Raw genomic sequence first — 60,948 nt, forward strand, 5'->3', positions numbered from 1 at the left:
AACGAACATGAAAAAAGAAATAAGCTTTCATTGAAATTTAAAATAATAGGAGTTTGGAAATGATTTAAAATTGTAAAGGAATTTATGTATGATTTGAATTTGGGTTAAATTCAAATCTGTACATTTTTAGTTACCTAAATAATAAATTTAACTCAAATCCATATCTAAATTTAAATCCACGTGCATCTAAACATAGCATAAATGTATGGTTTTTTTAAACTAACATGAAAAAACATTTTTGTTGATGAATACATAGTTCCTAAATAAAATAAAAAGTTATGAAAAAAAGTTATAGACAGGCCATATTTTTTATCAGAGAAGTTGGCAGAAAAAATAAACAAAATTTTATTTGGATATAATTCTTAATTATTAAGTCTTTAATAATATGTCTTTTTCATATCAAAGTCTACTTTATCAAGAAATCCACCAATGCTTTTCTAAAATTTTTTCACAAAAGCATTGGAAAAATTGTTAAAATTATTTTGATTTATAAAATTAATTAAAAAGGACATATTTTGAGCACTTATTAAATTGAACTAAATTTTTAATTAATAATAATAATATATTAAGAATAATGAAATTGTTTACTTGGATAAAAATTTATGGGCCAACGTCCAGAGAAGAGCCCACGAATACTGATACGGGTCTACTTATTTTGCTGGCGTCTTTTGGCCCTGAAATGGACAAGTAACGGTAACAACTAACAACCAACGAGAAATGGCGGCTTTAAGCGCCAAAGTATGGGGGCAAAGGGTGAGTCGAATGGGGGAAATGACAAGAAAGGACCCCATAAAAAAATTTATATCAAATTCTAATTTTTTACGACTAATATTTTTAAATTCAGTACTCCTCTTTCAATGTTTCAGCATTAAAAATTTTAATTTAATATTAATTTTTTTAATGAGCTACTTAGTTGTCATTCTACCGTCAAATGGTAATCTAGATGAATTAAAAAAAAAAAAAATACGAGGCGAAACGAGAGGCACATAAATCGAACTTGATGGCAGAGATCAACATTCATCGTGTCGCGCAAGCGCTTGACTTCTTCCTTCGCCATTTTGCCATCTCTTCACTTACACCCTGATGCCATTCCTTCTCTCTTTCCTCTCTTACCATCCAATCCTCTTCTCCCTTCTCTTGTTCTCACAGATTGATCATCGCCGTTGAATCAATGGCCAGTCCGCACTAGAAACTGCAATAACATTTGTGACCAGGATCAACGTCCAATTTCTTTTCATGTTTCCTACCCCATCAATTGCATGCCCAGTTTCTACATCGATATGAATCATATATTTTAAAGGATTAAGGAAAAGATCATCCACTTTTTTCCGCATGTTACGAACGCAAAGAAAGAAGATTAGTGTACAAGAAAAGCGTGGTGAGCGAGGATGTCGTGGGTAAGATCAGCGGTGAACAAAGCGGTGGAAGTAGGAGGTCAAAGCAACCTCTCTCGTACCGTCCGCAACTACGCTGATTCCGTCGTCCTACACGCCAGCAATGCCGTTGCTGGTGGAGCCAAGATCATCCAAGAGCGAATTGTATATTCCGACACTCTTTTCTCCCCTTTTCATTTTAATTTCTAGAATGAGAGAAATGGCATCGTAATCTAACGATTTGAGAATGACAATGCCACTTTTTCCGAGAGCATACTTCTGTCAAGGGTTTTGCGTCCCCTTTATTGTCAAGGGCAGGACTGTTCTGCCTCTCTTTCCCCGGGTGGGGGGCTCTTTCTGGGTGAATTAGAGTTTTTTTGTGAATTGCTTGAGTGGTTTTGTCAAACAGGGCAATCGGAATATGCAAAGCTTTAAGCTTACTGTAAAACGACTAGAAGAAGTTTCAGTTTCATGTCGGGGAACAGAGAGGGTTCAATTACTAAGAAGGTGGCTGGTTGCACTGAAAGAAGTTGAGAGACTGGCTGGCTTCTCCGAGCTCAATGCAAGAGATACAGAAGACCCTCTTGTTAGTAATGAATCCAAGGATTCACCTGGAAGACCGACTCCGGTTTGTGAAACAATTTTGTTTCATCACTTCCTACATTGCAATTGCTTTCTTCTTGCTCTTACGAGGGGCCTCCTGTTAATCTTACTTCCTTGCAGAAGCCTCTCTTTTTACCTCTACTGAGTTCTTACAACTTCGGTTTTTTGTTAGTAATCCACTACGTAAAACCATGGGCAGGTTTATTATGCTGACCCTGGCATGACAGGTGAACCCAGAAATTTTCGCGATGTCTTTCTTTCCAGTCAAGCTCTTGAGGGCATAACATTGTCAATGGTAAGTTGAACAATGGTTAGTGGTTTTCCTGCACATTTTAATTTTATAGATAATCTCAACAGTTAGTTTATTCTGTAGCGTCGAATTTTTGGGGTTAGTATCGGACCCCAGTTATTACCCAATTGTCTCGTGTATTTTCAGTTTGTCACTGCGAAACTTTCGCTCAGAATGCGGTTTAATAGGCTATGGGTTTAGTAGTGTTTTAGCTGCCAAGCAGATTCTTTCACTGGGTATGTTTATTTTATTTAATCCCACCACATGTTGGGTGGGGGTCAACATGCATGCAACGTTACTTAAAATTTTAGGAGAGGAAAGAGGGAGAGACATGCCATGCCCATTTATGAGCTAATTAAGAGGGTACCCCCCCCCCCCCCAAAAACACACACACACAATTTTAGGAGAGGAAATGGAGAGAGACATGCCATGCCCATTTATGAGCTAATTAAGAAGAGAGAGAGAGAACTTAAAACATAATCTGCCAATTGATCTAATTATTGATTAATCTTAATCCATATAAATTTACAGGCTGTTTAAATTTTAGTTAAGTATAATTGATTTTAAAAAAATTAATTAATATGATTGATTTTGATTATAATTGATTATATTATAACGTGATTATGTTTGGATATTATTTTTTTAAAATTAATTTTGATAAAATTAGAATGTTTGGATGATTTAGTTAGAATTAATTTTAGACATACAAATTACCATAAAGGATATTGCTTTTAAAAATTAAAATATTAATAAAGTTGTATATGTTATTAAATTTGTTTAACTTTATTTCCATGTAAAGTATACTACCTCCATAAAAAAAAGACATTTTTAATCAAATTTAACCTTTTAATAAAGTAGTTACTTATTTTTCAACTAACCTTATCTTTTCATATTTATCCCTATTTAATAGAGTGTTTAAGCCTAAAATAAATATAAAGTAATTTATTCAATAGGAGTATTTTTTTAAAAAAGGTAATGATTACACATTGAAAAACTGAAAATGTCTTACATTTTTTTTATATCTAACTCTTTAAAAAATGTCTTATATTTTTAAATAGAGGGAGTATTATTTAACTTATATACCTGATTAATTATATAAATTTAAATTGTATTTATATTAATAATTTAATGTATGTAAAAAATAAATCTAATATCTGATAAAGTTACATTTGATAGTATTAAATTTTTTTTCATCTATTTTTTAATATGTATAATAATACTTATTTAGTATAAATATATTATATTATTTAAAGTTGTAGCTGGAGGTGGCACACATTTTGGAAGGAAGAAAAGTGATGTTGTGTGAGAGGTATTAGAAGCTGGCGAGAAAACAAGAATAAAAGGCAATCAGTACATTGAGATGACAATGAGCCACACAGGGATGTATTTGGTATCTGAAAATTTCTGACACGCCATTAAAGCTGAATGCTGAGAATTGATTTACAGAACCTAGTGAGATGAGCTTCTTTGAAACGCAATTAAGGGTGCAAAACGTGGTGATAAAAAAAAAAAAAAGAGAGGGTGTTTGGGATTTTTCTAACAAGGCCATGGTTAAAGCATTCATACTCGGTTTTTTTGGGCATCCAAACAGGCATTTAATTACTTAAAATATTCCAACATTGGAATTATGATTAAAGTTCACTGATAATGTATATAACTGGATGCTGTGAACATGAATGTATATTTCATGTCAAAAAAAAAAAAACATGAATGTATATAGCTAGACAATCCTATTATAGAACACGAAAGTGGCATTTGCGTAGCAGATGGAATTTTATTCCTCCTCCTCATAAAAATTTGTTGAGTTGCGATGACTTGTAACCTACTATCTATTCTGCGAGATTCTAATGACTGCTGTCACGCATTTATGGTTCTTAAATGATGGCCATCTCTTTTGTATCACAGATTCTTGAAGCACCAAACGAAGAAGAAGTTTCATTACTTTCAGAGATATACGGGTAATCTACTACTTTTATTTTTCTCCTTTTTTTCTCCAAAATTAAAAAAAAAATTCACAATTGATATTTTTGTGGACAAATGTTTCTTCAGTACTTAGAAAGTTAACAGATGCTGGTGAGGAAGTATAAGCATTTGTCCCCTGACTGATACTAGGAGAAAAGCTTGCTTAAAAGATTACTTTTACAGGCTTTGTCTAACAGGCGGAAAGGAAGAGGCTACTGTAGTGTTATCTAGTGTAATGGATCTGGCAAAAGTTTTTTCCGGATATGAAGATGAAGTACTGGTAATGCCATTGATATTTTCTTTTTTGCATTATTTGCATGGGGCTAGAATGAGCCCATGCTCCGAACATTATGAAGAGACTTGGGTGCATACTTATTATCATTTAGGTGTCAAACCAATTTGACAACTAGGGATTTTTTGCTTAGGTGTATATTTGTAAACTGGTGTTATTTACAGTTCAGAGCAGAGTTTCATATGTGCTGCTTCACGGTTTGATTCATTGCCGCATCACTTTTTCTTTGTGAACACATCTATCCTGTTTTCCATTATTGAATTGTGAGCTTCATTTTCAAGATTGGTCTTTTCATGCGCTAGAAAACATGGTTACTAAATGCCCCTCCTCCCTATTTAAGAACAAAATTGGAGGCCTCTAACAGCCCCAACTTTCCATTTACTGATGCTTGCAACCGATATTGCTCTTTACAGTTTATCAATTCAAAAGGGGTAATTTAAAAGGATCATATGCATCTGGTTTATGTTTAAACATCTCAACAATTTGTTGCTTGAAGCCATTCTCTGACATTTTAGATACTTGTTTTCTAACTTAAGCTTCTAGCTCTGTAAAATTATAATTACAAATTTAAATACACCTTTTAGAAGATACTGGAGATCATACACTTATTTCACATGTGCATTTCTTTCCCTCTCTCACCTTTTTTTATCAGGCAAAGCGGGAAGAATTGCTTCAAAATGTCCAAGGTGCACTTGTGGGGCTGAAAATAAATGCTGATCTCATGAGGTTGTTGCTAAGCATATCTTGATTGATGTTTGTTTGACCCTGAGATGTGCTATTCTTTAACACAAGGTTGAACGTAAATGCTGATACCATGAGGTTGTTGCTAACATATCTTTGTTGATGGTTGTTTGACCTTGAGATGTGCTATTGTTTAGAGGCCGTATCATAGAAATTGACTAATATATGCTTTGCCTATGATGCATCCGCGCTTAGCACCTGGTACTATTGCTTACTCATGCATGATCTAGGACCGTGTTGTCCGTAGCTGCATGTTCCGATTTTGATCAATTGGAACATCAGTTTCTTTATCTGTAATGGAAATTACCATGCGTCAATTTTTCTGCCCATCGGTTACATATCATAGAATTATATCTAGTCAGTACAAAAATATAAATCTATGGCAAGCCACTCTTTTCACAAGTCACAAATTGTGTGGTTTATACTCCATACAATTCATAAGGATCCCACTTAATTAGATATAAATTAGATAAATACAATTTATTTGGTTTCCCTATCTTCTGGAGTAAGCCCGTTGCTAAGCCTAGATTTGACCTATCTGTAGCTAGGCCATGCTGAGACATCTACTACTACTAGGAAGTACTACGGAAACATTTCATGGTATTCAAAATTTAAAGGAAGCATTCTGAGAAGATCATAGACTTGCATCAATTGTCAAATTCTTCAACTTCCAAGAAAAGCATGGCATGTAAAATATGTCTTCATAATCAATTTTTTGGTATTATTCCTGGTTGTCAGATATTGCATTGCTTATATCTTCTCAAATTATTGTATGCACCAAGTATTGACATTCCTGGTCTTCTTTTGTGTGATGATTCTCCTATCTCAGAATAGATGACGAAGCCAGCTGTTTAAAGGAACAAATCGAGAAAACCGTGGGAAAAAAACCAGATGAAGATTACATAAAATCACCAAAGAAACACCCATTATAGCAATAGAGGTGAGCTCAAGTTTCTTACAACCTGGTGAAAATGCGCTCAGCTCAACCCAAAGAAAGACTCATTCTAGCAAAAATTAACATGCACACAATTGTAGATCTGGTTTGATCATTATGGTGGCGGAACTAGAGGATATTTTTGTTGGTGTTTCTATGCAAATCTTTCAAAAGGCTTCAGCTTTCCTGTAATGTTTGGTTTTCCAGCGATGGCACAACACATGTACCCTTGCAAATTGATTCTTTTGTCATTCTCTTCACTTAGATTTGATTGTTGTTCTTGTGTAACCTTGAATTGCATTTCTAGTTTTTCCATTTTTTGTACTATGCTGAAAAGTTTTCTCTGCCTTCTATTTTGACTGTTTATTTCTCTATTATTGGTTATGTCATTTCTTCAGCATGTGAAATTTCATGCATTCCTCCCAATTCTCTCTTTAATTAGGATGGAAAGTGTAATACTTTGTTCAAACTTCAAACATGTATTAGGTTGTAAAAATGCAGGCATGCGTACAGAAATGTCTCTGGTAATGCTTGGGTTTTAATTTGAAACTATTTCCCTTTTTTTTTTTCACAGTTCTTTCCTAAGCAGTCCTTAGTTTACTACAAAAGGTGATAAGAGTTTAAATGGCTGTTATTGTTTGTTCTCTAGAATTTGAATATACCAAAGTGAACCTTTAATTATTACTGAATCCATAGTTAGATCAAAATGGCTTATATGTTTCTGACAAGAAAATAGAAGTGACAAAGAAAAGATGACATAATTGCAGGAGTGTTGACTATTGATTGAATGCCATGATTTACAAGTTGCATGAATGAAGCAATGAAAATAAAGTATTCCTTATGATATGATATGATATTTCTTACAAGATTGTCCATGTGGTTGATCATATAGTTATTTTCCTATGTTAAAGAAAATTCATTGAAAACTTATTTTATTAAAATTCTTATATTCCTGAGTATCTGTGTGCTTGAGCTAACAACTGTATTGAAGCTTAAAAATCTTATTGCAATTTGAAGCTTCTTTGTTGTGATGCTTTAATTCTTAATGTCAAGGTAGAGTTTAACCTTAAAAATCTATTTATATGCTGACTTTCTATTATGTGTCTTGTGATTAATGCCACAGATGTTTTATACCTACATATGAGCTTCTTCTAAGATATCTTCACAGATTTTAAGCAGCACTCGATGGATTTAAAGATCATATAATCAGTCAATAGTGTGTAATGAAGTGACGCCTATAAAGTTTCATTTCAGGTTCTTGATGAAGCTGCTTTACAAATTCAAACATGTAGTAAGTTGGAGGAACTCTTACTAGAGAAGAAAAACTTTAGCTATGGTGATTCTCCAGAATTTCATGCTGAAAAGGTCTTGTGCAATGATTTCTGCAGCCTCTATCTTGCTCTTCTCTTCCTGCTTAATCAACTATCTCCTTAAGTTCTTGTTTCTTTAATCTCTCTTTTGGAGATTCCAGATCCTTGCCTTCTAGATCTCTTACAAGAAAAAGTTAGGCAAGTCACCAAGTTTTAATTGATATTCATTAATATGCAAATAGTATCAAAGCTGCAACACTCTATCTATCTATCTATCTATCTTTCTTTCTTTCTGTTATTTTTACCGAAGGCTGAAGGCTAAAACCACCAAATACAGGCAGTAACCGAACAGCCCAAACGTCAACTTGTATACAACACTCGAGTTTGTTGAATCTCTCTCTCTCTCTCTCAGAGAAATTGTTGAAATGGGTTTCTGAAGGGGTTAGAGTGGTTTGATTTATCATATTGTAGCTTCTAAATGTTTATCCTTGACATGTTTATATTTGTTAATATCCAAATAGCGTCAGAGCTGCAACACTCTATCTTGAGTTAACTGAAGAGATTTTGAATGAGTTCTGCAGAGATTAAAGTGGTTTTGACTTACAGTATTGTAGTTGTAGGTTCTGGATGTCCTTGGCATGTTTTATCTTAAAATTCACGGGATAGTTAAGTATTAGACTTTCAATTTCATATGTTACTTCTCTAGAGGTCTATAATTTTAATGCTAGCTATTTGTTAGGGAGGTCTTCACATGAACTCTAACTCCCTAATTGGTTATAAAAGCTTCATATGATCGGGATATTGTTATCTTGATCTACCTTTTGAGAAAGGCTATTATGTTTGGCTCTATGTCCAAGCTTCCAAATCCTTCAAGTCAGACATAATTGAACATGTCACCAAGAAAAAAAAACTTACCAAGGTATACTTGCAATTTTGAGAACCCGAGGATTACAGAAAGCTAATAAAAGTTCTTTTGTAGATCCATATTGCACTGATATCAACAACTTATTGCAGCTAGGCATAAACTTGTATTAACTGTACAACATGGATGCCTAGTTTTCTGCTTTTGATACTACCACTTTTCGGGTTTAAGGGTGCTTGTTTGAATTGTTTGCAGGTTGATAAACTAAAAGTTTTATCAGAGTCTCTTGCCAATTCTACCTCAAAAGCTAAAAATCGCATCTCAGAACACAGGTACCTGAAACAGTTACTACAAGTTTCTTGAAGTGATTCTTGCTGGTGTATGTTGTGCTTGCTCATATTCTTGTACCTCGATTTAGTATTAAGCACAAACACTGCACTCAGCTCTACCTTACTAAGATAGACATGATTTCCATTATTATAAAGTTCGTTTTCTCATGCAGTAGTGTGAATAGTGTGATTTACTGATAATCTCATCTACTTTTGGGCTAGTGAAATTTCAGCGAGGAAAATGGAAATGTTGACCTTGGCTAAAATCTGTATTTCAGTATATTTTCTATAATGCCACTGAATTCTATTGCTGTCCTCTACTAGATCTCAAAAAGAAGAAGCACTTAGTTTCCGGCTAACCAAGTCCCATGAAGTTAACCAAGTTGAGAAGGTACATTCTATTCAAAAGAAGATAGATTTATCTTGTTGTAGATCTAATGACGAACTTTATGAAAGCGTACACAATAGGAACTAGGAACTTTCTCATCGCAGTGGGTAACATAATCAAGCATTGAGTATCTTCATAGATATTGCCCCCTTCCCCCTACACAATTGCTCGCATGGTGCTCTTTCCATGTCAACTGTTGATGGATTTGGGATGTGCTTGAATATTACAGATTGTTCATAATTCTATATTTCCATCTCGACTAAGTGAATTACACCTGCAACTCTGTCGAGCTTGGAATCCAGGAAGAATTTAATTGTCTTCTCTCTAGTTAGACATTTATTTTCATCACTATTTGTGTTATGTTTGCACTGTAAGCATTTATTATCGCCTCATTAACTTTTGCATTATCTGATATTAGAAAAATGTGTCATACAGAGACCTACCAGCTTCTTATGGCTATCTATTCAAACTGTTTGAAAGAGTTTAATATTTTTTCCTCAAGTTCTGATGATTTTTAGGTGGATATAATTAAATATTTAAATTATGATGTCTTGGCTATTTTTCGAAAAGAATTAAACATCCATGATTCTGAATGAATTCTTTCGCTTTTGAATGAATTTTGTTGCTGTTACAGGACTTGGGAGACGAGATTGAAGAACTCGAGAAGCAGAAAGATGAACTTGAAGCCAGTCTGAAAAAGGTTTTTTTTCAATTTTCTTTTCCCCTCTTTAGTAATGGAATTAGCATCTTCCCTTTAATTGGCAATTATGATATTCAAAAACGTATAATTGCATTGACCTGCAGATGTCAATTATGTTGTTCAAAAGTAGGTAATTTTTTTTAAACCAAGAAAAAAATATATTTCTTCTTTTGATTCACAGCATCTGCATTGGATGGCATCTAGTTTACTGCATCAAACTGATATCTAATATCTGTAGCATTGCTTCCATTGGAATACGCATCCTCCCCATACTATGAAATCTGCTAATGTGAGATTCATAGATATATTTGCGAATTTTTGCAAAAATTACGGAAATCTGATAACTTTTTGAAGGTCAATGCTTCGTTGTTATCTGCTCGTATGCGCCTCCAAAATGCAAAAGAAGAGAGAGATCAGTTTGAGGAGGCAAGCAATGAAATTCTTGCGCATTTGTCCATGAAGGTAAAAAAGCTAATTTCTTGCGTTGCATCACATCTACCTCTTAAAGTTTGAAAAAAAAAAAAAAAGGTTCGGGGAACGGTGATTTCAGATGAATATCTAATAATATGTCATAAACCCTTTTACAAATTTCATGATCTTTCACAAAATTTTGCTGATATAGGAAGATGAGCTTCTGCGAGCCATAGCTTCATATACAAATGAAGCTTGTGTTGTCAATACATGGATCAACTTTCTGCGAAGTACCTGGCTTCTCCAAACCGCACATAAAGAGAAAAAGAAGGAGCAGGTCAAGTAAGTCCTCATATCGTGTTGCTTAGTGCCAATGTGCAATCAAATTAATCCTCTTGATACATTTTCTGAAGTTCTATGGCTAACAACTGTTTCGTTTTCACCTTCAATTTCTTATTTGCAGTTATTAATTTGGAATTTGCTAATCTTTTCATTTCACAAAAACATTCAATTTCTTATTTGCACTTATTAATTTTGGAATTTGCTAATTTTTCATTTTATGAATTCAAGTGCTGACCTGGAGAAATATGGGAATTATTTTGTGAATTTGGTTCTAAGTCTTCTCTCTTCTTACAAGGTATTAAGTTATCCTAGCTTCAGAGTTTCCTTCTCTATTGTTTTACTGCCTTCGTCTTCACCTTTCATCAATTTAACTTGTACCTACGGCATTTTTTTCTTCAATTTCTTATCACAAGATTACTTGCATGTTTAGGACAAGTTGGGTCCATCTGTTACCCAAGCAAGAAAACTTGCGGAGAACTTGAGCTCAAGTCAAGGGTATCGTGCTCTGCCTTTCTGAGTGGTTTTCTTTCATGTCTTGTCCATGCCTCTAACCGTTGATTTATATCAGGTCAGAAATATCAGAAGCTGGAGATAATGATGTCTCTACCATAATGAATTCGAGGAAAAAGCTTGAAGAAGAATATCTGGGTGTCGAAAACAAGGTATTTTGCTTTCTTCTTCATCCTTCGAGATGGTTGCACTTGTCTTGAATGATGTTAAGTAGATATCATTACTCAATGTTATGAGAGGAATCTTCACTGCTGAGTTGACACCGCATGGGAGAATTCACTCAGTTCAGCTCTATTACTCGCATGATCTTGATGCCTTCCAACAAATCTCTTAACCACCACCTTTTTTGCTTGTATTTTCAGTTTAAATTTATACTGAGTTTAGCGGAGGACATTAAAAAACAGTTTCACATTCAAAATGAAGGGATTTTCAGGCATGTTAATTTATACTCTACTTTCCTTCCCTATCTCTGTTCATTTTTTCTCCTGAAATGTATTAGCATCAGTAAACTTCCCCATATTGACACAGAAAAGACCACGACAAAGTCAAGGATCTATTAGATGCCATTGAGAGAATAAAAGAAGAATTTGAATCCGTTGAGAGGCCGAAGCTGGAAGTTGAGACTCCAACTCAAAGGTCCGAAACACCGCCAAGCCAAACATCCTTTAAAAGTGCTTCACCTAGAACTCCATCTGTAGCGAACGGACTCAGACCAAATGGACTGCTCAAATCACTCTCATTTGGTGGGCGAATGTCAGAATCGTCAGAAATACAAGCACAACTCGATAAAATTTGTGACGATGATTCGGCAGACGAGATAAGTGAATGGGAGTTTGATGCTCACGAAAGAATTGACCATGCACCGAGAAAATAGACCAAAAATTACACCTGATGTTGTAAAGAAAAGAAAGAAATAAAGAAGGTACCACGAGAAGGATTTATCAGACACCGGACATCATATTATGTCCACCTGCGTTGTCCTGGGATGCGCAGGTTACCAATTTTGTTGGGGCGCTGAATTGTTGTATTAGTACGTATTGTCACTGAAGAATTGTAGATATTTAACAAAGAAATGTTCCTGAGCGATCCCCTGTTTATGTATAATCATTCACCGAGAAAAGTCAATTTTTTTCTTTTGTGCCAATGTAAAAATATTCACATGTTTTTCTAAATCCTGAAGATTATGTGACTGGGGTACATAGGTCCTATTCCGACCATTACACTTCTTAATCCATCTATCTACACAAGTGAAATCTGCTTCATGGTACTTAAACTCTTCCTTAACGCAGTAGTTTTCTTTTTTGTTTTTTTTTTCTTTAAAAAGCTTTCCTCTTACAGCAGAAAACAGTGGACAAATAATGCAGGACGGACTTGCAGTTATGATGGAGGCTGATAATGCAAAGTAACATGGGTTCAAATGAAAAAGATGAAAGGAAAAGCATGAGCTCGACACCCTTTGGGCTCGCATGGGATGGTGGAAGCTTGGAACTTTTCATCTCTGCAATGACAGTCTCCGCTTTATCCGCCGGTACTGTCATTGTTTTCTCTCTAACATGTTGAGTCAATGCAACTCGAAACTTGCTTGTTTGTTTTCCTTAAACGCATGTATTTTTTTTTCCCCCCTGACAATCCTTAAACCCATGTTTAATGCCAAACAATCATGAACATATTTTTGCCTTGCGTTCGAGCCAAATCACATTTTGCTTAACTGAGTCTGAGGTTCAAAGGAGGGTGTTCCTTACGTCAATGGGGAAGAAAGAAGTGATCATGTGACCGTAGTTTGATGAGCATCACGTGATTGAAGCAATGCCTTTTTCTAGTACTTCAGAGATGTCCCAGAGAAAAGATAACTAGTCTGCTATGCGCAGGCTTTTCTTTTCCTTTTCCCTTAAAATTTACCATAAATTGCAGTGGCTGTTTCAACTTTTTAACAGTTTAAACTTTAAATGCTCACTTCAGTTGTATGCCTGAGTTTCAATTTGGATAGGGAATATGTTATTGCTGGGAGAATGGGTAAGTTCCCAGAGGGAGAGACAAAAGTAAGAAAAATAAAACAAGTGCCTCGAGCTTCGTTGCGTCTTTCTTTTAGCCTTTTACTCCATCTCGATACCCACAGAAGAGGAAGGCGATTGTATTTTCATTAGGCCTGAGGGCCTATGGCCTTGCATTCATCACTTTCCAATGCCTTCGTGGTTTGATTTTGAGTACTGCTTGTTTTCTTTATTTCATGAGGTCAAACCTCAATTTAGAATTCCCAAATCAGTCGTCCAACACCAGCATAGAGCCAAACAGGAAAGTCTAAAATAATGCCTAGCTTCATTTTGACCTGGTCAAATGTGCAGACCCATGTATGATTGCCCCCAACTCGATTATTTACGTTGGGTAGAGAGAGAGAGAGGGAGGAGAGGGAGGGAGGGAGGGAGGGAGATTTAGATATTGGGATAAACAAACGGGAAAAGATGAGGCCCAAGTTCCCAAACAAGTTCTTGCTCTTCCTTCCCTTTTGGCCCTTTTCACCTTCTCAAACTCTCCACTCCAAATATGCAGACTAGATGTCTTCTCAACAACTCGATGACTCGTCAAAATCATGACAGAGAAGCCTGTGTCGGTTAATAAAACCCACCGTAATCAATTTACCCATAATCTCTGTATGTTCATTTTTATTGAAATGAAACCTCCCCTGTTGTACATGATTGTGGGTTAGATTCATCAATCATATGAATCCCGCGTTTTAGGTCCGAGGAATGAGCTTTACTTACATTGAAACTCCCAATAAAAAACAATATTAGTGTCAACATCTCCCTGTGTGATGGATTCTCGTCTTGTACTTTGGTGGTGGGTTTCCTGTTTAAATGCAAGGGGACAAATACAAGAATAAGAGAATGTGTCAAACACATGGATTGCGTCAATAATGTTAACCACTGATTACGGACAACACATCTAAGGGATTGAACCTCGCAGACGAAGCTTATAATGTATCCGCTTTGTGCCAAACCCTAGTTTGGCTCTTTCCACTCAGCAGATAAACTCAGAAACAGCGTGTCCTTGTTTTCTTTTCTCTTTTGGCAGTAAATATCGTAGATTCATCTCTTCACTGAAAACCAAAAACAGAATAAAGAAAATGTGCTACGGGAAAAGCAACAATTACACAGTGGACTGAAGTCGTGAACAGCACAGTGAAGCAGAAAAGGCAAAAGGGAGAAAAGAAAAAAGGAGAGTGAAAGCCACCAAAGTACTTTCGAGGATCATCATTGCTTTCTTTATTGCTGCTTTGACAGATATCTGATGTGGGTTACTCTGCATCTTTCTCTTGGGTGGGTGTATATTTTGTGCCTCCCACAAAATACGTACTCCATAAAAGCTTTCCCTGATGCAAATCCATTCCATCTTTGAATTTGATACCCCAATTATAACCAATAAAATTGTTAACCATTAACCCCTGACTGCTTCCTTAGTAAGAAAAGAATAATCAGTCATAATAATAACTGCATTTCATGCTTTTGAGTCACAGTCCATTTTTCCTAAACAGGGGATGGTATTATCAATTTTAAAATATTATACCACTATTCAATTATTATATGTATAATAATAATCTACTTTATTCATTTATTAACTATTAACATATTCATACTTAAGACATACAAATAATACAATGGTTTCGACGCCATACTATTGTTTAAAGGAAAGGTCGCTGTTAGCCAGTTAGTGCTAATAGCCATTGGCAGCGAGGTGAAATTCAAATGTTGGTAGAACAGGACCAAGGCAGTAAAGCGAGGAATAAAAAGCTGGAGATGTAAAGTTTAAGATTTTTAATAGAAAACTATATTCCTTTTTTAAAAGAAAAAGAAAAAAAATCCTTTATATAACAAACTTTGGCACCACCTCGCTTTAAACTCTGGCTCTCGCTTCAGAAATTTCAATTGCCCGTAGACATCTCCGCACTCCGACATACACAAAAAGAGGAATCACATGAAATGGCCACAAAACAAGCTGCGTTTTTTCATGTAGATGAAGACTATATCGATATGGAGATAAGTTCTTCTTCCTCAGACTTATTCTCTCACTCCTTTAGCTCTCCACAAAAAAGCAGAGAGTTTGAATTCCAGATGGCATCAATTTCCAACCAGAAAGAGTCCATAACTTCCCCAGCTGATGAACTCTTCTACAAAGGAAAACTCCTCCCTCTTCATCTTCCACCTCGCCTGCAAATGGTTCGGAAGCTTCTCGAGACTTCCAATGACACTTTCCAGTATATGAAAACGGAATCAGCATTGAAAGATACAATCTTTCCCTTCACCACTGAATCTGACCTTAGATTACCTTCTACAATGCCAGCACTCCCTTGGAATCCTGCAATATTTCCCCTTCAGAATCATGCCGGGCTAGTAGTGATGTGAACCCAGATGAATACCTGTATAACTGGTCCACTGAAATCAATGGGTTTGTGGGCGTTGATATTCCAAAGAAATCTTGGTCTAAGAAGCTGAAACAGATGAAGCAGTTCTGGCTGGGTCAAAGGTTCAAGGCTTCACGAGCGTATCTGAAGTCCTTGTTCAACAAATCCGCTTGTTCAGACAAGTCATGTGCTAATGCAGCAAATAATGCGGGAGGAGCAGCAAGGAAATCAAAATGCCAAGACTGTCAGAATAATTACAACGTTACTGCTATGAAAAACTCATTCGAAATTATTGATGATAGCAGGCACCAGATTTCCTGTGCGGCCATGAAGACCATAAACAGAAAGATGCTTGAAGATCGTCCCATGAATAACCATAGGAGGTCCTTCTCAGGGGCGATTCAACGGCATTCTGCAGTCAAGGCTTCTTCTTCGTCCACATCTTCATCTGGGTCTTCTTCTACATCTTCGTCTTTTTCATTCAGCTCAAGTGGGTTCTATGATTTACAGTTGTTCAAGCGGAGCAGCAGTGCAAATTCAGAGCTCGAAGGTTCAATTGAGGGAGCCATAGCCCACTGTAAACAGTCTCAACAGCACTGTAGTTCAGGGAAAACTTTAGGTAATGCCAGGAAAATCACAGTTTGTGAAACGAAAGCACATGACAGCACTAGAGACCACAGAGAGAACTGGAGAGAGGAGAGGACTCTGTCAGAGATGTAAGAGAGGCATTGTCAAATTGAGAATGCTGCTGCATTTTGATGAAGTTTGATGTTTCAAATAACAAAGTGGGTTTTTTCCAGCTATAAATTTCTGAAATTCATAGTTTTGCACTCTTTGCACATACAACTTTCAGAGAGTGAAATTGAATCTCTTAGCCGTACCATTATTATCATTAGCCTCACTAGAGTTGCAATTCCCTCAGGCAAAAGTGACTTTTAGTTTTCCAAGTAATGCACACTAATGATAAGTCGTTGTGCTAATTCTCCGTTTCAAGGAGAGTAATGATAGGATACCTTGTTCTTGTCTTCCGGCTCTTCCTTTGGTTCAAAATTCCCTTCTCCTCCTACTATTTCATAAAACTAGGGCGTTTAAGACCAAAAAGAAAATAATCACTCTCAAATATGAGCAGTTTAATTAACCATAGTCAATAATAAGTATAGGAACGACCAACAGGTCTATGCCCAGTCCAGTGTTCTGAGTCTGAACCATTTTACCCAGAACTGGAGTCCCAGTCACTGCCATTATTCTTTCAAAGCTCTACAGATAACAGGCAGAAGCACTGTAGTAATACGCAATGTGTCGTGTGTGGGAGAAATACCATATTTTATTCTAGTTCATCCTTTCTTTCAGACTTTCAGTGTTATAATTTAGTTTCCCTCAGTAAAGAAGGAAAGTAGAAAGTCATTCAGTATGACCTCCACAACCACAAGATTACAACTTTTTTTCCATTAAAAAAATGATATGCCAAAGAAGACTGACCCAAAAAAGTTACAAACAGCCATTAACTTTTGTAAGGGAAGAAAAAGCTCACAAAAGGAAAGAGATTAACCTCATTTTTAAGATGGGGAAATCATGGTATATGTGGTACATGAAAGCTTTTGCTTGGCCCAGAATTTCCTTTATTTCAAAACATTCATGATTAGTAATAGTAACAGTGAACTCCCAGCTGAGCGGCATGGTTGACTGCAGATTAAAGCTAAATTTTAGTGCAGCAATTATGTACCCTTATTGCAATTACCGAAGTATAACAGTATCTGACTATGATTATGATCACAAGATTTGTCTTTTTCAATAGCAACTGGGGAAAAAATAATTCCCATTCTCATTCTGTAAGGCTCCCACTTTCCTCCCGCGTGAAGTGTGTATTCTAGGATGTGTTATTATTACATGGAGTATTAGTTAATAGTTAATATTAGTTAATTTGGCTACGTTGGAGAATCTTCAGGGTAATATCTTTTGTCAGAACCCACAAAAAAAAAAAAAAATACAGCTATCCAAGCAGACAATGAAACGCATGTAGGCGTGCGAATTTTCTTTTTCTTGTGATTTTGACCGAACATTAAACAAGGCGAACGTGACTGCTTGAGACTGAATCATACGAGGAGGAAAACATAATAAAGTTGCAGGTTTACGTGAATATTGTAGAGTACCCGTAAGACAAGCACATAGAACAAACACAAAGAACAAGCAGTCCTCCTCTCCACCAGGGGCATGTTTGTCCATAGTCTTGACGATAAGAACTTTCTCTCCCCCTCTTTGAGTTAGATACTTTTCTACCTGATCAAGTTGCTCGCGGCCCTGCAATGCAGATTCCAGACACCTTGTCATAATAGACAAGTCATGGAAGGAACATGCTTATTCAAAAAATATATAATGTTATAAGGATTTCATCCTAGTATGGCCTTACATTCAGAACCCTGTGTTAAAGTGCAATATAGATTGTAGTTTCCCTTACGTCTTTCAACAGTGACATCTATCTATAGTTATCATCACAGATATACTTTGGGAAGAATTTCAACTAAGGATTAAGGAAGAAAATATTTATTAGTGGATCTCAAAAAAAAATTAAAAATTCACTGCATGATTTTTAAACTGAACTGAAATAAAATGGATGGCTCAAAATGGTCTTACGCAAAAGTAAAAAAAAAATGATTGACAATTGATATTAGTAAATTAAAAACAATTGATATTAGTAAATTAAAAAGTAAAGCAAGAGAATTGACAACTAATTATTCTACATTTAGGATAAAATGATTGAACTAATATGATCATTGACAAGTCATGTAATTTACAACTAATATTAATAAATTAAGAGGTAAAAGTTAGATAATTAACAATTGATATTAGTATAATTATTGATAGGTGAAGTCAGGTAATTTACAACTAATATTGATAAATTAACAAGTGAAATAAAAAAATTAAAACTAATGATTATATTTTTTGGTCAAATTGAGTGAACAAGTCTTGTAAAGGATTTACAAGCTAAGTTGAGTAGTTAACAAGTCATATTGATAACAAGTTATGAAATTAATAAGTAATGTTCTCAAAATTATATAGTCACATAATAAACTAGTTAATTATTTAATAAGTGTTAAGAAATTAACAAGTATAAGTAAGCAATTAACAAGCAAAGTTAGGTAATAACCATTTTGTAGAAGGACATTTTGGTTTTTTTAGCTACCCATTTTATTTCAGTTTAACTCAGATAATTTTTAGATTTTTTTTTTGTGAAACTCACTGATAAATATTTACCCTCTCCGTTTAAAAATGTAAAGTATTTTTTAAGAAGTTGTATGTTAAAAATGTAAGACATTTTTAATCTTTTAAAATGAAATCTTACTTTTTTTTAAGTACCCTATTGACGATCTTTATATTTATTGTAGGGTATTTAATAGAGATAAATATAAAAAGATAGGATTAATTAAAAAATAAATAACTACTTTATTATGGAATAAGATTTGATTAAAAATGTAAATATTTTATGATTCTTAGTGAAATTCTTCCTACACTCTAACATGTTCTAACAGGGTTTTTTTTTTTTTTTTTTTGGAGACCCATTCGATGGTCTTGTTAATTTTAAGTAACTAATTCCTAGGATACGAGTACAGCAACCACGATGGGTTAATACATTTCCGGGGCATATCAGCATGTCCAATCCTGCTAGTTATTTATTTAGGCTATAACTTCCGAAAACTCTACGTAATTGAAACACAAAACTATGAATATAACGGGGACGAAATGGGAAATATCAGTTGGAATATTTTAAAAATAAAGAGACGTGCTTCATGAAAAACAATAATAATATCCTTATAAATATTTTTTAAATTTACACGTTTGAAAGATTATAAAATCAAAAGGTATGGTAATGATGTGAAAGATGAAAATAATTGTTATTCACCAAAACTTTACATATTAAAAAGATGTCACTCTATGAGGAATTAATTTTGACAACCATTGGTTATAAAACTATATTAATTCATGAAACACACGGGGTTATGCCTTTTTAATTGAAATGTTATATTGCTCCAAAAGAAATTACTTCATTTGTCTGTAAATATTTCTCACCATCACTCCATTTTTAAATTCAAAATCACTATTTTTTGTTTTTTGAGTACATTAATGATAAAAGTAAAATTACTCTTTATAAAAATTATTGTTATCTTAATTTGAGATTTGAAATTATAACCCATACACTCAATATTCTTCAGTACATCTAAAAAAATTTGTTATTAAGGTGAAAAAATGGTACCCATTTATTGGAGACATTGTGATCAATTTTTTTCCGCTGATCTTTATCTTCTTCTCTTCTAACCATTGCCACCCCAACAATATCTTAGGAGTCAAAATGGGTAGATCAGACCACATGGAAACCTATTCAGATTAAATATGAGGCAGTACTGTCGATTGCCAAAAATAAAAAACATTGAGGCACTGTTGGGTCCAGTGACCAAGTGGAGCACATGACTAATGTCAGCGAAGATTCAAGCCATCAACATCATTTTCTTGTTGTAGATATTTAATTTGGAGTGAAGTTTCCTGCAAGCTAGTTGTGATTTTCCCCTATGTTCTGTGTCTCCTCGCCGGCAACGCTCCCCCTTAATTAAATAGAAATTTTACATAAATATCTATTGGGAGAATTTCAAATGAATGCTAAGGAAGTAATTTAATTACGAGTTTAGCTTAGGGGATAAAAATAAAAATAATTTTAATTGTGAAATGATCAAAATATCCTTAACTTATTATGTAAAATTATTAGTTATTAATTTTTTTATTTTATTTATTAATTTACTAATACGAGTTATAAATCACATGAGCTGACATGTCAATAATATTATAAAACTTGACATTAGTTATTTAATCATAAGTAGCAACATCAGTTGTTAAATTGCTAACTTTACTTGTTAATTTATTAACATCAGTTATAAGTAATTTACAACTGATGTTAGTAAATTAATAAATAAAGTTAGTAAATTAACAATTAATATACTTCTTGTTTGACAAACGGATGTAATTTACAAGTAATATTGATAAATTAACAAGTAAAATAAAAAAATTAATAATTAATGATTCTGCCTAACAAGTAAAAGGTATATTAATTTTTTTATAATTAAAATTATTTTTACTTTTATTCCTCTAGATTAAATTAAAATTTTAAAATTTTTTAAAACTCATTAATAATTAAATTATATCCTTAGTCCTCATTTAAAATTCTACCATATCTATTCCCTCCACCCATGTCGCGTCAAATATGAAACGCTCTTTCGCTATCTTTAGAGCACCACACTTCCCATCAGTTTCAAATTTGAATCCGTTAAATTTTTGCTCCACTGTATGCTGCCTTGTTCTCTTCACATTCAAATAAGAAGTAAGGGCATGTTTGGTTATTAAAATAAAATAAAATATAATAAATTAAAATAATAAAAGTAAAAATAAAATTATTAAAAAAGATAGGTGAGTACATTTATAAAAAAATAATTTAATTTATGAATAAGAAATTATGATTCATAAAATTTTTAAAAATTATAATAATTTTTATATTTATAATATATATTAATAAATTTATTATGTTTATTATGAAGAGAAAGATAATTGGGTTTATTTTTATTTTTATTTTTTCAGCTCATTTTATTTCATTATATTTTAATAAGGAAACGTGACGTAAGAGTTCAGGTGTTACAGAGACGTTACAAATAAAGGTGATAGCATGATTGAAGTTGCTTATGTTACGTTCAAATCTGCAAGCCTTTCAAAAACATTTAAGAGTTTATAGAAGATAGTGCGCGCGCGCGCGCGTGTGTGTTTTTTTTTTAAAAAAAAAAACAAAATCCAGCACCTTGAAAGCAGCGCTGTAGATTGCAAGGGAATGTGATCGGACTCCGGCTGCACGTCCATGTGCCTGCAGGTCGTTTGACTGGATTGGGCATCTCTTTCATCTCACCTGAGCTAAACTCCAGAATCTCCGATTTCCTCCAAGACAGAAGATCAGCAATACAATCCGGAAGGTCAATTATTGTTAGATGTTACTTGACTTAACCAGGTTCATTTCCATTTTTATGACGTGAGATATCATTGTAAAAAAGTCTAAACTAACAAATTATTGTTGGAATCAGAAATCTAGACAACATGATAATACATTTCGTAATGCCTTGATCATGTTGTTGAGTAATTATTTCCAGAATAATTTTCTCTAAAAAAGGCTGTATCTGTAATCAAGCACTAATAAGGGTAGAATATGGTGTGCACTAACAATTACGTTTTGAAAAATATATTCAGAAAGTTATTGTCTTTGCTACGTGATCATGTTGTTAGTCGTTGAATTAATGATACAAAGTTAGTATAAATTACAAAGATCAAGTGGTGCTCAGCAACCAGTATAAATGATGATGATGGACAATACTAGGCACCTCTAAAGCAAAGTAGTTTCGTTACTTTGTCGCGAAGCGTTTATGGTGAAAATTTCATGCGAATATAATAAATTCTTACTCGTTGCCCCCCCCCCCCCCCAAAAAAAAATCTAAGAAGACACTATTTAAGTGGTTCCAATATCTATCATTTAATTTAATAATTCATGAGAAAGAAGCTTGAATGCAAGCTTAAAGTCACCCCACCCCCAAAAAAAAAGCAGGCTTTAAGTCTCACATTGAAAAGGAAACAAAGTAAATCAAAGTTGTATTGGAGGACGGATCAACCTATAGAAAGACTAGATAAAGCTCAAATACAAGAAACGATTGGATGAAGATCCGTCAAATAAGTATGAAAAGCTCGATCACACTTGAAGACTATAGATGAGGTCAAGCTCTATGGTTGTGAGGTTGAGATCTTCTAAATAAACTCAGAAAATGTAACAATCAGCGAGTATCTTGCATTAATTAGGCGAGGTTCAGTAGATGAGTGTATCTAACCAATTTGGCTCCGTCGTGTTATTCCCCGGGAAACACTAGCTCAGAGTTGTCTGCTTTTCCATTTTGCCAACAAATGGATTGTAGTGAGGTATCAGACTTCACATTGAAGCTCAAGGTAACACCAGATAGCATCCGCCAGATTTATTTGAGAATCAGAGCATGAACGAATTGCCATAGCACTCGTAATTACGAAAGAGCACTGCAAGTGCAACTTCTGTGAAGAGCACGTCAACCAGTATCACTGAGTTGGAAGCACTATTGCTGATTTCAGTTCAAAGCGCTTAGTAATTTTAGCTCATTGGCGATCCACTCGCATCCCATCTTTTACAGCTCTTTGCAAAAACAGCTTTAACTGCATTATCAAGAACTAGAAACTCTTTTACCTCTAGAATTTCGTCACGTGTTGAGAGTCCTTCTGCATTTATGCGTAAAGCTGTTATGCGGTCTCTTCTAATGGCATTCACAGTAGTGCCTGCCAGGAAGAACTGAAGAAGTAGTAATAACATATCTCATTCAATATTTGCATTGAGCAATTATGCGGAATGACGGATCATAACTGCTGCATTTTCCGGGTATAAAATAGGCATGAGACTAGTCCCTCACAAGATATCAAGAAATTAATTAAATGGAAATAGGATAATTTATACCCGTACCTCGTGAACCTTAGTCATAACGATGCATCTTCCCTCTTATTTCTTGTGGCTTCGCGTAATGTCGTATCGTATTACCAAACCTGCCTGACCACAGGGGGATTGCTACATCTGCTGCTGCTTGTACCAAGCAACATTTTTACCTCGCCAGGTGCTAAAATATTCAGGGTTTGTCCGGTGATTATTTTTCCTTGGGATTAAGGAATGGACTTCACACATATTGAGAACGCGAGAAAAATGAGGGCATCGCGCTCTTATAAATGCGCACGAAATGAATATGAGGCAGGGCGTATCACCCCGGTAGAATTAGCAACCTTGACTTGGTGGCGTACAGAAGAAGCTCGTTGACGTGCCTTGTATCGGCTACCTAAGACAGCGACCGGCTTCTTCACATCAAAGAGCAGAGCCTTTCAGAAACTGGAAGACAAGATTCATTGGAGTTGCAGTTCAGAGAGGTGGCTGACGCTGATTTGGCGCGACGGGTTTGATGCTGCCATTGAAGTCGGATATTGCTCAAGAATGGGTTTTCCAAAATAAACTAATACTGAAATAGAATTTGACTGCCAATTTTTCAGTTGCCCCCTAGTTTTCTCCCTTTTATTATCTAAATGAAATGATATTTTGGGATATGATGAATATTTAAATAACGCTCTCTTTCTTTTGTTTACACTTTAAATTAATATGACTTTGATAATAAAAAATTTCATCTGAATTTTACATTGAGTTTTTCATTTTTTTTTTTTTGGAACACTAATTTCTGTTTGGATGTAAAAGATTGGGTTTGGGAGAATACTTATCCACTTTTTCTTCAAGAGCATTTAGTATCTTTGAGAACAAATATGCTAGAATACCCGTGAACTTATTATAATGGGTGCAACAATTCTCATTCTCTTAAATTTGACTAATGTTTGTTAATATTGATAGTAAAAAAAAAAGAATCATATATAAGATAAAAAATTGTCCATAAATTTTTTCTCTAAGAGCATCAGGTATCCTAAAGTTTAATAATGGTAAACAGATACTCTTAATTTTATAAAATAGGCTAACATCTTCTAGTTGGTTAAGCCAATGATTTGGGTCAAGCCTAACTGGCCAATCCAAATAAGCTTAAAAAATCATAAGACCATACTTAAGGCTTTATAAATTTTTATTTACTAGTGAATTATTCGGATCAAATAAGCTAAAAAAAACTAGGCCAAGCTTAAACCCAAATAGGCTTACCCCAAAAACCCAAGTTCTTTTTCATTATTAATACAATAAAATTAAAATTAGATAAAAATTGAAAATCTTAATTTTCTAAAATAAAAAATGAACTTGATTAGAAAGGTATAAATAAAATAAAAAACACTTAACAATTTGAGTATTTGGACAAGCTTGAAGACTCGAGTTTTTAAGACTAGGCTTAGCTATATAGTCTTATAAGGTTAATAAATACCTATATATTATTGTTGACTTAAAGATATTAAAAGTTTATTGAAAAAGTTTATGGGGATTGTTTTACCTATTATAATAAGTTTATGTGTATTCTTACACTTTTATTCACTTAAACATACTGGATACTCTTGAAAAAAAAGTTACTAGATATTTTTACTCTTTAACCTAAAAGATTTGTCAAGTTTTGAAAACTTACATGGACTTTTTAAATCCATAAAATCTTACAATGATTACTTTTAAATTTTTTAAGCGTAATGTTGTGATATGAGTGATTTTGAAGGGATAATTTTCTTTTCTCATCCTTGTAACATCATGGAAAACTAATTAGGATTTAGTTAAGCTTAATAAGGGTAATTAAGTTTATTGATGTGGTGTGTGGTCTGTGTGTTTGATTGTGATTTCAGTTCTAAATGTGGGTCCGAAGTAAAGTCAAACTATTCAAGCATTAAAAGGTTAGAAAGAATTGAAGAAGATCCTTTACCTCTCATGTTATGGCATGAGGGACATCTGCCATGACGCACAAAGGCAACTAACAAAGGATGGGGCTCTCTATACCATGCGTTGTAGTATGGGCTATGTACATCATGGCGCACGGCCAATTTACTGCTTAAACCAATTCATATTTTGTTTGAAAATCTAAAGAGAGGAGGAAAGGGAAAACATGAGCAAGCCACTACCTTTGTTAGAGCACAAATTTGATGATCATTGGAGATATTTTGGGGCTTCCTAACACCCAAGATAAGTGTATTATGTTTTTTTTCTCCCATTTCCTTCCATTTTCATGAAGGTTAAAGTTAGGATTTAAGTTAAGAGAGTGATTTTCAGTCTATATGAGTTATGGCTTCAAACTCAATGGCTAAAACATGAATAATAGGAGTGAGTTACATAAATAATAGGAGTGAGTTAAAATATTTAAACTCCAAATTAATGATTTTGTGAGTTGTTGGTTGTTGAGGGTCATTAATATCCAAAAATGACAATAAATATGGTTGTTAGAGTTGTGCTGGAGCCATTAATTATGGTTTAATGGTTCATTTATGTCATTATGGGTTGTTAGAACTTAGTAAGCCTAATAGGTATGATGTGAAGTGGAGATTGTACTATTGTATGAGTTGAAGTAATGGGTCAGTGTTGGAAATTATTCAAATTGAAGTATTAATGGATATCTTTGAATTAATTGTAAATTAACTATTTTGGTACCATTCAAACTAGTTGGAAAACTTTGGAAGTTGTGTTTTGAAAGTAAATCTTTAACATATCAAAAGTTTAAAGTAATTGGGAAAAAATCTAGTTTGTATAGTTGTTTATTAATTAATTATTTGTTAAATTTAATTGTTTGAAACTTGTGTGGTATTTTGAAAACCATTGATGCAAACGTAGAATTGTTTGAAGTTGTATTAAATTGCTAAAAGCAAAATGTATACCTATATATATGTGATAAATGATGAGGATGGAGAGTATGTTGTTGTGTGATATTTGTATGTGGAATATGCTAGAGAAAGATAATTATGAGAACACGTTATGATGTGGTTAATGTGTGTTGCATGGCACACAAACTTATTATTATTGCATAGCATGATCATTAGTGGGAGTTTCACCTAGAGAGAGGAGTAGATTAGTAAATCCAGATGGTACTAGTGACTTATCGTTGGAATTATAAGCTTGCCCTGGCACCAATCGTTAGAATCGGGAGGTAGCTAATGTTCCATGGTTGATTTAGGATTGTCCCACTTGTTATAAGAGGAACTCAAACCGAACTAGTCTCCATCAGTTCATGAGAAGGCCAGGTTAGGGGTACGACACCCCACAGTTGTTAGTATCGGGGGCAAACTATGGACACAAGTGAGTAAATTAACCATAGCCCAGTAACTCCTCACAAGTGAAAAGTTGGGTTAGTTCAAGATACAGACTTAGCCATTGATAGCCACTGGTGTTATGTTAGAGGTAACAAAAAGATATAAGGCTGGCATTTATCATGCATTTATAGTTTCAGCCACATGGTTATTGTCGTTGTAGTTCGATGTGTTTTAGAGGGTGCATGATTGTCATCATTACAATCCCATTATGTGCATTCTTGATTATATGAGATAATATGTGTTGCACGCCTAGTCACATGGTTGTTTTTTTTTATGCCGATGTTATATTTGATATATATGTATGTGATCTTGATTTATTGTCATTTGCATCCATAATTAATTGACATGCAACTGTATAAGCTAAATTGATATTGGTTATTGAGTGATTATATTCACCCCTTATTCTTCAATATTTTCAGGACTTAGCTCATGAGATTAGGATAGGAAAAATGACTGGGAGGCATAGGATTTTGAGTAAATCCTACTTGTAGGCCTTATAGTTTTAAATTATGTGTATTAAATATTATTAATTTTTCAATTAGGATTTTATTCCATGGTTTTGTCTACTTGCATTATAGTTGAGAATACCTTGTGTATTTTATATCCTAAGTTAGGGAGTTGTGGTTGTAAAGTTTGTTTAGAGCCGAAATACTAGTGCAAGTAGGGTAAAATGTATTTGGTGGTCAATGATTGAATACTAATAATTTTCTACAAAATTACCTCCCCTTTTTATTTTGTGAAGCAAGTGGGTTGAGTGGTGAATTTATGATATATATGTGTTGATTTGATTGTGGTGTATTACACGAGTTTAAATTGATCCATTGAGTATGGTCTAAAGGTTGATGTAAGCTTTTGACACTTTTATTGTGATTTGGGTACCATAATTGTGAGTAATTGTGAAAAAGAAGTGAGTTTTGTAAATGATGTCCAACTTTTGATAGAAAAATAATTTGATCGTGAAATTTGTGCCATTAGTTAGAATTAGGAGAAAAGTCGCTGTAAACACTTAGATTGCTTTAATTGAACGTCGGAGGGAGAAATGAGATGATCAGAAGCTTGTCTTGGGTGCTATCAAACTCATGCAATGTGCTACAACGCATGACATAGAGGCGAACACACTGTGACTCATTTATAGTAAGCCACAGCTCATGTGCTACTTTTTGCATAGTTCACTGTTTTGAAATTTATATGTAAATATTTGATTCTTTCTTTAATTTTCATGTTCCACACAAATTTTAAATTCTGATTCGTGAATGTAAAATTGTATGAAAATATTTTAAATTGTGAACTTGAGATTCCTATTGTGAAATTCTACAGTTTTGGATAATTACCTCAATTTTGGAAGATTAAGGGTGGACTAATAAGAGTAATCTTACTTGTCCATCCAAGAGATTTTACAATCATGATTTTTTTAATAAATCATAAGTACCTCCTCATAACAAAAGTTGTCAAATTGGTAAGTTTGAATAAATTTATAATGAGAATATAAAGTTGAAACTATAAATTTAAAATCTAATAAATAACTATTAAAAATACGTAATTAAATAATTAAAATATAGAGCATAATCATAATTTGATTTAGATGTGTTAAATATATATATGATTGAAATTAACTCCTATACACTGTGGGATTATCATATTCAACATAAAAATTTTAAAATAAAAACTTATTTTTGAAAGAATCACATTCAAGAATCTTGCAAAAAAAAAATATATTCATAGACGTGAATTGACAATAAGTTTCATTTGAAAAATATTTTATTTTTATTTTAATAATATTATTTATGATTCTCCCCTTATTTTATATATATATATATTATATATATGGTATTTCCTCATATAACAATGGCCATTGCAAATTTGAACCGACAAGGTAAGGATCCTAAATCATAATAACAAATAATAACAAATCCATTCTCTTTTCTGGAAGGATGCCTTACTACCTGTGCCGGTGAACGGCCACGATCGCTTCATCTCTGGAACTGTTGCTTGATTCTGACCCAAAAAAGAAACTGTAGTTTGATTTTTGGGCGATAATAACTCTTTGAGAAGGGAAGAGGAGTGTCGGCAGTTTGGATTGCAGTGACACAGAAAGAAGCGTTTGCTTCGTTTAGATTTCATTTTCAGTTTCTAAATTCGAACAAAACGTGTGGCTGCCAATTAATGGGGAACTCAGTCGGCCATCGTAAACACCGTAACTCCGATCAACTACCCCACACCACCGTCCTATATATACGCTGCTCCGCCTCACCTTCCGATCCCAATCTCAGCTCCTCCTCTCACGGCCACTTCATCGCCGGAATGCTCTCTTACCTTATTCCCATGTCGACTCCACTTTGCGTGCTCTCGCCGCCCGAGCTGAAGGCTTTGGTGGCTGTGCCATTGGTGGGCTTCATGGTCCCCTTTATCACGTCACGACCTTAGCAGGTTCTCTCTAATTCTGATTTTCGCTTCTTCATTTGATTTCATGTCTTTAAGATATGCCTTTCGCGCCGTTTTGCGGATCTGGGGTTTAATTGATATTAATTGTTACCTTTTTTGTTTTTATCATGTTTATCTTTAGTTTTCTTCTATCTTTTTTTTTTTTTTTTAACAAGTTTATCTTTAGGTTCTTCATTTTACTTTTCCTTGCTTCTCTTGATTAGACATCACATTGTGACTTCGAATCTTGCAATGCCTTGCAATGTTTATGATTGGTTTCCCGTGACTTCTCTTACAAAATTAACCATGGGTTGTTATATTCCAATTTGCTATGCGGAAGGATTTGAACTTTCTTGCATAAAGCTTTTTTTGCCCATACAATTAAGTTTCCTGGGAAATATTGTGATCTGTGAGGACTAGGGGAGCTCTGGTTCTAAAATATATGAATGATCAACCATACGTCAACTTTTGTAACTCTTGACGACAGACTGAAGTCCCATTTGGCTCTTTGCTGTCTCTGATATGTGAGAGTGAGAGACAGACGCACATGATATATGGTATTGCAGTGGACTTTTTATTCTGACATGCTTCTGGTCGTTTTTCTGACCACAGATGATGGGCCAGGATCACTTCGTGATGGTTGTCGCAGAAAAGAACCATTGTGGATTGTATTTGAGGTTTCCGGAACTATTCATCTTTCATCTTACCTGAATGTGTCATCTTACAAGACTATTGATGGCCGAGGTCAAAGGATTAAACTCACTGGAAAGGGTTTGCGGCTGAAGGAATGTGAACATGTAATAATTTGCAACTTAGAGTTAGAAGGTGGTAGAGGACCTGATGTAGATGGCATTCAGATCAAGCCTAATTCAAAGCACATATGGATAGATCGTTGTAGCCTCCGTGATTTTGATGATGGCTTGATAGATATTACACGAGAAAGCACAGATATTACTATTTCTAGGTTAGATAAATTGCATATTCTGAGATTTCTCATTATTTGGCCTTTTCTATTGTTCACTGAACAAATGTTCCTTGACCATCTACAGGTGTCATTTTTCTCAGCATGACAAAACGATGCTTATTGGCGCAGATCCCTCACATACTGGTGATAGATGCATAAGGGTGACCATTCACCATTGTTTCTTTGATGGGACACGACAGCGGCATCCTCGTGTAAGATTTGCAAAAGTACACCTGTACAACAATTACACCAGAAATTGGGGCATATATGCTGTTTGTGCAAGCGTGGAGTCACAGGTGATGATGTGTTAATCAATTGGAATTACTCTTGATGATGAATTTTGAATCTTTAAGGATATGCAAAAGTCTTATTTGCCTCGTACATTGATAACAGATATTCTCACAGTGCAACATCTATGAAGCAGGGCAGAAGAAAGTAGCATTTAAGTATCTTTCTGAAAAGGTATCAAAATCTATGTTTTTCTGGCTATTATCCTTAGGTGGAAGTGTTACTGAGATAATCAAGAAGTTTTATTTTTGCCCATATTTTTCATCATTTGGTTTCAGAGCACCTACAGTTGTTTCTTGCATAATTTAGTGGGATTTATCCATCCACGTTCTCTTCATTGCTTGCTTTCAGTTTGCCCGTGGATTTTATGTTGATTTCAACTACAACACTGAATGTATTAGAGGCCAAACTACTTGTTTTATAGTCTAAATCACTTCTTAGTATGTGTGAAATCTCTATCTGAAGTTTCCTCTTGTGTTCTTTACATGCGATTCCATTAATATGTTCTCAACTGCACCGAATTATAATATCTCTTGGCCTTGCCAAAAAGTAGTATTTTCCAATTTTCATATCTGCTGGAATTCTTTCACATTTTGCAACTGGGTGGCTGGTTTTGGAGCCAACAATTTTACCACAAAATTGACAGTGACTATGGGGAATTGGATCAGAATGCGTCCATTTATGGTTGAGCTCCCAGCACGATCCATATCTGGAGTGTAGACAATGGGCAAGATTATCTGCACATCTATTTGTTGTCTTCATCTGGTTTCTAATAACTAGGAGCCCTTTCATCTGTACATTGGTTTCTGGTCTGGTCTCTTATTTGGGTTGAGGTGTTGGTTGTGTGAACGGCCATTTTTTAGCTGTCTATGTTAGCGGGTATGGGAATGGGGAACCTGGTGTGCTGAACTGCTGATCGGCTAATTCAAAGACCGACCTAAAGTGTGCAATTTTTTTTTTTTTTTTTTTGCACTGGAAAATTGAGTGACACTTGACCAATCAGATGTGAAAATTTGATGAGTTGGGTAATTATTTAGATGGTGTACATGGTTGCAGGCAGGAGACAAGGAAGCAGCAGCGAGTGGTCACATATGGTCTGAAGGAGACTTGTTCATAAGTGGAACTCAGGCAGGCTTGATGACTGAGACGAAGAGCGTGGGAGCTACCGCATTTCATCCCAGTCAGCACTATACAACATGGACAGTGTCACCTCCTACAGAGGATCTCAAACAGCTTCTTCATCACTGCACTGGATGGCAGTGTGTAGCGCGGCCACCAGATCAGCCCGCCCCTGGCTGCTGAGATCACAAGTAATTCTGTGATAAATGAGCCAATTAGTCTGCTTCATATGTATGTATATAAATGCGGCGGGGATTTATTGACTTTATGGTGAGTTGATTGTGTGCATAAACTCAACAGCTTGGTTTCTTATATCCATCCTAATTCCAATAAACGTCTGCGGTTTGTCCTTTTTTTAATATATAATTACCCATTATTCATGGGTCGACTAAATAAGACTATACCAGCAGCAAAACTCTCCCAACTAATATTTCATACAGCTGCATATTTAGGGTACGAGCTTGAGACGACTGATTGCGGTTTGTCCTTTTTGGTATACTGTTTACTTTAATATTTGTGATTTTTTTTTTTGTTTTTTCTCTAGTAGGCGCAATGGGTGCGCTTATAAAATTTATTTGAGCACATCGATCTTTGTTGATATGATTAGTGGGAAAGGGTTACGTTCGTGCTGCAACGTTGATATCTGTCTTTATGCACGATGTACAGGATAAAAGATTATTTAGTTTTTTTTTAACTAAAATGTTGTACTTTTATTTGTAATGTTTAAATTATTCTAAGCTGTGTAAAAAATTCAAAATATATATCAATAAAACCACACAGAATCATATGAAATAAATGGAAGAAATAATAACATATTTGTACGGAAGACAAAAATTGCGCCGTTCATCGTGACCATGTGGTTCCATACAAACCATTAATTAATTTTTTTTTTTAATACATTGAGCATATTGATCGATGATGATTGCCGGAGCATTTTGAGAGAAACGAGTTGAGATCCGAATAAGAAGTCGTGCGTCGTACATGCTGATAGCTGTGCGCTTCTAGATGTGTTGGGAAAAGTTACCGAACGAGAACTGCATGCTTCTGAAATTACAGACAGCGAGCTTTTGGATTCATATATCTTTGGATTTGCAACAACTACTCATAACCAACATAAATGTTAGTACTTGACGAATTTCAACTGCTTTCACCACAGGTTATTTAGAATTAGTGAATCGAGTCTGTGATGCTTTTTCTTCACCAGGTTTTTCCTGATGAAGTTATCGGAGGGAATACGTTTGTGAAATCTGAATGCTGCACGGAGGACATGATGTTTGTTATGGACGACGACGACGACGGTGTGCTACTGGATCGTCCTCGCAAAGAAGAGATTCGATACGTAACTCGCCACGTCTTCGGGAGTGAATGGGACATGCTCTCTCATTTCTCTCCACGAACCCCCAAGAATCCTGTGCGCATCATAAAATTCCCGATAAACTGGGACTACTTTTCTCGCAATTGATCCCGTGATTTCGTCTCTCAGCGTCCGATCTGCCACCACAAATGAGTTCTGCTTCCGGTATGCTTTCTCGAAATTGAAGTTGAAGTTCTCAAACATCACCTTCGCCTCCGCCGGCGATAACGCCGCCTTTGGGTTTTCAGGCAGTGACGAGAAGACTTGCCCCCATGCCACCTTCTCGTAGTTCGCTACGAACCATTTCATCTTCTCTTCGTGCTTCACTATCCACTCGTAGCCCAGGACCGTCTGCAAGGTCGAGTTGCGGACTCTGTCGATGACATGATGCAGATTATTTGCGAGAAACAAGTAGCCCAAGGAACCGTCCTTGTAATACGCTGCTTTGCCGTCCAGTTTACAAAGGAGGACGAGAATTAGCCAAGCTATCCTCGCGGAGAACGAAGGATGCGCTGACGAGTTATCGGAGTCTGAACTATCTCGGGAAGTCTCCGGAGGCGATGGCAACGGCAAATTTGGCAGAGAAGGCCAGCCGGCGAACATGTCAGAGAGTGTGTTGTCGTAATCTGTGAGAAGCGAGAGGTAGCTCATTGCCTGTTTTGTCAGTGGGTGGACGCCTCCGTCGCTTACCGAAGACCTGGAAGAGTGCTTTTTGATCGTGGACTCGAATTCTAAGAACACCGTTCTCACTGATTCGCTGAGCTGAGTAAGTGATGTGAGCCCTTGAGATCGAATAGCAGAGGTTGAATCGAACGCAAAGATGGATTCGATCTCCGGCCACAGTGCAGATAATTCAGCGTACATGTCCAGCATCCGAAATATCTTCTCCGGCGGCGATTTCTTTGATTTGGCGACGAGTTCGGGTAATCGGAACAGACAAGTGGCTCCATCACTAGAAATTTCGGCGAAGCAAGATGCTCTAATGGATTGCGAAGCGCCAAAAACATGGTCGCATAAGATTCTCTCCCCGTTGAAGAGCGTCTTCACCGAAACGTTCACCGCCTCCAACCAACTCTTGATTTTCAACTCGAGAGCTTCCCAATCCATCTTATGAATCTTGGACGAGCTCAATTTGTCAACGTTGAGACGATAAAGGCCTTCAATGATGATCGACTTCCTGATACTTACGTACACGCTGGCACATTCCTTTGAATAACCGCATGAGATCATACACTCAGCAATCGACCTCAGGTTTTCCATGGCAATGGAAGACACCAGTTCGACTTCAGAGATCGAATCGCCTACTTCTCGAATTTCGCGGTCCGGCGAGCCATCATCAGTTTCATCGTAATCGGAGGTGCTGATGGAGGTCCGAGAGGATCTAACAGAGACAGATTCGGGATCCAGGTGAGCGCGATTTATGGAGAGAATTTGGTAGAACTCCTTCTGAAGCCTCTTCATGGCCATCTGCATCAAGTTCTGGGCGAGAACGAGTTGTCGCGAGTCCAGGGAGTGCATGAGCCGGTGGAGATGGTTGACGCACTTGATATACTGAGTGGCCTCGGTTTTGTCGTGGTGGAAGAGAGAGGTGACTTTGGCATATGAAGAAGTCTCGCCGTTCCATTTCAGAATCAAAGCTTCAGCTTCTTCGAAACTAGAAGCAGGGCTGCGATAAGGAGACGACGGCAGAGAATGACGGGAAACGGAGAACGACGACGTTCTGGGTTGAACGCAGAAGCCTCTCATCGTATTTTAATAAACAGGTTCTGGTCGTTAGCTATGAATTTAAAAATTTGATGGGAAATTCAAATTGAAATCAACGGGGACCGGGAGCGGTGGGGGAATGGAAGAGAGAATAGGTGGGGTATATATATAGACTGTGGAGCCCACAAATGAAAACGAGTGAGGTGATTTGAAACACAATGAAAGGTCTCTTTGGGGACAGGCAAGCCATAAAATTGAGAGACTTTTTGTTCCAACTAATATACTAATTAACCCAAGGTTAGATATTTGTTTCTGTATTCGTAGATTTGGGATTGTATTCAATGTATTCTACGTGGGCGTAAAAAAATCTACGGGTATCAATCGAAGAAACTGGGGTAAAACATTTAACAATCGGGCAATTTTAAAAGGCACTTGATATCGACTTTCTATCGTGATCATTATAATCAGGACTGGCAAATAATCACCGGCCGTCAACTATTACGGCGTGATTTAACTCGGGAAGAAATGAACATATTATTAAACAATTAAATTTTAATTCTTCTAGCGATCAATTCCGAAATTTATACATTTTTGCGCAGTTTTATACAATAATTATTATTTTTATCTAAACCAGACCATTTTAAATTCGTGAACCGTTAATTAACATGCTCTCGTGACTCATCTTACATTTAACCATGTTCGAAAAGAATTCTCTTTGTAAATTTTAAGTCTCATCTCATATTGTAATCTCATCGTTGAGGTCTTGAGGAGATAAATTAAAATTAAGCTTTCAAGGTCAATTCGCAAGTCAAGCTTGACTTATCCTCTCCAAACAGAAGAAGAAGAAGAAAAGACCAGCAAATTAAAATTATCAAGTGTGCACACGTCGATATTCTCAATAGTCGGCTCCCAACCATTGAAGCAATTGATAGTTTCAACGTGCGTATAAAAAAGTATACACAATTACATCAAATTGCAGGAAGGAAACGGCGAATTCCCAGAAACTGAAATCTCTTGACGAGAATTAATTCAAATATTAATAAGTTTATTTGCCTTCAATATTTCGAGAAAGATAATCTCAAAAAAAAAAAAAAGTTTTCAGAAAGGCGCATACAGCTGCTCAAGTGGACGTGATCGTTCAACACGACATTAAATTCAAATAAGAAATCTGAAATCGTAAGATTAATTATGCACTTCTGACTGGCAGCAACTTGCCTGCTTGCCATCGCGCGGCATGGCATGAACTGGCTAAGGTCAATTACGTGTCGAAGAACGCTTCCATTAAATGACCCTTCCATTTTCGTATTAAACAATCAAAAATTATGAATTTGATCATTCTCCCCCTTTCTTATCAGGAGGAGTGAACGATAATTGATTTGTTTTCTTGTAATTTTCATTTTACGAATGCATGTCAGTTTGATCCGAAAAAAATAAAAAATTATATATTTTTTGTTGTTGGTGTTTTTGTACTCAAAAAGTGCCATGTTTTTTTACTTCTAAAATCAAAAGGTGAGTGTTGGCCTTTGATCCTCCGAATGTTTATAACTTGTTTGACCATTCTCCTGGCTAGCTTGTTTTGTTGGGTGGATTTTTTGATTTTGTTTTATCAGTCTTAACTTGTCTTTGTGTATGTTCCTTTGGTTTCCATTCTTTTGAATGAAGCGTCCAGCTATTATTCAAAAAAAAAAAAAATCAAATGATGATTTCATAGGTCCTTTATTACAATTTTCTTGAATAGAAGTATTTAACAATAAAGCAAATTTAGAAATAAATATAGAAAAACATGCAAGACTTGCATATTAAAAGCAAACATGGTATTGATGAGGATAAAAAGGAAATTACAACAAATAAAAGATGAACAACTAAAAGGAAAAGTATTGGCTCACTATTATTATTGTTCTGCTAAGAGTTGGTGCTCTATTAGTTGTTGGAAAATTTCAGTGCTCTTTGTTGGATGCAAGCTAAGGACATTGTGTCAGATCTGTTAAAAGATAAAAAAAGTCACACTGGATGAAGAAGTAAAGAATGATGCAGGGTCAATATGAGTTTTGCATTAAGCAATTAGAATTGTTGAAAAAATGTGTTTGTAGAGCTGAAAAGTTAAAGAGTTTAAGTCATTGTGTGTGTGGCTTCACCAATTGTCAATTTTTTCCATAGTTCATGCTCTTTTAGGATAAATAATTGCAATTTTTATCAAAACTTCCTCTGCTTCCACTTAAATGGTGTATTGTTTGATCAAATTTTCTCATAACTTTCTCCTTTTTAAAAAACTTGGATGGACTTGGGCTAAAATTATTATTGTTAGTCCAAATAATTAGGCTTAAGGCCAAAATTAGATTTTAACCCAAATAATTTTAAAAGAGAGTAAAGGTGCACTTTTATGCTTGAAGTATTTTTCAAAATGTACTTAGTACTCTAAATTATTTAATGTAGCATCTTTATTCTTAAAGTAGTTAAAATGTGAAATTTTCTACCCCAATGTTAAATAATTGATGTTGACCATTAATATGTTATGAGAGAAAATAGTTGTACTAACTAATGGATAATATTTGTTCGTGAGTATTTAATATCAAGTGGAGAATGCTAGTTTTTAATTACTTTAGGGGGTGAAAATATTACACCAAATAGTTTAAGGCTAGCCACCCCTTGTAGAATACTTCAAAGGCAAAAATACACCTTCACCCTTTGAAAAATAAAACAAGTTATGATAAATTCAACTTTCATCTTTACATAATTATAATTTTCATTTCGCTCTCTTTTTATAATCAAAAGTAGATGCATGTTTTCAAACTCTTAGAGCATTTACAAATTATCCACTAACAAGGTCCTCACATCAATAACGAGATTTAATCTCACGACCTTATGAGTTATGAGCTACTCCCTCTGATCTTATTTGTAAAATACCTTCTAGAAGTAATTTTTAATTCAAAATATAGGTAATCTTGTGATATTTAAACTACTTTTTATTTAAACTACTTTTTCTAATTTTATAATTTTTTATTAACGTCAAAGTATTTAATATAGTCATATCATTATTAAAAGTTAAGGATAAAAAAGAAGTACATCTCATTTTTTTTAGACTAAAATGTATACAACCCCTTTAAATTGCAAATGACCCCTCTCATCATTCAATGTTTAAAATTAACCCTCATGAACTTTTATTTTGTTTTTCCAAAACCCCCTACCATTGGCATTAAGTAACTATTATTTTATTAATATAGTTATCGCCATGTCATATTAACACAATACACATGGCACATGACTTGAAAAAAATATTTTTATTATTTTTAACACAATTTAAGCAAGGGTGAAATTGTAATTTTTATTTGTAACACACACAATGATTTTTCATTTGAGCAATATTATTCTCATTATTTACAGGTAAAATAATTTTAAAAAATTATAATTATTGTTTTGTTATTAATTAAAATAGCCTTTTATATTAGACAAGTGAAAAGAAAAATATATAAAAATTATCATTGATAAGAATCATAAACATTTTGTTACCTGTTTTTAAATATTTTAGATATTTTTCTTTTTGCTTGTTTAATATAAAAAGGCTATTTTAATTGATAAAAATAATAAAATGACAATTTTTTTCTTAAACCATATTACTTGTGAACAATGAAAATAATATCACTCAACTAAAAAAAAGAGAATCATTGTGTGTGTTAAAAATAAAAATTATAATCGTACCCCTTCTTAAATTGTGTTAAAAAATAATAAAAATATTTTTTATATCATGTGTCATGTGTATTGCATTAATATGACATGGCAATAACTATATTAATAAAATAATAATTAATTTATAGTAGGGGGTTTTGAAAAATAAAATCAAAATAAAAGTTAGGAGGTTAATTTTAAATATTGAATAATAAGGAAAGTCATATGCAGTTACCTCAAAGTTCAAAACGATCTTATACATTTTAACATTTTTTAAGATATGAAAAAAATTAACTTTTCTTAAAATTTATAAAATGATTGAAAGTATCTTTCAATAAGAACAAGAGGGAGTAACTTCTTACCAGCAGGACTAACTTTAAATACAATTATTTGTGTAGTTAGAAGATTCAAATTGATGGAGGCATGCATAGTTTGCTTGGCTACGTATTTATCTCTGGCGGGGGCCGTGTGGCAACGCCTTCGTGGATGTTGAAAACATAACTCAACGTATTGCGGCGAGGAAATTAAAGTCATAATGAAACTTGAATTTCCACTTGGGCACGTGCGAACCTGAAAATGAAGTCGTCGTAAAGGTTCCTGAAGGGAAGTAATAAAATGGGAAGGAGAAATAGGAATTTTCAAAGGATGATGCGATTAGCGATTGATACAGGTTAAGAGACGGAGAAGGTAATAGCAACTGATGAAACCAGAGAATGGAAAAGAGCCCCAAGAGGCAGGAAAGTTGCAACGGCACCAGCCCAAATCAAAGTTAAAGTCGCAGAATAATTGAGATTTGAGAAGAATATTTGGGAAACATGAACGATGATTTGGAGACGAACGATGGTGCCTTTAAAATATTTGGGAAACGCCAGAACGAGTTTGCATTACCTACTCTTTATTGACAATTCTTAACAGTAGGGGGTACTGTATAGAAGACGTATTTCAAAAGTCAACTTATTACTTAAAAATGGACAGAACAACGCCGTGATATTGGATTCCACTATATGGTTGAATAGAATAGCCCTAAAAACTGCTTTGTTCATATGCGTGTAAGCGCATAGGCTTGATGGACAACGCTTTGTCTTTTGGGGAACAAGTGACGGGATGGAAGAGAGCCGTCGTCGGACGCTGCTTCTGAACAGGTGGTGAGGAAATAGGAGGAATAACAATAAAAACTCCAAAAATTAAATTAACTGTTAAATCCTAATAATATTTAAAAAATGAGTTTTAAAAATCAATTCAAATAGTTATAAATAAAAATTTGAATTGAAACTTGAACAAATTATTAATCAATAAAAATCCATATTTAGTTTACAACATACTAAACACACACACACACACACACACACACACACACACACACATATATCAAAAACCTAATTGTTTTTATTCTTTCGGAGCTCCCTTGAAAACATGGCATCCTTTCCATGCAACGAATATTCTCTCAACTAAAGGAGTCTAGATCCACATGAAACCGAAACCAAAATCTGGACGCAAAGCCAAGTTCAATGGCAAAATGAAATTACCAAATTAACAAGCATTGCAAAAAACTAATAAATCACTGCCATCCACGCACACAAGAATAATTTCTAAGCAAGATCTTTGTAATTTGATAACTTTTGGAAATTATAATGTGAAGCAGCATACAGGGACGTCAAACAAAAATAGAGGGCTTGAAAAATTAGAATGCCCATCGAATGGCAGCATCCGAACCTAATATTCAATACATGAACTTGACTGGTCTAGAGAATGGATTACCCTACACTTTGATGGCATACTTCCTCAATGGAAAGTACATCTCCTTCTTATTTTCACGCTCTGTCTTCAATGATGCCTACACCCGCCAAATTGGGAGAACAGTTTAAGATAAACCACATTTATAAGAGCATGGGCATTAGTAAACCGGGGGTAAAAGAGTGCAGATCAAGCAAGCCAAGAACTTTCAACCAATTCAACTATGGTTTAAACAAACAAGTATTTTCCAATTTCCAAACAAGATTTGTACAAGTTAAACAAATGAAAAAAAAAACCATCCCTGCAGACAAACGATTGATTATTTCATTCAAGAATTGAATGAAGTAATGGAATTTTTTTTAATAACGAGACAAGAAAATGATGTAAATCAAAGCTGAGGATAAAAATTCTGCCTTGACAATTAGCCAAACCTCAATAACCTAATTACTTTAGCCCATTTTTCAGATTCCATAAATGCTTCTGTTAATAAAGGAATCGCTATCCAAGGGCTCTCATACAGATGTTGATGTGGACAACTTGATCAATCAAGCAGCAGCCGATAGGACTACCTTATCCAGGGGTATTGGTACTCATTTTGCCTCTAACCAAGTCATATCTGTGCAAAATCGCCCAACTTTCTTCCAGCTTCTTGACTTCGTAAGTTTTATTTTTTAGTTTTATATGGTTGGTTTGGAAGGTTTGTTAGGGTTATTTGAACCTGAACGACCATGGAAATAGTATATGGGCAAGTTTTTTTTGTTAGATAGAATGTTGAAATAAACCCATATGGGTGGCTGTAGTTTTAATGTTTTATTGTTGCCTTGCCATCCAACATAGGAAGTTTGAATTTGGTTCCTTAGAGACAATATTCTGTGCCGTGCTTCTGTGAATAAAGGAATTGCTCCTCAAGCGCTCTCATACAAGTTGTGAAATTGAATTCGGTCTTCTCAGACATCAGCACTTACATCAACTAGAAGAACTCTAGCATCACTGCTTTAACGACACCATGAAACTAGACTGTCACATTATGTACCCAATCCCCAGGAATAATTTATTAAAACGAAATATTTATGATCAATGATACAAATCCATTCTACCCTCAGATCCTCTCATACAGAGGGCCTCTAAGATTCTCCATTACGAGACTAAAATGGCTTAAATCAATCCTATCCTAACCAATCGTCAAAGACTTCTCTAAGATTCTCCATTACGAGACTAAAATATCTTAAATCAATCCAACACAAAAAATAAATAAATAAATAAATTTTAAGACGTACGAAATATAAGAAAAAAGCCCATAAAAACTAACAGAACTCAACCTCTTGTACCACGTTCTTTAAACATAAATACCAAGAAATTATCATGCTCGTAAGCTAGTCGTTATCATGCCCTATATAACCCAAAAGCAGAAATCATAATTCGACATCTAAGTTTGAAGAATGCAAACTTTTCGACTCATCTAACGTTCTAAGAATATCATATCATAGACATATAACAAAGTTATTTTTTATCTTTTAAAGTTTGTCATCAACCAGTTGCTCCACAAATTAATAATGCAACCTTTCAAACAAACAAACAAATTACAAAGGAAGTCAGAAAATGCACAAACTACAATATAGAATAAATAAAACCTGGTGTTTTGTGAGACGCCTGCGAATGGCTCGGGTCTTCTTGGGACGGAGATCAAGAGGCAAATACTTCTTGTTTTTGTAAGCCTCTCTCAGAGCCGCTTTCTGCTTCTGGGAAATAACAGTCAACACCTGCGCTATTGACAGCCTCACCACCTTACTGCAAAGTCACCAAACAACCGTTTCTCCCAATCAGTTCATAAATTTTAACATTAGAAGTGCCATAAGACTTGTATACAGAACAGAGGATTATTACATCTTAGAGAGCTTGTTAGGGGCACCGCCGGTGACCTTGGCGACTCGAAGTAGAGCGAGCTCTGCCTTGAGATCCTTCAACTGGCTGAGTAGATCTGCCTTTGTTTTATTCCTCAACTCGTGCACCTTTATCCTCGCTTCAATGCCGTCAATATACAATGCAGATCCAATCCAAAAGTTCAGATTTCGAATGGAAAAGTTAAGAATATATAACCCAAATCTGAAATTATTTCGGCGACGGACTTACCCATTTTCTCCGGTGAAAAGCAGGTATGGTACTCCCGAACACTTGAAACCCTAATAGCATCAGAGGCGGGATAGGGGAAGGACGACCCCTGATAAACAAGGGGCCGCCCGTTTTCTGGGCTGTGAACAAAACGGGCCTACGATAGCCTTATTTGGGCTACACATTTCATGGGCGAAAATGGTCACATTACTCGGCCCTTTGTTAATCGCAGTAGATGTGATTTATGTTTAACATATTTATATATTTATTTATTTTTAAATCATAAATGTTGAAGTGCTTGTTTTTAGTAAAATTTTACCATTATATGAGTCGGTGAGTGCATTATGAGCAGCATGCACATAATTAGATTTGACAAATTTTGATGAATTAGGTCTTACGCCTTACTAACAAGCCAATTAGACATTAAAAGCCTCTGGGCAATCCAATATTGGATCTCAGATTTAGAAGCAGCTAATGGTTTTGGCAGGGTTGATTTCCTTTGCATTTATGCCTTTTCTTTTCCACCATAACTATCATTCAACAAACATCCTCTCCCTTCCTTGTTCTGCTTATTGCTCAAATAAATAAGATTTTTTGAAACAAGAATATAAGCTCGAAGTTTAAGGCCCATTCAGTATGACAAAGTCGTTCTCCAATGCTCACATCTACACCCACATTCCAAGTCCCTCTTTTCACTTTCTCATTATTTTCAACGCTCAGAAACTGTGCAGTTAAATACCGATTCTTAAAATATGAAGCAGCCATATAAGCAAACCAGCTTAAATCATAGACGGGACGAAGAGATGCTGGGTGCACAGACAGCTCCACCATATTCACCCAAAACCCTTAAACATCCTAGATCCCTTCCCAGATCGATCAACTATCTATTGAAAGAACAAAGGCTTCTCTTTATCTTAGTGGGTGTTTTTATTAGCTCCACATTTTTCATCATTCAACCCACCCTCTCTCATCTTTCCCCATCTAAATCCCATCCCTTCGTTCCCAGATCCTTCTCTACGGGCTTGACGTGACATGATGAGGTTTCCAGTTCATCTTATGGGTTGGGAGGCAAAGTGGGGAGAGTCCCAGTCGTACTTAGTCACCAGCGTTCAAGGATTGTGGTCACCGAAGGGGCAGGTTTTATAGGAAGTCACCTCGTCGACAAGCTTATTACCAAGGGAAATGATGTCATTGTGATCAATAATTTTTTCACTAGGAGGAAGGAAAATTTAGTTCACCTATTTGGGAACCCATAATTTGAGCTCATTCGTCATGATGTGGTTGAACCAATTCTTTTGGAAGTCGATCAGATCTATCACTTGGCTTACCCTACTTCGCCTGTGCATTACAAGTACAATCCCATCAAGACCATTATATCCTTCATCTTTGAATCATTATTGATCGGCGATGGGCATAATTTTTTTTCATATTCACTCAATTATAGTGTTTTAAACTCAGAAATTGAGATTGGTTGGGTTTCATCTTACTGTTATTTTGAGACCCTTAACTATATAGGACTCACAAGACAAACGTGATGGGCACCCTTAATATGCTGGGACTCGCGAAGAGGATTGGTGCAAGGTTCCTTCTTACTAGTACCAGTGAGGTTTACGGTGATCCACTTGAGCATCCCCAGAAGGAGACTTACTGGGGGAATGTAAATCTAATAGGTCGGCTTCTAAATGTAAAGAGATTTAAAGTTTTCTTGTACTGCAGTCATACTTGACATATGTATTGTGGTTCAATAGTTTGAAAATACGTGAAAATTTTAGGTGAGAGGAGCTGTTATAATGAAGGAAAGCGAACTGTAGAAACCCTGTCAATGGATTATCATCGAGGTGCTGGAGTTGAGGTGGCTTATATAATCAATCTGTGCCTAACTGGCTATTTTAAGTTATCTACGTTAATGTCTATGTTATTGGGTATTGGCTAAGAAGTTCTGCGCTGCTATACTATACCATTACGATACTTAGAATATGGGTGCATCTTGTTTTGTCATTGCGCTCTTGCCTATTCTACTCATGATGCTTTATTTGTCAATCCAATAATTCTTCAAACGATTAGTTCTCCTCGAAAATTAAAGTGAGATGTAACTAATGAGCTAAAAAACTCAGTATGCTTAAGTGATTTACAACTTGTTAAACTCCCACTCTTGTATATTGTATCCACTGTATTCAAATGGTGATATAATCATTCTGATCAATACTATTTTCGCTCATGGCCATGGGAAAAAGGTTGAGTTCTTAAGACTGGAAGTGATTGTGTTGGTAGCATAGAAATCCTGTATTGACCCTTTTTAATACAGGGAGAGTCATTATTGAAGAATAAAGATAGTGAAGAGTTGCCAAAATATTCTAATCATCATTAATGAAGTTCCTAAATTTGTCTTATTACTCATGTATGAGTAACTTGTTTGGCATTTTATGATTTCATTTTATATTGAGACTGAAACGAGTCTTGCTGGTTATTAGGTTCGAATTGCTAGAATTTTTAACACATATAGACCTCGGATGTGTTTAGATGATGGTCGTGTAGTAAGCAATTTTATTGCACAGGTTTGGCTCCTCTCTCATTCTTGTGTTTCTCTGGGCCTTAGAGGGGGTTATTGTGCCTCATACCTTTATGTCCATGTTTCCAGGCAATTCGCAAACAACCAATGATTGTATATGGTGATGGGAAGCAAAATAAAAGCTTCCAATATGTGTCTGATTTGGTATAGTTGTCTAAACTCTTTTTTTGAAACTTTACATAGTTTTGAATCTTTTTTGTTTATGCTATTAGTCATGCATACCATTTGTTTAGCACAGGTTTATGGTTAGCAGAAAGAATCCATTTGCTGGGTCAAGTTTTAACTATTGAGCACTGCATTTGAAAAATAGCCTATTAGATATGACTTGGAGTTTTAAAGAAACCTAGATAGACCTTGCTTTTCAGAAGAAATTATGTTAAATATACATTGGTTGAGGATACTATTTTAATGAAATATGTCCTAGAAATATTTACAAATATTGTGAAAATTGATAACCATTTACCTGAAATTTCAGGGACAAAATTTCGTAACTTTCTTATAAAAAATACTTGAGTTTTTATGACCTGCTTATCTTGTCAGAAAAATGTTTTGATACCCAATAAGATGACCATTCAAGTGAAAATGGACTTTTATGAATAACAGAGAGAATCCGTAAAGCAAAGAAAAATAGCGTTTGGAAGGTTAACTGAAATTTGTTTTCTGTTTCTTATGATTTTTGTATGATAGAAATTTGATTTCAGAATGTAAAGATTGTGGTTAGTCAAAAGAAGAATGTAAAGATTTTAAGCTGGACAAGTTAATATCAACGAAATACTTTGGGGATTTGCTTCATATGAGAATATTTTTATTTGGCCAGTACTTGTGAATCTCTATGCTACTCTGTAATGATGCAACTGAGAGCTAATTTTTTTTGACTTACAGGTTGATGGGCTAGTGGTGTTGATGGAAGGTGAGCAAGTTGGACCTTTCAACCTGGGTAATCCAAGAGAGTTCAACATGTTAGAACTTGCTCAGGTATTGTCTTCTTCTTGGCCTCTCTTTTTTTCATTTTTTTAGCTTAACTAGAGATGTGTCCCATGCATTGCATGAAACTGAAAACACTCTATTCAGTTACAGTTACTCCTCAGTATGAGTATTGAGGGGAAGGAGGAGAGGACAGAGACATAAGTTATTATTTTTATTAGTATACTCTAGTTGTCATCTTTTCATAAATACACAGGTTGTCAAGGACATAATTGATCCAAGTGCTACTATAGAATACAAACCAAATATGGCAGATGATCCCCATATGAGGAAACCAGACATTAGTAAAGCAAAGGAACTGCTGAACTGGGAGCTAAAAGTCTCGCTGAGAGAAGGGCTTCCTCTTATGGTTAGTGATTTTTGGAATCAGATTTTGAATGAAGATGAAGGAAAAAGGATGAAGTAAGAATGGTAGGCAGTAAGCCCTCTATGTATATAGGGAAGAGTTTGTCCCCACTTCAACATCTGTAGTTTTTTTCATATATTATCAATGTCAACATAGTGGAATGGATTATGCAGCACGTCAAATTGTATAATCTTATATCTCGATTGTCTATATACATATTTGCCTTCTTGGCACAATAGACAAATTTGTCAAATTTTGTCAGCAATTTTCTTTTGACTATTGTATTAATTTGATGTATGATGTTACAAAGCATAAAATTTAAAGTTTTTTTATGTAAAATATTGATATCCTACACTGTCAGATCATCTAAGAATTTGATCAAGCTCCAACTAGTTGAGAGGACCACTATATTTGTTGTTATTTATTATCCTCAGTGTAGGTTTGGGTCTCTCGACCATGGGGTCTAAATTGAAATAGTGCGCTAGCCCTGATGACGGGGCTTTAAGCGTTAGTTTGCTCTAATTGGGATAAATAATTGACACAGTTCAGTTTGTTTTACAATTGAGTCCCTGCTTCAGTTGAAATTGAATTCAGATTACTTTGTATCCATTCATTTTTATCTATCAACAAGTAATTGTTGTTGATCATACCTTCTCCTTGTGGAACTTTAGAATAGTCCACAGGATACCTTGAGTTGTAAAGTTGCAGTGTCGAACTAGTTAAAGATTGTGGTTTGTATTGTTTTATAAATTTGCAGCTCTTGCCTACTACGGATATATTATATATGTTTGTCGCGTTTGTTCCAAATGAAATTTATTTTAATGAACTAGTTACTGAGGAGAAAATTGTGCAAGTGTATTATTTTTGTTCAGATTCCTACACAAGTTACTGTGAATAAGTCTGCAAATATCGATGGGTTTTTTCAAGTTTCTAACAAAGTTGAAGTTAGCGAATCATCTCATTGTCATATATGATCTGCTAAATTAATCAATAATAAGTAATGTTGAGGATGGCATCATTGATGAAAGAATGAACTACTTAGGTATTATAGGAATGCGAGTAAGAGGATGATTGTGAAGGCATCGCTCTGTTCACTACATCGGGTAAAAACCATTTTTAAAAAACAAGTAACTAACTATCATTTATTTTCATGAATAGATTCAAAGGTAGAAATATTAAGATAAAATAGAGCAGCATGTTCATATGATAGCTCTGATAAATAGAAGATAAAAAAAGGTACACTTGGTTTATTGCAGAGTCTGACTTGATTAACGCTGTCATGTGTCAACTACTGAAATTGTTATTTCTTTTAATCTATGAACATTTTAATGTTGACTACTTCCCATCCTTTTGAGTTCATCTCTCATTGTTGCAAGCACCTTGTATATTGCAAATAGCACTGACTTTTCCTTTAATGATCTTTCAAAAATGTCTTAATGAGTAACATCTATTAACATTAAACCCCATTAAAAATGTTGTCTTTTTGAGTAGCCAATTAGCATCTTCCACATCCATTCTTGCCGTTCAATGCTTCATAAAATGATAGAATCGATGTCATTTCAACAAACTTGGCACATAAAGATGTTGTAAAAATTTATCCGTTGCTCTGCTTCATCTGGCCTCAATGTTCAAAATTTCAAATATAATGCCAACACAGCTTGTTGTCATGTGCTAGGTACGTAATAAACCTGCAGGCCACCTATACTCGATTCCACAGTACATTAGATATTCGTGCCACCATTTTTATTGTATTTTTGGTACTTCAGAAGACCAACTCTTTGCATAGACATTAATATGGCTGCTACCTCAGGCCCATCCAAACTGCTCTGCACAAAATGTTCAATATATATGAGATACGATCATATTATATTGTGAGATAAATAATAAAAAGGTTGTCTTATCTTTAAACATTTACAGTCTCATCTAGAATGGATGAAATAATGAAACCCTTGTGAAGTAAACTGGGTCTTATCTAGTCATAATGATGGTTCCATTTTTGTTAAGATGGTAAAGACAAGTGAAGAGTTAAGACAAATTCAGGGAACTTGTTATACATCATTTTCAATCTTAAAAGCAATAGAAATGTTAGTTGCATCGCATTAAGGTCACCCTTTTTTACTGTGTCTTGACATGGAAACGATACACCACACCGGAGCATCAAATTTAAATAAGACGTTCTCCTATTCCTTACGAACTTGAAAAATTTTGCATCCATCTGTTTCTTTTCGACATTTGATTTTGTTGCACGTCAAGATGAATGAAACAACTGAAAATTATTAGCATTCCTTTAATATGCAAACCTATTTTGGTTTATTGATTGATTTTTTTGCCAGCGGTGGTTTTAATGGAAACTTAACTCCTTTAAGATTTATTATGGGTGTGTATGATTCTAATTTCTTGTGTTGTTATTGATCAATCAACTTGGACATATTCCAAGTTCCTTGCCTTTTCACTAAAATAAAATCACATGAACGTCAAAATAAACAATTTAGTGTTGAAGTATAATAAATGTCTTTAAATAAATATATATCATAGGCCCCAGTTAAACGATATAAAGACAAATAAATTTTGTGGCAAATGACAAGCAAAAGTTATTTAAAAAATACTTATTTTGATATTTTTGGATAAAAAGTGTATGGAATTTAGACCTTGGATTTTCTTCTATTGAGTGAGTCATCTAAGGCTGGCAGTATAGTGGTGTGAGTTTCCATTTCAATCCCCTTCCTTTGTCTCTATATCTCAGCCCAGCTACTACCAACACTTAAAGGTACTGACTGAAACTCATAAGCATTCAGTATTTCATTTACAGACTCTCTATATATATATATATCCATCTGCCTGTGTGATTGATGCAGAAACTCTAAACCACTAGCTCTTCTCTGTTATCATTATCCAAAGATGAAAGGCATGGATATCCTCTGTAGCTCCTAAGCGTCAACAGCCATATGTCTGAGCATGGATCAAGCTTTCTCCTCCTCCTTCTCCTGCTCATCTTCCAACTCCATTCAACTGGGTAGTCAAGCCATTGATCGTCACAACCCCATTATCAAAGATTTTTCTAGATTCCCCTCCAAAGCTCTCACCTCCGCCCCCTTTCACTCACAGACTAACCTAAGACTATACCTTTATCATCACTAGAAGACTAACAAGAGCTCTTCTTCAAAGCCAAAAGACCTGTACAAGAGGAGTTCAACCAAGAGTCATGATCAAAAGAACAAAAGCAGTGCAGGAAAGCTGAGTGAAAATCTAAATATCATCAATTACTCTTCTAATACAGTTAACAGTATTCTTAGAAAGAGTTAGGTTAGAGTTAGACCACCTGCGGATTCAATCACTCCTGCTGGTTCATCTAGATACTTGCTGAGTGATGTTAATGATTATGACCCCGTCTCAGCATTACCTTCAACGCATGACAGTAGGCTCAAATTGTTCATCAAGATGAAACCAACACTACTGCTTCTAAACCCTCTGCTTCTTCTGACCAGGTTTCTTGTCTCTATCACTACTTTATGTTACTCGTTTAAGATTCTCCAACCGAAGCCATATCGATATTTAGGGATGAGGTATGTAGACTCAAATTCTATTGGCTATGACTTAAATGAATGTTTCCTACAAGTTGTGGTTTTGAGAGTTTCTTTACACTGCAAAGGCTGTGTAGGAAAAGTGAGAAAGAATGTCTCGAGAATGGATGATACCTATCAACCTTTTAAATTCTTCAAAACCTTGATTAGGCGTTGGGCTTAAGAAATATTCATCAAAGATCTTACTTTTTTTTCAATAAACCAAAATCTGTGTCAGTTTTGCATTCCAGTAAATTTCCCCAATGAAAGATGTACATGGTTAATATTGTGAATCATGTGGGCAGGGGTGAGTTCCTTCAATATAGATTAGGCAGCAAAGAAGGTGACAATAATTGGAGATGTGACTCCACTAAGCGTGTTAGCAAGTGTATCAAAGGTAAAGAATGCATAATTTTGGCCAGCATCAGCCTCAGCAGTTAGATCTAGCATCGCTGAAACAAAGACAACAAATTTAATCTAGTTGACGAGGAAAAAAGATGCATAATTTGAAGGTGAATGGGTTACTCATGCAATTAGCAGTAATGCAAACATTAGGAAGTTTACTTGAATTCTCTGAAAGCATGCAAGAGGTTGGACTTTATTTGGTACGATTAAATTGGATTTGAAATTAGCTAGGCTGTGGCCCAATCTCATAATCACATAGTATGTCTGTATCCCTAAGGTTTTGGCATTTTGCTGCAATCCTACCACGCTATTGTGCTGCTCGACACGGTACAATTTAATAATATTTTTTATTTTTCTCTCTTTTTGAGGTTTTTAACGTCTTTCCCGTACCTTAAATCACATGCTGTGATATAATTGGAAGATCAAGACTCCTTCTAAATTCTGATGCTGGCCAAAAGGTTACCTTCTCGGTTCTTGAACAAGTAATCAAACAAGTTCTTCTTCTTTACATGTTATTTAATGAAAACCACATAGTGGTGGGTGATAGGTTGTTATTTTCATGAGTAGGGTAGATTCCAATATGAATTTCAAGTTGTTGATGTTACCTGCACAAACAGTCTCATGAGTAAATTATCAACATCTAAATCCACTTTTCAAAGTTGTGATTGTTAACTTGCTTTGTAATTGGCCCAGAGTAATTTTGGCCTTGTTTCACAGCATATTTTGAAAATAATTTTCTATCTTTTAAAACAAAAAAATAAAACAACTTATTTGATAACATGTTTTCAAAAAATATTTTAAAAAATAAAAAAATAAATATTGTTTTAGAAAATAGAAAACAAAAAAGAATTCTGGATTATTATTCTAAATAATAAGGAAAAAAAAAAAATACTTATTTTTATTTTTTTTTATTTTTAAAACATGTTTTTTAAAACCTCAGTTTTTAAAATAACAAAACGAATATAATTCTAATATAGCCCTTTGATTTTTCAACCTTTTTCACCAAAATCCTCCAAACCATCTAAAGGCTTTAAAAACCTTTGATATGAAGATAGACCTATCCATCACCAACAAAGGCGTAAAAATAAAAAAGCATAAGTGTGGCGTGACAAATGACAAGCGAATAGTTCAATGGGTTTTGAAAGCCGGGTTGTAGCAGATACATGATAGTGACTCAATAAATTGTGGCCCGTGATATCAATTAGATGGTAAATTAAGTGTGCTACAGGTTACACATTAAAGGACAAGAGCAAGACAATAGTTTCACTGGCTTCCATATGACTATATATGTAAGTTATAATTATTTACTTCATATTTAGGTTATATAGTCTTCTGGCCATCTTTAAGCTATAGAAAACATACAATACAATACCATACAATATAAACATTGAAAAGTGAATCAAAGAACTTGAACTTTATTTATGCTTCGCGCCCCTCTTGTGTCAATTAATCACAATATAGATGTCAATGACTTAAAAATGAAAATGAAATGCGATTAGCATCGCTCACAAATCACAATTAGTCGAGGCCAGAATTCTCTGAGATTGGACCATAAGTTCTGAGCCCTAAGGTCCAACAAAGTCTGAAGCATTTCTTCTGCTACAATGGTGACCCCATACACATTAATTATGCTAAAGCAATATCATAGGCAATGATTTTATTCATAATAAAGTTGAAACTTGCACTATTTTCCATTTTGTTTGTATTTCTTCATTCCAATACCTATTATATATCTACGATCATGATTCATGTCTAGCAAGCATCTGCATTTCTTCCGCGACAATAGTGGTTTGTTTACACGTTCCAATATTTAGTAGATGTCTGCAATCATCATTCAATAACTCTCAATTTTTTCCATTTTTCTAAAAATAAAATACAAAAATCATTTTTCATCTTACCGAACAAAGACTTGCCTTATAAAAACAAATCAAAAAATTGGGTATGCATCCTGCTCAGAGAGAGCATATTCACTCATTGATATATCTCGTATTTGCAAATGTATTCAGTAACTCATCACCACAAAATACACACCCCTTTTTAAGTAAAACTGGCTGTTCCAGAACGATCCAACAAATCACTTGCAACTTGCAACAAAATTAAGGTAACTTTAAAAGGTACACTTTGAGTTCATCATCACCATGCAATTCATAAAATATTGGCATCAGATAATAAGCGGAGTTAGTGGTCCACACAGTAAGTAAATTCAGTGTGTAGGATAAGAATTTTTTCATCATTTGCCATTGAGGGTGGGAACAATTATAAAAATATGAAGGCGAAGCCAATAAAGTCGAACTAAATTATAAATTTATCACACAATAATCTGACAACTTGTTAGATAAAGTTTCCAACAAATTGCCGAAACAATGTGAGGGCAAACCGGACAGAAAGAAAAGGGCAGAGGAGCAAAATAGTTTGAGAAAGAGAAACTCTTAAATAGACAATAGTGGAGATAATACACTTCTCTGGAAAGTGGCAGCGAGAACTAGAAGCCGCTGGCTCACTTCGCACATACGAACTCCGAACCCTAATATTTGAAATGGGATGAATTGCGATTATCTGAATTTATAAGCCCAAAGTCCAGAACCATTTGAGCGGATTTGCGTGAGGTATTGCCAGCTGTCGTTATATCCCGGGGATAGTAGGGCCGTAATGAACGGGCCTGGATAAAAAGCCACGAGGGATGGGCTATGGGCCTGATAGCTTTGAAACATCGTCACAATATTGAGAGGGCCAGAGAAAGGGACAATTTTCATTTTTTTAAAAAAAATCCAAATTCAGCTTAGGTTTTTAACCAAATCGAGAGGGCTAGTGTTTTGAAAACCAAACTGGACCTAATAAATGATCCAATCACCAGCTGCTAATCAAAATGGCTTGGTCCAACCAATTAGACCAATTTAGCACTTAGATCAAGTTGACCCAACTGATTTTAAGAGAATCGCATTTGATTTGAAAACTAGAGTGGGTCACCCTAGTTCAAAGCCAAAAAATAAAAAAAGAAATTTAGTCTAAGTTGCCTAGATTCATGATTTCTCTTCCTAATCTCTAGCTCTTTTATGTCTTCTCTTCTCTAATCATTGATCTCTCTTTCATGACCCAAGCTCAATCTTTGACCTCTGCCTCCAACTCTAGCACTCTAGTCTTTGGTATCGAGATTGAAAGCTCGTGAGTCGTGACATGATGGCATGCCTCTAACTCTAGCATTTTGCTTCAAGATAACAAGCTTGTGCTGACATGCATCTACCTTCAACTCCAACGATCCAAATATTTAGCCTTTGACATCGAGATCCAAGCACTATCAATAAAAGTAATGTTTTATTTATATATTTGTGTATATAAATTTTATTTTTATTTAATTTTTATATCATTGGTTTGACTTCCTATCTAACCAATTGAGCCATGAAAATCACAACCCCATCCGCCTTCTTGTTCAACATCTGGTTTGGGTTTCAAAATATTGGCAAAACCTCTTGTGGACAATGATTTTGAAATCCAAGCACTAGCCTTCACCGACATTGTAAAATACTATTGAATCAAAACCAGTTACAAGCTAGCACATTCACAATTTATTTTGAACTTTTTACGGTGATGATCTTTGATCTAGAAAGCAGTTTGATTGTACAAGTTTAAGACTTGAACTACTAATGCACAATGAGTCTAGAAAGATGAGGAGACATCTTTATCTATTTATTTTTTGGGTGCTTGGTAAGTAGAAGAAATAGCTATATAGACTTTGTTGTTAGTCAAGAGCATCTCTCCAAGATAAGTAATGGGTAGAGCTTTTTTTAACTAAATTGTTCCCTATATTTAAGTTATAATTAAAAAATATCTACCATTCATGCAAACTTTAATTAGTCTAGAAAGATATTTCCATTGCCCTAAAATTGCTAGTTTGGTACCAATGACAGAATGGCGGTTCTTGTCCTCCATGCATCACTGGCCCTTTGGTAAAAATTATTATTTTTTATTTGTAAAATAATTTAAATTATATTTTGATCCCCCATTCTTCATTTTATTTTCCGTTTGGCCCTCCCTATTATCAAGCTCCAGGTCCGTCCGTGTTTGGTAGAACACAAACTGCCCTTTGGCTGGGCCAGCTCTTTTACCAGGAACCTGACCCACCAACTCTTTGAAGAATCACTCCAAAACCTTGATCATTGATTTTTGATGATCACTGCGTCTCTGCCCCCCGCACGACTTAACGTCAAATTCCACTTTACTCTGCCACACTGCCAAAAGACCTTCCCTCTTTAATTGATTCATCATTTTCTCCTTCATTTCTCCTTTCTCGGTTGAGGCGTGGCGGTGGAGCAGAATACTGCATTTTAATAACAATTGAATTCAGGAATATCTCAATCACATGTTTATGTTTGTGTAACTTTCTTTCAGAGATACGAGATCAATGGACTTGTACTAGCATGAGTTCAGAAATGCATGGAGGGGCGTTCACTTCCATAGAGAGATCTCTTCTGCTTCGTATTTGAATTCAGGAACAACGTTCATTCTCATTTCATTTCGCATAAAAATTAAAATCAAATGTAATGTAAGATCTCATACATTTTTTTATTCCATCTTCTTCGAAGCATTGCCACCAACAGCATCTTTAGCATACCAGCAATCGTTGATGAAGCCACAAATGCAAAATTTCCCAAGATGCGACACGGCTTCCAAGGCACATATATATATATATTTCCCACATAGAAATTCGAAATTCGGTTTCATGAAAAAGATTGAGATCCTTTTATTCATCTTTCGATGAAATTACGGTTGCACTAATTGATCTTACATAAGACGCGGCTCCCTACTTTGGGGTCAAAATGTCTAATGAACCAGCGACTTCTGCCACTAGATCATCTAATAGCAATCTCTCAACTTCCCACCCTATTGTGTCGACGTCATCTCTCACGTCCAACCACTCCGACTCCATTACAAGCACCTTTCCCAGAGCGTCATCCTTTACTTTTTCTTGGCTCTTCAGCAAAGTGCACAGATCATCTTGGAGCCTCTTTTTCATCAGTCTGGAACCAATATTTGTTACCTTGGGATTTAACCATGGCCGATCATTCTCAAATTGCTTGTAGATCTTAACGATGCCCGAATTCACACGGTCAAAAAGCATCCTCCTTTCAGGCCTTGAACAAGCACTACGATCAGAGTACCTCTTTTCAAGTTCGTCGAACACTGTTGGACTCACAGGCCACTCGGGAGAGTACCATCCTTCCGAATAAGAAAGGGGATAGGCCCCATCAATGCCAGACTCAGACAGGACATCAATAATGTAGGAAGACTCCCAGCTATCTCCACGTAATCCATTCCCTTCTGAAATTCCAAGACATGCTTCCCCACGATCATCATCGCTTGAAATCAGTATGGGTCCCTCAACACATTCTTCGGATTCCAACTTTAGCAGCTGAAGTTGCATTCGAAGACCTAGCAAGAAGGACACGTTCGTTTAAACCAGGAACGCAACCCCCGCGGGGGGGAAGATATATTGATGACAAAACAGATCAAAGTTGCAAGTAAGACGGTTCACAAACTCTTGTACTAGTGACTCGTGATCTTACCAATAAAACAGATAATTCAATTCAAATCCCAAAGATCACATGATAAGCAAGAGATTGTAAATATGGTAACAAAGGCAGTTCTGGCAAAATTTAGCAAGCTATTAGCGAACATCAGTTTTGAAATTGTTTCACAATATCCTAACGAAGATTAAATTAGATATTAGATAATTTATTAATGACACGACAAAGAAGTAATAGCTCAGATGAATATTTTCAACTACAAATTAAAAGGATGCCCTTCAAGTAACAACTAGTTTTACATTAATATTGAGAAGTAATGAAGTCACTGAAAACTAATAAGGAACTATTATTATGCGTGGATCACAGTTATCAAGGTCTTTCATATTTGCTCATAGAATCCGTGCAACTGCAATAATGATTGTTCATTTCATCCACCACATACAATTCAAATGGATGAGAAGATAATATTGTCAAATAGATGAGTAAGCCACAAGGATCAAATAACAGTAAATATTGTTCAATTTGTCATGGAATCAAACAGCTGCATTTAATATTTTTTCCCTTGAAAATAAGACAAGAAAGTTATTCATGTTGCACAATGATAGTTAACTAATTCTGTAATTACTAGGGATTTTAAGTCCTAACATAACCACAACAATTGAGTAAGCACATCACGTACCAATGATGGAAGAACTAAAGAAGACAAAAGGAGGGGTGGTGATTAAACACTACATTGTAAATAATCAACACAAAAGTCTGATTCAGTTACCTTGGAGGTCAGCGCTAAGACTTTCAAAGCATTCAGAACAAGATGATAGATCATCTGTAAATGAAGGCTCCAGGACAGAAACTGGACTTGGTTGATCAGCCTCTTTACAGCATGAAGATTCGAGTCCTGGTACAATTGGTTGAGAGGAGACCGAACTTCCACTGGAAGAACCAACTGACGGCTCCTGAAGTATACAACGTACATGTGAGAAGCAGGAAACATAAAACGCAGGCTTAAAAATAGAATGCACAACAATGAAAGAACTAAGCGAAGTTTGGGAACAAAGTAGAGCGGCAAAGACAAGATGAGCTTGGTGTCCTTAGATTTTAGAAAAAGAACATAGGTTTTAAGACTTGATACAATTCCTTTTAGCACCATGCACATTTGAAAAAATAGTCTGCAAATGACCAAATATGATAGATAGGCGGGAGGAGAAAAGAATATGAAAAGAGTGACCATGGTAGTCAGAGGTGCTTGCCTTAGGTGCGCTAGGTGCCGAGAAGAGGCAATATTAAAGCAGTAATAGGATAAAATAGGAAAATACAAAACCCAAGCTTAAAAGCCCAACTCAGCCCTAGAGATTTGAAAATAAGTTAAAATAGTTATTCCTATTTTAAAATATCATTAGATTATTAGTTTTTCATAGTTTACAAAACAGTCACATAGGACCACAGGCATATTTTTTGAGTAACATTAATTAGTTAACTTTGACGTCTGACTTGATAACACTTTAGAAGTGCACTTGATATTATTATGAGTTATGAATTGATGTTTATTGCGATTGAGTAGTGATGCACTTGACTTAATTAGTGCTTTGAAGATTACTATGTCTAGAGACTTGAACATGCTTGAATGGTTAAGTCAAAATTTATTCCAAATTTGCATATCTTTCTCACTTTAACCACCTTGCTTCAATTAAACATGCATCTTTCTAGCGCCTCTCACCTAAGATAAGATAGAGATCTGGTGTCTTAAGGGTGACTTTCACCTTGGACTACTTTGTTAGTAACAATGGAACAGACAGTAGAGAGAAGCAACATCCCACCAAAACACAAAGTTAAGGAAAAAGAACCCAAATGTATGCATATCAACTGGAAATCCAAAAAACTTAACCTGCTGCAGTAAACTGTCTCCTTCAACAGCACTAGGGCTGCCACTGGTTGATATACCAGAAGGTAATTCTCGAAGGTCTGGATCAGGAGATTTAGAAGACCCAGCTGGGCTTTTGGTGCTGCATCCACCACATCTTCAGTAATCACACTTGTATCTCTGAGGATCTCAGTTAATGAACCAGATGATGGAACTTCTATCTTGGGTGGATCTTCTTCAGGCTTGGCATTCACTTTATCTTGGATTGTGTTCATGTCTGGTGAAGAATCATAAATTTCCATATTTGTACAATGAGAAGACCAGGACTTCTTGTGACCAGATTTTAAGTTTCTGGTATTCAAACCTTGCTGCTGATAAAAACTCTTTGCAGCTTTTCTTCTTTCCCGCTTAAGGGCTTCCTTTGGCATAATAAATCGATCAGCATGAAGTGTCCTAGGACTTCCAAATCCTGCGGATGAAGCAGGAAGAGATCTTGATCTTGACAGACTTCCCATATACCCATCCTTCCAACCATCCTTACTACTGATACCCAAAGGTTCAACCGACCCAGCAGGTGTGCTCTTAGTAGCAAACTTATTATGGTAACCTCCCCCAGAAGACGTAATCTTAAAATTTGCTGCATTCATTTCCTTATCAGTTATAGCAAGCATTTCAGCCAGTGTGCTGCCCCTGTTGATGGCTTGCCCCTGTTGAGACTTGTGCGTCATTTTCCACCTCTCTGATAATCTCTTCTTTGCCTCTCTACAAACAGATGATTCACTTGAACGGGATGATGGCCTGCTATGATTACTTAAGTCTACAGAGTTTGCCAAGGTTGCCGATGTTATCTCTGATTCCTCTACAGATTCATTTTCAGAGAAGTCATAAGAACTATCATCCCCAGCATATCCTCTAATTCTAGAAGACGAAAAAATTGTAGATCCATTGTGTATACTACATTTCATTCGCCTAGTGATTTCCTTCGCAATTTCCTAGATTCCATTGAATTTTGCCTTGAAAACCCGACAGTACCAGGAAGATTTCTCTCACTGAATTCAAGGCCCCTATTTCTGACATCTGGATATGCAGCACTCTTTCCACTCTCTGATAAGAAAGCATGTGAAGAACAAGATGATGAAATGAATTTTGTAGCATTCTGTACCTTTCCAATATTGGGTTTTAGGACAACAATCCTTGTGGGGATTGCATCTTGTTTGTCTTTTCCACTCAACTAAGCTTTGGTGATTTTGGTGAACTATGGACAGCATGCCTTCTGTCAAATTGTGCAGGATAACCATCAAGATGCTTCTGATGAGATCCACTGCAATTCAACCTGGTTGCGTCCCGAGCTGACCTCCAGCTGAAGTCATGATGCTGTTCCATACTTCTCCATATTTGTTGATCTCATAGCTTCTATGTATTTACAATGTGATTGAAGTGGAGCAGATTGCAGATCATTTAGATGCTTTTTAAATAAAGAATCTGGCCGCTGAAAATATTTTAGTAGAAGATCTGTGTTGGAATCCAGAACCTCAAGTGCATCATCAAATTCCTTTGAAGAGAGTGAATCCCTGTCAGTTGCCAGACGTTTGGCGTCCATGAACTTCTGTTCAATGAATGATATTTCAGCATCAGTTGCAATCAAGTCAGCACCCTGGGACGGATACCTACAGCTCTCTGCCTTTGGGATCTCTGAGACCTCGAAGACATCTTTAAATTCTTGCTGATCCCCTGAGCTTCTCCTGGATGATCGACCACTATGAGTTATCTCCAACTGTTGTCTTCTCTGCAGATGGACTTCAGAGGAACTTTTATGTTGCTTATTAGCAGATTGTTGCAAGGGCATCCCATCAAGACCCATCAATCTGGCAATAACACTAGGAGCTCTTCTTTTGGACTCAGTTTCTCCCGACATCTCTTCAGCTAGTAACTTCTTTATGGGAGTACCAAGCAGTTGTTTTGAAGATCTCCACCCGAATTTAAATGACGACTGCAAAATAAAGGTGGAAAATGCATGAGTTCATTGCTGCCAATCTATTAATTCCTTTTCATTTCTTTTGAAATAACAGATAATCTCATAAAGATAATTTAAAAAAAAAAAATCCAAGTGTGAATACAATAAACATTCAACTTGAAGAGAGTTTTTTCTTCATTCATAAATGCAAAGAAGCAGATCATGCATTAATGGAGAGAGGCTACCAGAGACAAAAGAAAAAACCGGCTCACCGAATTTTCAGATGCGACAACACTAGCGGAAGGGCTGGAATCGGGGAGCAAATTAGGATGTTTTCTCCGTCTCTGAACCCCCTTGTTTCCTGGAAATGAATTTTACTACATTATTAGGTTGAATATTCAAGAGCAGAAATGAGGAAGGCTTTAATTAGCATTAGAAATAGCGACAATAATGCACTTAAAATTACTAAAACCCTGGCCAGGAAACAATGACAAAGGTCTCAATAAGGGTTACTTATTACAGTATCTGGTAAAAGCAGTTGAAAGAGAAGCGGCAAGAAATCGTGATGCTCACATTTACGCGTGAATTAAGGAAAAAAATTCCTTTGAATACAACTGATTGACACAAAGTGCTTTTTAGAAACGATCCATAATGAGGTATTGTAATTATATAACATCATGATTTCTGAAATTTATTGTTAACCCAAACAAAATTATACCGATAGCACCAAGTAAAAAGTTAAGAAGCAGTTCACAAGCCTAATTGAAGTAAACATACAAGCCAGACGAAGACTTCAACCACCTAAGGTTCACACTGAGAATTAGAAAGTGTCTGTTTCTAAGTGTATAAAAATGCTGTACTGGACAGCTCAAGCAAGAAGTCGAAGTTAAGTTTTAAACCGTTTCATGACCAAGAAAGTCAGAAACTCTCCAGGTGAACCAGCTTCGACTCCATCACTGAGAAACCAGGCGGAAAGAGGGATGAAAAAGAAAAACGAAAAAGAAAAGGAGAAAGCGAATGAAACCTTCAGAGAGAGCAGGATGGGGTTGGGAGGAGCGATCAGCAGAGGTAGGAACGTTGGATCTCTTGTGGCGAAACTTCTCCATAACCAGTACCAGTCATGAAAGATGCCTGAATTGGAGGCAGCGAGATCGATAATAGAGGAAAGGAAGCGGAAAGGAAGAGAGAGGAGGGTTGAGAGAAGATCACGGGAGGGAAGAAAAACCCTAGGATTCTCAGCTAATTCAAAAATGCGTGACAAGAGCAAGCAAAGTGAGAAAGAGAAGCAAAAAAGGGGAAAACAAAAAATGCAGATCTTAAAATGTGCGACATCATTGATTTCACTTCCACAGAGGGAGAGAAAGAGAGGGGAAGTGAGAGCAAGCAGCTGATGATACTGAGAAAGAAGGAGAGAGAGAGCAAGGGAGAGGCGGGCATTAATGGAGGTCCGTTATTGGCGTCAAGAGAGGGAAGTGGGAGAGAGAGAATGGGGGGAGTGGTAAAAAGGGGTGCGGGTGGGGCTTATTTTTGAACTTTCAAAAATGCCGACATACGGACGCCCGGACCTCGCCCCGGTGCGCGGGCAAACTCCGTCCAACCTCCCTTCCACGTGTCAACTTCCCAGGATTCCACCTGCGTCTTCTCAGGGGTTTGGGTTTTACGTGCCTCTCCTTCCTCCTATTGTCCCCCACCCCTCCCCGCCGGCTGCCTCCACTTGTTAAATAATACTCCCTCTGTTTTAATTTATAAAAATATATATATATATATATATATCACATAATTTAAAAAAATAATAATATTAATTATGTTTAAAAATAAAAATTAAATTACAATACAATTTATTAATTATTAATTATATTAATCGAACCTTCATTAATTATTTATTATAATTATAAATAATAAAATTATTCGGGATAACTTAAAAACTTTACAATAAATTCTTATTAAAAATATAATTTTGATTATATAAAAAAAACTAAAATAATAATTTTTTTATAAATAAAAATAGAGGGAGTAAAGTAATATTTTAATTTTAATTTTAATTTTAACCCAAAAAACGGATGGAATTAGCCAAAGATATATCATTAAAAATATTTTATCTCTGTAATAA

At 35.4% G+C, this 60,948-nt stretch overlaps 7 protein-coding genes, 1 non-coding gene and 2 pseudogenes across 8 annotated transcripts; 5 read left to right on the forward strand and 5 right to left on the reverse strand.

The window, feature by feature from the left end:
* Positions 1-1,068: 1,068 nt before the first annotated feature.
* Positions 1,069-12,656, forward strand: LOC129307354 (uncharacterized). The gene is given in 20 exon segments (XM_054948290.1): positions 1,069-1,538; positions 1,783-2,001; positions 2,176-2,271; positions 4,171-4,223; positions 4,411-4,507; positions 5,172-5,245; positions 6,090-6,135; positions 6,924-6,932; positions 7,392-7,559; positions 8,622-8,698; positions 9,020-9,086; positions 9,718-9,783; positions 10,138-10,245; positions 10,406-10,536; positions 10,765-10,831; positions 10,967-11,031; positions 11,105-11,198; positions 11,409-11,479; positions 11,575-12,310; positions 12,385-12,656. Coding segments are annotated over 19 exon segments (2,004 nt in total). The 5' UTR covers positions 1,069-1,388; the 3' UTR covers positions 11,921-12,310; positions 12,385-12,656.
* A 2,302-nt stretch (positions 12,657-14,958) lies between these two features.
* LOC129304402 (probable membrane-associated kinase regulator 4) lies at positions 14,959-16,308 on the forward strand. Its single transcript, XM_054944039.1, is given in 2 exon segments — positions 14,959-15,369; positions 15,372-16,308. Coding segments are annotated over 2 exon segments (1,140 nt in total). The 5' UTR covers positions 14,959-15,020; the 3' UTR covers positions 16,163-16,308.
* A 12,174-nt stretch (positions 16,309-28,482) lies between these two features.
* LOC129305626 (probable pectate lyase 4) lies at positions 28,483-31,464 on the forward strand (the record flags this gene model as incomplete). Its single annotated transcript, XM_054945611.1, has 5 exons — positions 28,483-28,711; positions 29,318-29,669; positions 29,755-29,965; positions 30,063-30,131; positions 31,014-31,464. Coding segments are annotated over 5 exons (1,107 nt in total), but the record flags the coding sequence as incomplete, so codon positions are not given.
* A 373-nt stretch (positions 31,465-31,837) lies between these two features.
* Positions 31,838-34,255, reverse strand: LOC129306103 (exocyst complex component EXO70H1-like). Its single transcript, XM_054946463.1, has one exon. The coding sequence runs from the start codon at positions 34,174-34,176 to the stop codon at positions 32,380-32,382; it is 1,797 nt and encodes a 598-aa protein (XP_054802438.1). The 5' UTR covers positions 34,177-34,255; the 3' UTR covers positions 31,838-32,379.
* A 5,128-nt stretch (positions 34,256-39,383) lies between these two features.
* LOC129306419 (60S ribosomal protein L35-like) lies at positions 39,384-41,796 on the reverse strand. The gene is made up of 4 exons (XM_054947030.1): positions 41,662-41,796; positions 41,416-41,551; positions 41,163-41,319; positions 39,384-39,631 (listed from the first exon to the last, which is right to left on the reverse strand). Exons 1-4 carry the CDS (start codon positions 41,663-41,665, stop codon positions 39,557-39,559), a joined length of 372 nt encoding a protein of 123 aa, XP_054803005.1. The 5' UTR covers positions 41,666-41,796; the 3' UTR covers positions 39,384-39,556.
* Positions 41,797-42,392: 596 nt separating this feature from the next.
* On the forward strand, positions 42,393-45,599 carry LOC129304357 (UDP-glucuronic acid decarboxylase 1-like; annotated as a pseudogene).
* A 2,838-nt stretch (positions 45,600-48,437) lies between these two features.
* LOC129305627 (protein SODIUM POTASSIUM ROOT DEFECTIVE 2-like) lies at positions 48,438-49,580 on the forward strand (annotated as a pseudogene).
* A 2,078-nt stretch (positions 49,581-51,658) lies between these two features.
* LOC129307499 (small nucleolar RNA R16) lies at positions 51,659-51,746 on the reverse strand. Its single transcript, XR_008592393.1, has one exon. It is a non-coding gene; the product is annotated as a small nucleolar RNA R16 (small nucleolar RNA).
* Positions 51,747-54,086: 2,340 nt separating this feature from the next.
* On the reverse strand, positions 54,087-57,954 carry LOC129305628 (uncharacterized). The gene is made up of 3 exons (XM_054945612.1): positions 56,818-57,954; positions 55,796-55,979; positions 54,087-54,931 (listed from the first exon to the last, which is right to left on the reverse strand). The coding sequence occupies exons 1-3, from the start codon at positions 57,847-57,849 to the stop codon at positions 54,303-54,305; spliced, it is 1,845 nt and encodes a 614-aa protein (XP_054801587.1). The 5' UTR covers positions 57,850-57,954; the 3' UTR covers positions 54,087-54,302.
* A 156-nt stretch (positions 57,955-58,110) lies between these two features.
* Positions 58,111-60,370, reverse strand: LOC129307245 (uncharacterized). The gene is made up of 3 exons (XM_054948148.1): positions 59,863-60,370; positions 59,111-59,199; positions 58,111-58,874 (listed from the first exon to the last, which is right to left on the reverse strand). The coding sequence occupies exons 1-3, from the start codon at positions 59,942-59,944 to the stop codon at positions 58,251-58,253; spliced, it is 795 nt and encodes a 264-aa protein (XP_054804123.1). The 5' UTR covers positions 59,945-60,370; the 3' UTR covers positions 58,111-58,250.
* Positions 60,371-60,948: the final 578 nt, after the last annotated feature.

Source organism: Prosopis cineraria, unplaced genomic scaffold (assembly GCF_029017545.1).
Source record: "Prosopis cineraria cultivar Desert tree isolate PC_DT_omini unplaced genomic scaffold, ASM2901754v1 PC3, whole genome shotgun sequence".
Taxonomy (NCBI): domain Eukaryota; kingdom Viridiplantae; phylum Streptophyta; class Magnoliopsida; order Fabales; family Fabaceae; genus Prosopis; species Prosopis cineraria.

Bases quoted from the DNA above. Each gene is read 5' to 3' on its own strand.
- LOC129306103 (XM_054946463.1), bottom strand. From the start codon at position 34,176: ATGAGAGGCTTCTGCGTTCAACCCAGAACGTCGTCGTTCTCCGTTTCC.
- LOC129306419 (XM_054947030.1), bottom strand. The intron at 41,320-41,415 runs GTAATAATCCTC...GTGACTTTGCAG, and splicing joins CCTAACAAGCTCTCTAAGAT to TAAGGTGGTGAGGCTGTCAA. The intron at 39,632-41,162 runs GTTTTATTTATT...TGGCGGGTGTAG, and splicing joins GGCGTCTCACAAAACACCAG to GCATCATTGAAGACAGAGCG.
- LOC129305628 (XM_054945612.1), bottom strand. From the start codon at position 57,849: ATGAAATGTAGTATACACAATGGATCTACAATTTTTTCGTCTTCTAGA. The intron at 55,980-56,817 runs GTCTGTTCCATT...TGTATACTTCAG, and splicing joins GGATGTTGCTTCTCTCTACT to GAGCCGTCAGTTGGTTCTTC. The intron at 54,932-55,795 runs GTAACTGAATCA...CCTTCTTGCTAG, and splicing joins TCTTAGCGCTGACCTCCAAG to GTCTTCGAATGCAACTTCAG.
- LOC129307245 (XM_054948148.1), bottom strand. From the start codon at position 59,944: ATGGAGAAGTTTCGCCACAAGAGATCCAACGTTCCTACCTCTGCTGAT. The intron at 59,200-59,862 runs GTTTCATTCGCT...ATTCATTTCCAG, and splicing joins CCATCCTGCTCTCTCTGAAG to GAAACAAGGGGGTTCAGAGA. The intron at 58,875-59,110 runs GTGAGCCGGTTT...TTTATTTTGCAG, and splicing joins TTGTCGCATCTGAAAATTCG to TCGTCATTTAAATTCGGGTG.